This window comes from Salminus brasiliensis, chromosome 1 (genome assembly GCF_030463535.1).
Source record: "Salminus brasiliensis chromosome 1, fSalBra1.hap2, whole genome shotgun sequence".
Taxonomy (NCBI): domain Eukaryota; kingdom Metazoa; phylum Chordata; class Actinopteri; order Characiformes; family Bryconidae; genus Salminus; species Salminus brasiliensis.
In genome coordinates this window covers 499,869-555,897 of record NC_132878.1, presented here as the reverse complement: position 1 = coordinate 555,897, position 56,029 = coordinate 499,869, and the positions used below count along the sequence as shown (strand labels likewise).

The following is a 56,029-nucleotide window of genomic DNA, read 5'->3' as shown; positions in this document are numbered from 1 at the left end:
CACCTGGCTTTTCATGAGGACAGGTAAAATGAGAAAGTGTGTTAACAGCCAGTTCATCATCAGTGCTTTCTCTGTACCTTCTGTCGGGGTGTGTTGCTGCTCTTGCTGGGTGCTGAGTTGTGTGTCTGGAGCTCCTGGTCTGGTTGGGCCCAGCGCACAGCTGACATAGAGCTGCTCAGACCACCACCCTCACCCTGTGGCAGCTCTGTAAGGCACAAAGGCCTCCAATCAGAGAGAGGATAAACACAGAGGTGTGTGGCTGATAATGTCCAGAATGAGAGTTTCTGACTCTGACAGAATATATTACACAGGGCTTATCATAACAAAACTGATCATGATAATGATTACATGTCGCCACATTGCTCTGATATACTATACAGTGTACACTACATGGACAAAAGTATTGGGACACCTACACAATTGCACCTACATGATCTTTTCTGAACTCCCATTCTAACCCCACAGGCTGTATTAATCTGGAGCTGGTCCTCCTTTGCTCTCAGCTCTACCAGCAGTTACTGAGTCAGTTGGAGGCTTTTCTGTACTCTGCTCTGAGCTCAGCACTCGGCCCTGACCCCGCTCTGTAACTTTACGTGGTCTGACAGACACTCGGTGGCTGAGCTGCTCTCTGTGAGCTGTTCCTCCTAAACTCTTCCACTGTTCAATAATAACACCACTCACAGCTGATGGAGGAAGATCTAGGAGGGAGGAAATTTCACCAGCTGACTTGTTGTTGTTGGTGCAGCGGTGTCTCCTATTACATACAGAACCACGCTGGAGTTCAGTGAGCTCTTCAGAACCTCCCGTTCTTTCACTGATGAGTGGAGGAAAGACAGACTGCAGACTGCAGACTGCAGGGCAGACTGCAGACTGCAGGGCAGCACTATATCAGCTTTTGCTTCTGCTCGGTCTCTAAACTTCCTGGCTCTGACTGAGACGTGGATCACCCCGGACAACTCTGCAACTCCAGCTGCCTTGTCGTCTGCCTTTGCCTTTTCCCACTCTCCACGAAGGACTGGCAGGGGCGGCGGCACCGGTTTACTTCTCTCTCCTCTGTGGCGCTTCAGCCCGCTCTCTTTTTCTAATCTCGACATTTCCTCTTTTGAATACCATGCTGTTACTGTCTCTTCTCCCACTAGACTTCTCATCATTGTTCTCTATCGTCCTCCTGGTCCTTTGGGCAGTTTCATTGATGAACTGGATGTTCTCCTGAGTGGACTCCCTGTTGACGCCCCACTTATTCTACTCGGCGACTTCAACCTTCCATCAGAGAAACTCCAGTCTTCATGCCTTCTCCCAATCCTATCCTCTTTTGATCTCGCGTTCAACCAGTCTGCACCAACACACAGAGCAGGGAACACTCTGGACCTGATCTTCAGCAGACCTGTCCCTGCTCTGGATGTGGCTGTGACTCCTTTGGACCTCTCTGATCACCACTTTCTCTCCTTCTCACTCCCCCTCTCTGCTCCTTCAACTACCACTTCTGCAAGTTCTTCCACTCTTCACCGCAATCTTCACTCTGTTTCCCCCTCAGCTCTTGCCTCTACTGTCCTGACCACTCTTCCCCATCTTGAATCTTTCTCCTCTCTCCCACTTGAAACTGCTACAGACACTCTCCTCTCTTCTATCTCCACCTCTGTCGACCTTCTCTGCCCTTTCTCCCCTAGGTCAGCAAATTCTTCTCCACCTTCCCCGTGGCTGTCAGATGTTCTCCGCAACAACCGTAGAGAGCTAAGACTGGCTGAAAGGAAGTGGCGGAAGTCACAACACGACTCCGACCTCCACTCCTATCAGTCTCTTCTCTCAAGTTTAAGAACGGAAGTTGCTGCCGCCAAAGCATCTTACTACAGGGGGAAATTGGAATCCTCTGCATCTGACCCACGCAAACTATTCACCATCTTCTCCTCTCTCCTCAACCCTCCTACTCCCCCACCTCCCACTACCCTGTCTGCAGATGATTTTGTCTCCTTCTTTGAAGAAAAGGTTGACAAGATCCGCCGATCCTTCCCCCCTGCCTCTACCCCCCTCTCTAGGCACTGCCCTCCTCCTCCCTCTTCTCTGACTTGCTTCTCTCCTCTTTCCACAGATGACCTCCTACATCTTCTCACCTCCAATAATCCTACCACCTGTCCACTAGACCCTATTCCATCCCCTCTGTTCCAAACCATCGCTCCAAACCTCCTCCCCTTCATCTCCTCTATCATAAACAGCTCTTTGTCATCAGGTCAGGTACCATCGGCCTTCAAGTCTGCCAGAGTCGTGCCCATCCTAAAGAAACCAACTCTAGACAGCTTGGACATCGGCAACTACAGACCTATCTCTCTTCTCTCTTTCCTCTCAAAGATTCTCGAACGTTCCGTCTACAACCAACTGTCTCTCTTTTTCACTCTGAACAATCTTCAGGACCCCCACCAGTCTGGCTTCAAAGCTGCACACTCTACTGAAACTGCTCTCATTGCAGTTACAGAGAAGCTCCATGCAGCTAAAGCTGCCAGACTGTCCTCGGTTCTGATCCTTCTTGACCTCTCCGCAGCTTTTGACACAGTGGACCACAAGATCCTCCTGTCTATCCTTGCCGGTCTTGGAATTACCGGCTCTGCATGGCAATGGTTCGCATCATACCTGCAGGGACGCTCATACCAGGTAACGTGGCAGGGCGACACGTCCGCTCCTTGTAGTCTCTCCACTGGCGTTCCACAAGGCTCAGTTCTTGGTCCTCTTCTTTTCTCACTCTACACTCACTCTCTTGGTAAAGTGATATCCTCCCATGGATTCTCTTACCACTGTTACGCCGACGACACTCAACTCATGCTCTCTTTCCCACCGTCTGACACACAGGTCTCCACCCGTATCTCAGCCTGCCTCGCCGACGTCTCGTCTTGGATGGCGGCTCACCACCTCAAACTCAACCCCAGCAAGACGGAGCTGCTGTACATCCCGGGAACTGCTGGACCAAGAAACGATCTTGCCATCACCTTCGAGAACTCACTGGTCACTCCCTCTACTGAAGCCCGCAGCCTTGGTGTAGTGATGGATGATCAGTTATCGTTCTCAAGTCATGTTGCAAACGTAACTCGGTCCTGCAGATTTCTTCTGTACAACATCCGGAGAATTCGACCCTTCCTCTCTAGAGAGGCCACCCAGGTGCTTGTTCAGTCTCTCGTTACTTCCAGACTTGACTACTGCAACTCTCTTCTGGCTGGTCTCCCTCTGCGCGCCATCAGGCCCCTGCAACTCATCCAGAATGCAGCGGCACGGGTCGTCTTCAATGTCCCTAAATTCAGCCATGTCACTCCACTGCTGCGTTCTCTCCACTGGCTTCCTGTAGCTGCCCGCATCAGATTCAGAACCCTGACGCTGGCCTACAAAGCCAAGAACGGACCAGCCCCTCTGTATCTAATGGCAATGGTCAAAAGCCGATCCGCACCAAGAGCCCTTCGAGCTTCAAGTACGGCTCGGCTCGACCCACCATCCCTCAAAATCCGCGGAAGACAAGCGTCCAGGCTTTTTTCTGTCCTGGCACCAAAGTGGTGGAACGAGCTGCCCCTGGGTGTCCGAACGGCCGAGTCACTCGCTGTCTTCAAACGCAGACTGAAGACCCACCTCTTCAGAGAGTACTTGGACGAATAGTTCTATGGTCGCCTTATTGTATTGTGTTTAGCAATGTCTAAGCTTGGAGGTATCTTTTGTATTAGTCTATTCTAACTAGCTGAGGTTTTCTTGGGTAAATAGCAAAGCACTTTGTAAGTCGCTCTGGATAAGAGCGTCTGCTAAATGCCGTAAATGTAAATGTAAATGTAAATGTATTGCAAAAGCAGATTTATATAAACTCACTGATCCGTTTCTCCTTTAGAATGCTCTTCATCTTTGCAGACCACCTTCACAGCATCTGTGTTCAACCTACCAAAAAAACCCCAAAACCCAACACATCGAACATGACATTTAGGACTCTGGAATCCCATCTGCACGATAAAGCAAATATTCAGTCACTCCCATCTCAAGCAACACCAGACTATAAATAATCTAAAGCCCATGTGAAGCTTCCATCTGCCTTGTGGCAGACAAGGGTTCGATACCTCGGCTGGGGGAGACGTTACAAATGAGGAGAGCGATGAGTGGTTGAAATATGAATGGAAGTTCTCATAACACTCAGCATGGCGTCAGTTTACGGATACAATCCGTCTGCTGCAAGTGGAGGAGGGTCGACATGCATGTGCTGATCTGCACCAGTAGCCAATTCCATCTGAAAAATCAGTTTGTCGTGCATGTTTTATTATTTCATGAGATTTTATTTATTTGTTTGAAGCAGTAATCTGACCTTCAGTTTCCAGTATTTTGGTCTCTCCTTATTTACAGAGATATAAATCTGGTCTCATAGGACTGGAAATAACTGCCCAGCACTGTTGCAAAGATGGCCGCCAAGTGAACAGATTTGAGCATAGGGACTTTGTCATGACTCAGAAGTATTTAGATATAGAGTAACTAATAACATATAGAAAACCATCTGATTACATTTACACTATACAATAAAAATGTCTTTATTAGACACATACAATTATATTCTGTCTAATATGTCTCTTCTAATTTAATATTTCTCTAATCTAAAATAATCTAATCTCTTTCTGAGATTGTTTCAAGATTATTATTAGATTCTTGCTTCTCTAATGTAGTAACTGCATTCTCCAATTAAGTTATTTTATCAACTGAGTGTTTTTAAGCTTTTTTATTGAAATAAGCAAATTTATATATTGTTATTTGAAATAAGCATAACTGTCTGCATATACATTTTTAAATATGCTAAATTATTTGCCAGTGTAATAAAATACATTTACTATATAAAATGATTTAAAAACAAGGCTGAATAATAAGTTAAATTACCATGTATTATTTTAATCACAAACTGTGAAATGGTGGATATACTTACTAGATTTTGAGATTTAATTCAGTAAGACTTTACTTTGAGTTATTCATTTAACTCCTCCAGCTCCAAGTTTACTCATTTATCTTACTGAACATGTTCAACTTCAGCCACCAAAGGCCACACTTTTAAAATTCTTCAAACTGGTTCCTAAAATGTTCTATTTTTTAGAGTCTTTAGCTGAGGAAAATCTCTTTACACTTCAGAAATCTGTAGACAACCCAAATTATCCTTCTATGGCATGCTCAAAATTAAAAGCTTGAAGAATGCAGTTTTTAAAACAAGAAACCAAACTGATAGAAATCGAACCTACATTCTGACCTTCTGATCTCGTTGACTGGATCTGAGCTTTATATGAATATTCCATAAGATCAGTTTAACTTTAGTTTTACAGTTTAAGTCTGATCTAGATCTCATAGATGTAAATTAAGGATTAACACTTTACCTCCCACTGTGTCTGGAGATGGTGTGGCCGAGACCGTAGTCCTGTAACACACACTCAGTGTGTGAAGATCGGAATGAAGAGTGGAACACATTTATGATACTGAGTGACCTTTGTCCATCATATCTGTATTGGATTATTATACTAAGGCCAGGTAAGTCTGTCCTCCTGCAGCAGGGTTGTGTAATATACCGTGGTGTGTGCAGACTGAATTAAGGCTGACTGATATGGTAAAAATATAAAATCATGATAGACAATATTTACGAAATCACAATATTTTTGTTGATGTGTGAGAATAAGTTGGGACAGCAGCAGTGTTTTACAAGTAGATCACAATTCAATTTATCACAGTACTGATAACAGTATTTACCTCTAATTATACACAGTGATATATACACCACTGGTCAGATGTTTTGTTAAATCTATTAAATCTTCTATAAATCTTCTATTTTTCTTTGGAAAACAAGAAAAGTCTACTAGGCAACTTCAAGGTGTGGGTTATCCTGGGTTAAATATGTGTTAAACATCTGTTTTGCTATGTAGTCCTGGTGGAGGCAATGGTCAGAGCAGGGAGTAGACTAGCAACCTGAAGAATGGGCCAGTGGCCTGAAGAACAGGGCAGTGGCAGCTAGCTCAAAATGCTTTGTGAGCAGGATGAGGCAGCAAAGACAGCCAGGACCAAATGAAAACAAGTAGCAGTAGGTAAGATACCATGTGTCAGCCCAGCGGCGCCGCACCCCCCCCCGGGGGCGATTCCGGGCCGCGATCCACAGGCTCCTGGGGTCTTTTAAGTTGATGTTGGGTTGATTTCTATGTTCAGGTACTTTCTGTTTCACCACCCGTTGTCTACCAAGGACTTTTATGTTGACAGCGGTCGAAGTAAGACGCCATGTTTTCTGTTTATCTCTGATTTGTTTCACCTGAGTGCTGGGGTACAAAGGGAGCAAACGCAGATGCCTCGGTGCCGAGAATTACTCTTGCGATGCCAAGCTGTGAGGTTGGCTTCACGTTCAGGAGACTTCTAGGGAGGTCTACGAGTTCAAGTAGTATATGCTCTTTTGGAGCGGTTTCATGTTCAGGAGTTCACTGTCTGGTTTACCGGTTGGTCGCCAGGGAGATTTGGCGTCCGGTTCCCTAGCACCTGAGTCGAGTAAGTTCATCAGCGCCTGACGAATGCGGTTTTGGGGTGAGGCTTTTGTTTACTAGTTTCATTGGTTCTTTTGCGTTCTAGCCTTCCTCCCCCTGTTTGATTTGTCCCCTCTCGCTTTGCTCCCGGACTACTTTCCAGCCTCAGGTGGTCTTCCAGGTTTCTCCCGTTTCAGTTTTCACCTGTTTGTTTTCTGTTTCTGTTTATTGGACCCTGTACTTTGCTGCCTCGTTTTTGTTGTGTTTGTTTGTTTGTGTTTGGTCTTTAAAGACTATTTTCTTGCATTGCTCTGTCCCTGCGAGTGTTCCCTTGTCTCGCCTAGCCAGCATGACAGAATTCTTGGCTGACACCCTCTGAACAGGGCTCCTGGTCGGCTGCTCAATACTCCCTGGAGTTCCGTACTCTGGCGGCAGGGAGCGGATGGAATCAGCCGGCCCTCTTGGCCCTGTTTCATAACGGGTTGAACCCCCGTCTGCAGCGGTAGCTGGCCTGTCTGGGGCGAGATGTTGGAGCTGGACGACTTCATCGCGCTTGTGATCCGGCTGGACCAGCTCCTAGGTCGCCCTACTCACCTCAGACCCCACGGAGCTGGGGGATCGGTCGCCTGCCCCAAGAAGCAGGCCAGCCAAGGTGCGCCAGGAAGTATAGTACTCTCCAGTTCAGCGGGTGCGGCGGCCTCCGCCTCACCAAGTACACCGGTGAGTGAGCCCATGGAGGTGGGTCTCGGCCGCTTGGCACCGGAGGAACGCAGTCGTAGGACCAGAGAGGGGCTGTGCTTCTACTGCGGGGAAGCGGGGCATCGTCGCAGAGACTGCCAGAGGAGGATCCTGATGGCTTCTCGCCCTAACACCGATGGGCGCGGGGAGGGGACTCCTCGCGCTAATGCGGTGAGTCTGCCCGTTCCGGGGCTAGTGTCTAGCTCGATCTTGCCAGTATTAGTGACCTACCAGTCCCAGTGTGTGTGTGTTGCAGCGTTGATCGACTGCGGTGCGGAGGGGAGCTTCCTGAGGGCCGACATCGTGCAGCGTCTGAGAATCCCGGTGGAGGAACTCCAGAGACCTCTTCGCATCACCACCCTGGACGGGCAGCCCATGGGTCCTCGCCCCATTACCCACGTGACCACTGGGGTCCACCTAGCCGCGAGTTTCTTACACCAGGAGGAGGCCTCACTGCTGGTACTCCCGGCCTCCGAGCATGCTCTGATACTAGGTCTGCCATGGCTTAGTAAACATAACCCTCACATCTCCTGGCCAGACAGGGAGATAGTATCTTGGTCCTCATATTGCCGCACACACTGCCTCAATCTCGCCCCCCCTTAGCGTCGGGTCCACCTCTGTGGAGAGCCCTGAACCAGAATCCCTAGTCGTCTTGCCGTCCGAGTATGAGGACCTTGTAGATGTCTTCTCTAAGTCCGGTGCTGCTAAGCTTCCCCCCCCACCGCCCGTACGACTGCGCCATCGACCTAGTAGAGGGAGCGGTCTTACCCAAAGCACGAGTTTACCCCCTCACTAGGGAGGAGGAACGGGTGATGGAGGATTATATAGACGAAGCCTTAGCACAGGGGTACATCACGCCGTCTAAGTCTCCTGTAGCGTCAGGGTTTTTCTTCATTCAGAAGAAAGGGGGGTTGAGGCCGTGTATAGACTACAGGGCACTTAACGCTATTACCAGGCGCTTCCCCTATCCCATGCCGTTGGTCCCGTCTGCCCTTGAACAGTTGCGAGGGGCCCGGGTGTTTAGCAAGCTGGACTTGCGCAGTGCGTATAATCTCATGCGGATCAGGGAGGGGGACGAGTGGAAGACGGCGTTTATGACCACCAGGGGGCATTACCAGTATCGGGTCATGCCGTATGGCCTAGCCAACGCCCCCTCCGTCTTCCAGTCATTCATTAATGACGTCCTGAAGGACTACCTCGGACGATTCGTGGTGGTCTTTCTGGACGACATACTGGTGTACTCCCCCGACCTGGTCACCCATGTGCGCCTCGTCCGCCTGGTCCTGGCGAGACTCAGGTCCCACCAGCTGTTTGTTAAATTAGAGAAGTGTGTGTTCCACGTGCCGGAGATACCTTTTCTGGGTTACATTATCAGCGAGCGGGGGGTTCTTATGGATCAGGCAAAGGTTCAGGCGGTCCTGGATTGGCCTTCACCAGGCTTGGTCAAGGAAGTACAGAGCTTTCTAGGGTTTGCAAACTTCTACAGGAGGTTCATTAGAGACTTCAGTAGTTTGGCAGTGCCCATCACGTCAATGCTTAAGGGAGCCCCGCGGCGCATCACTTGGACTCAAGCGTGCTTTCACGTCAGCCCCATTGTTGCGCCACCCCGAACCCCGTAGGCCGTTCGTGGTGGAGGTGGATGCCTCCAGTACAGGGGTGGGGGCAGTCCTGTCACAAAGACAGGAGGTAAGCGACTGCTTACACCCCGTTGCGTTTTACTCAAAGAAAGCTCACAGGAGCAGAGCGGAACTACGCGGTAGGGGATCTGCCCACCCATTCCTAGTACTTACTGACCATAAGAACCTCGAGTATCACCGGCAAGCTAAGTGTCTGAACCCCAGGCAAGCCAGGTGGTCCCTGTTTTTCGCCAGGTTCGTTTCACATCACTTACAGGCCGGGCTCCCGTAACACTAAGGCGGACGCCCTCTCCCGCATCCACCAAACAGCGGAGGGGGGGAGGTCGACCCGGTACCCTTGTTACCACCTTCTGTCTCAGTCGCGGCGATTCGATGGGACCTAGATACGGAGATAGCCGAGGCGCTTTCCCGCACCGTCGTTCCCGCAGTGTGCCCCCCTGACAAGGTCTACGTACCGAGCACGTTCCGGGAGAGGCTCATTGGTTGGGCCCACGCCTCTCCAATGGCCGGCCACCCAGGTGAGACCCGTACTTTCCACCTACTGGCAGCCAAGTACTGGTGGGAAGGGATGCGGGCTATAGTATAGTTGCTTCCTGCAGCACCTGCGCCCTGTGCAAAACCCCCAAGACGCTCATGCCTCTGCCCATCCCAGACCGCCCGTGGTCTCACCTGGCGGTGGACTTTGTCACGGATCTGCCCGAATCGGGGGGTTACACGGTGGTGATGACGGTGGTGGATCATTTCTCGAGGGGGGTTAGGTTCATCCCGTTCCCTACGCTGCCGACCGCTATGCAGGCGGCTCAGGCCCTGGTAGACCACGTGCTCTGGAATTTTGGAATCCCGGAGGACATAGTATCAGACCGAGGGGCCCAGTTTACATCCCGGGTATGGGGGGCGTTCTGCGAGCATCTGGGGGTGAGCGTGAGCCTTTCCTCTGGGTACCACCCTCAGTCTAATGGCCAGTGCGAGCGCACTAACCAGGGAAGTTTCTACGGATCTACTGTCACGACTACCCCAGCGACTGGTCGCGGTATCTGGTTTGGGCCGAGATGGCCCAGAACTCGCTGAGGTGCACGACCACTGGCCTCACCCCCTACCAGTGTATGTTAGGCTACCAACCCCCGTTGGCCCCTTGGACTGCTGCGGAGACCCGAGTGCCAGCAGTCGATGCATGGATGCGCCGCAGCGAAGCCGTCTGGGCCAAGACCCATCAGCACATCCAGACCTTCCTGCGGCGCTATAAGACACAGGCCGACCGGAAGCGTGGGGAGACCCCATCATACGCGCCAGGAGGCCGTGTATGGGTCTCCACACGGGACATGCGGACTGGTCTTCCGTCCCAGAAGTTGGCAGCTAAGTACATGGGTCCATACGAAGTTGTCAAACATATTAACGAGGTTTCTGTTAAGGTTCGTTTACCCCCTCACTCACGTATACATCCGGTGTTTCATGTGTCGCAGCTCAAGCCTGTGGTGCCTGGGCCCCTGGACGAGGCCACCCCGGCGGACATGCCGCCGGAGCCTGAAGAAGTGGAGGGGACCCCCGCTTACACGGTCCAGCGAGTACTGGACTCCCGACGGCGCGTGGGCCGACTTCAGTATCTTTTGGACTGGGAAGGGTATGGTCCGGAGGAACGCTCCTGGGAACCTGGCTGGAAACGTCCTGGACCCGGCATTTTCTGTTTATCTCTGATTTGTTTCACCTGAGTGCTGGGGTACAAAGGGAGCAAATGCAGATGCCTCGGCGCCGAGAATTACTCTTGCGATGCCAAGCTGTGAGGTTGGCTTCACGTTCAGGAGACTTCTAGGGAGGTCTATGAGTTCAAGTAGTATATGCTCTATCAGAGCGGTTTCACGTTCAGGAGTTCACTGTCTGGTTCACCGGTTGGTCGCCAGGGAGATTTGGCGTCCGGTTCCCTAGCACCCTAGTTGAGTAAGTTCATCAGCGCCTGACGAGCGCGGTTTTGGGGTGAGGCTTTTGTTTGCTAGTTTCATTGGTTCCTTTGCGTTCTAGCCTTCCTCCCCCCATTTGATTTGTCCCCTCAATCAAATCAACAACATAACCCATAAAAGTGCCAATGAAACCCACTGTGTTGCCAAGGAACGACAACTTTTCCAGCTTCACAAATAGACGGTTATTCAACAGAAGCAGGAGAACCCGTCTAACATGACCTATGAGCTATGAATGAGAAAATTCTCAAGACAGAGACATACTTATCCAGGGCCTCTCTCAGTACTTCATTAATAAACCGCTGGAAGACAGGTGGTGCATTCATGAGCCCAAAAGCCATTACCCTGTACTCATAGTGTCCTAAGTCTTTCGCTTCAGATTAGTGAATATGGAAGCCTGCTGCAGTGCCTCAAAGGTAGCTGGTATACAAGGAAATAGGGGTCCTTTACTGTAATTGCATTAAGTAATTGATACAGGGGCAGAGACCCACATTCTTCTTTCCTACAGAGTAGAAATCCACCCCTGTGAAGAAGAGGAACAAATAAAGCCTGACTCTAGAGCCTCTCAAATATATGTGTCCATAGAAGATGAGAAGCCTAAGTAAGATACAGTTCTAAATGGTTCAATGTTGGAGCCTACCCATAAAATGGGTTACTGGGTGTGATGTGTAACTGGACCAGAGCCCAGTGACTACCCACCAATTGCAAGGAGTATTTTTAAGGGCTCTAGGAATTGAGACCGCCTACTTTTCAGGGATGCCCACCCTGATTCTTTGGTAAAATATCTGCAGAAATAAGACACAGAGGAGCTATCACTTTAATTCCTTCAGTACAAGATCAGACTTTAAATTGCTGAAATTCAGAGTTCTATGTAAATTCGCTGTCCAGGTGTACTCACACATTAGCACTGAGAAGTCTGATCTACGCATCTCTGACCTACGTCTCTGACATTGCTTCTACGTAACTCTGAAAAGGTGTCCTGAGGTCTGAGTTTGTAACAGTAATATTTAACTTTGCAGCACAATGCAATAATATCTCTCACATATAAAATAAAACAGAACTGGTTCAGCTGTGCAGTTCTACACAGTGAACTCTAGAGAGCAGGAAATCGTCAGTGCAGATTAAACTGAAAGTGAAAACATTAGACTGCACTTGTTTGTTCAAGAAGGGCTGAGGTGAGTAGCAGCCAACCGTCTGTGTTTCAGAAAATACAGCTGTAGAAATAAAGTGTGTTTTAATTTAATAATTGACTCACAGCTTCTGCAGGTTGTGTTTCTGATCACTATAAAATCAGCTGATCTCTCTCTGACTTTATTTAAGAAGAAGAGCAACTTTCACTTTCTCTGAGGGCGTCAGTCAGAGGGAGGTGGAGAAGATGAGTTCTGGGAAAGGTGAGGGTTTTTTTTTTACCCGTGTGTCTGTAATCATACAGACAGGAGGGTTTGAAGATCATGAGCAGTTGGACCCCAGAACAGGAAAGCACTTATACATTGCTTGTTTATTCTCTAATCTGAGCTACCCATGCAAATATTCAGGATGTATACAACCATGTTTAACTGCAGTGGGTCTGGAGCCTACGATGGAATCACTGGGCACAAGGCAGCAATATCTCCTAGACTGCATTTATTGCATGATTTCACACACAGTATTTCACTCACACCTAGGGGTTATTTAGCACCAATTCACCCAGCATGTGTGATTATGGTCAGTGGGTGGAAACAAGTACCCAGAGGAAACCCATACAGACACAGGAAGAACACACTAAACTCCTCAGACAGAGACCAGAGCGAGGATAAAACCCACAACTCTAGAAGCTGTGTGACACACTCACTACATGCTGCATCAAACTTTTACATACTTTTATATATATTTAATTTATAAGACTTACAAAATGATCATGCTGTGTATTTGTGTAGAATCAGATACGTTCAGGATGATAACTGTGTGTTTTCTGTTCTAGGAGACCTCAAGTTCCTGTCCTTTGTGTCTGGAAAGACTCTGGGTTCAGATGAGGGATTCATAAGAAAGCTGATAGACGGTATACCCGGCCTGAAGGAGGTGTCTACTGTGGAGGAGTGTGATGTCATTCTGGCTTTCTGTCCTGTTGCCTCTCGAGCTGAAACCGACATTGAATCAGCTCTGAAGAAGCTTCAGCAGTTCTCAGGTAGCAGCTGTGTGCTCAGTCTGAAGCTTTAAGGTAGAATAGTACTGTTAGGGTTTGAGGACAGTTAGGATCATCTCTATATTCCTGTGAATGAATGAAGCTCTGTGCTGCTACAGAAACCAAGCCTGCTGTTCTAGTGGTTCTCCATCACACATCTGACCCGGAGGCCACGGAACCAGACAGCAGCAGGAGTGTAGACAGAGGGAATACACTCACTGTGGACTGTCTGTTCCACGAGGATAGAGGACTACTGCAATGCTCCAGGAATCAGAGAGCACTGGAGAAAGTTACACAGTGGATCAAACCTCAGGTATTTGCTGTTTTTATATTCTTGTTGTTTCTTTAAATCATTGAGTTTAATTTGAGGATGCTGAATTACTTTAACAAAAAATCTCCCTTTTAGATAAAAAAACCGGATGAGTCACAGAAGGCTAAGTCATGTTTGATATTATCTACGTCTTTGCAGTTAGCACAGATTAGATGGGTTCTTACAGATTCCATGTTTGATTTCCCAGCCAAAAGCTGAATACTGGGTAGGATTCAATAGCTTAACCAATTCGAATGTATTGTCTGTTTTCTCATGTATCCAGCTCTTACAAAGAGGTTAAAGAAGCCAACTGAACCAAAACCAAACACCACAGATACTCAGGTGAGTATTCAGTCAGCGCTCTCATTCTGAGCTACCACAAAACACCTGGGCAAAGGGCTTTATAAGGGACAAAACACAGACACACATTGTGTCACATAGTGTCTTTGACTCTTGTTTGGGCCAAAAGAGTCAAGTCAAGTGGGTTTTATTGTCATTTCAACTACATACAGAGTACACAGTGAAACGAAACAACATTCCTCCTGGACCATGGTGCAACATGGTCTACAGCTGGTAAAAGGAAGAAGGTTGAGTTTTCTGCTCTCCCCAAAAGTTCTCCAGTTTATTTTCTTCTGTGGGGAGAATCAGTATCCTGTCCATCTTTCTCTCTTTCTGTGGTCCCTGTGTCTTTGGGAAACCTCTTTAGTTCAGTTTTTGTACTTCTCTGAAGGAAACCAGTATCCTCTCTACTCTTTTCATTCTTACTTCTTGTTTGATCTTGGTTGGGAAACCAGTTTAGTTTTTTAGTTTTCCATTTTCCCTGTATCCCCCTCTTTTGTTCTTGTTCCTGCAGTTTTTTTTCCATGCTTGGTTGATGGTGGTTACTTGTTTTCAGGACTCACTTCATTTAAGCTCCTCTCAGCAACCACTAAGTACAGCCATTGCAGTAGAGTGCTTGTCTAGCAACACAGTGGCCTGGGTTCAAATCCCACTTAAGCTTTTCCCCCATTTGGATCTCTGGTCTCAGTCTATTTATTGTAATGATTGTATTGTATTACTGTGCTGTATTGTGCAACGGCTATTGGCAGCTACAATACCTTCTAGATCAATAAAATATCTATCTACACACGTGGACAAAATTGCTAATGAAAGAAAAACACATAATGGTCACAGAAATAACTTAATCTAAAAAAAAAAAAAAGTAATAATAAAAAAAATCTATGAAAATGAGCAAATGAAACCATTGAACCAAATGAATCATTGCTTCAACAGAATTATTTAAAAAAGTAAACTCATTAAACAGGCCTGGACAAAAATGATGGTACCCCTGAAAATAATGTGACCAAAGGGACATGTTAAATCAAGGTGTGTCCACTAATTCGCACCACAGGTGTCTACAATCTTGTAATCAGTCAGTGGGCCTATATATAGGGCTACAGATAGTCACTGTGCTTTTTAATGACATGGTGGACCAGCACTGCTCCCAGCGGACCACATACACACACACTTAAACTACATACACATGTTCAGGGAACAGAGGTCCCTCAATGCAAAAATGCTATGTGCAATACCCCCCCCCACACACACACATGTGCAATTAAGAGTCATTTGCAATAACCTGTAAATAATATAGTTATACATTATACATTGTTTGAGGGTCTTGCTGTCCCTTTCTGCTGTGACACTGAGAATTTCCCCACTGCAGAACTAAAGGTGAAAGGTGCACGTATTTGTCACTGTACACTGTACAGCGAAATGTGTCCTCCGCATTTAACCCATCTGGTAGTGAACACACACTCACACACACACACACACACACACACACACACACACACATGTGTTAGGGGCAGTGAGTACACACACACACCCAGAACGGTGGGCAGCCAACTCCAGCGCCCGGGGAGCAGAGAGGGTAAAGGGCCTTGCTCAAGGGCCCAACAGTGGCAGCTTGCCGAGCCCGGGAATCGAACCCACAACCCTGTTATCGACATCCCGGTGCTCTAACCGCTGAGCCACCACTGCCCACACTAATAAAGATTATCTTATCTTATCTTATCTTACTCAACATGGACCAGAGGAAGAGAAGGAAAGAGTCTCAGGAAATTGGAAAGAAAATTATAGACAAGCATGTTAAAGGTAAAGGTTATAAGACCATCTCCAAACAGCTTGATGTTCCTGTGACTACAGCTGCACATATTATTCAGAAATTTAAGATCCATGGGACTGTAGCCAACCTCCCTGGATGTGGCCGCAGGAGGAAAATTGATGACAAATCAAAGAGACAGAAAATATGAATGGTAACAAAAGAGCCCAGAAAAACTTCTAAAGAGATTAAAGGTGAACTTCAAGCTCAAGGAACATCAGTGTCAGATCATACCATCCGTCATTGTTTGAGCCAAAGTGGACTTCATGGGAGACGACCAGGGAGGACACCATTGTTGAAAACAAATCATAAAAAAGTCACACTGGAATTTAACAAACTACATGTTGACAAACCCCAAAGTTTCTGGGAGAATGTCCTATGGATAATTGAACTTTTTGCCAAGGCACATCAGCTCTATGTTCACAGACAGAAAAATGAAGCATATCAAGAAAAGAACACTGTCCCTACTGTGAAACATGGAGGAGGCTCTGTTATGTTCTGGGCTGCTTTGCTGCATTTGGCACAGGGTGTCTTGAATCTGTGCAGGGTACAATGATATCTCAAGACTATTAAGGGATTCTAGAGAGAAATGTGCTGCCCAGTGTCAGAAAGCTTGGTCTCAGTCGCAGGTCGTGGGTCTTGCAACAGGATAAGAATGGCTAAGAGGAAAACATTAGACTATTCTGAAGTGGCCTTCTATGAGCCCTGACCGAAATCCATCTTTGGAAGGAGCTGAAACATGCCGTCTGGAAAAGGCTCCCTTCAAACCTGAGACAACTGGAGCAGTTTGCTCATGAGGAGTGGGACAAAATACCTGCTGAGAGGTGCAGAAGTCTCATTGACAGTTACAGGAATCATTTGATTGCAGTGATTGCCTCAAAAGGTTGTGCAACAAAATAGTTAAGGGTACCATCATTTCTGCCCAGGCCTGTTTCATGAGTTTATTTTTTTTAATAATTCTGTTGAAGCATGGTTGAAAGCAATATCTGATTTTCATTTGTTAATTTTCATATCTATCAGTCCTTTCAGCTGTATATTTGGGTCCTATTAACTACTAAGCTCACCTAGTTAGGAGGTAGTGTTTATTTAGTGTGTATTCCCTCTCGAGGTGATCCGTTACAGTTCCTAATCCTACACAGATCATTTCTTATTCCTCTTTCCACAGCTCAAACTACGTCAACAAGAACTTCAGAGAAAGGATGAAGTCAAGTACTCTCTGGAATACTATAGGATGGTAAAAGATAAGCTCCTCCCAATAATTAAAAATGCTGACAGAAATCAGAGACAGCTGGAAAACACACAAGTTGAAGATTTGAAGACTCTTCTGATTGAAGCTGAAAAGCAAATGGAAAACACAGACAAGGAAGAACACACCACTGAAAAGGAGATGCAGGATAACAATCAAGTAGCAGCTGTGGATGCAGAGATTTCTAGTGGAGATTCTTCAGACCTCAGGCTGATGCTACTGGGAAGAGCTGGGTCTGAGAAAGGTGTAGTAGGAAACACCATCCTGGACTCAGAGAACAGCAAGGCTGGTACATCTATCACAACCCAGGAATATATGTTAAGGCAGGGGAAGGTGAAGACAAGGAAACTCGCTGTTCTGGAGACTCCTGATGGGTTCTTCTCGAGTCTTTCTCAGGAGGTCATCAGAAACTGTGTCCGTCTGTCCACCCCTGGACCTCACGCCTTCCTCATAGTCATTCCAGTGAATCAGTCGATAGGAGAAGAAAGAGGGATGCTGGAGAAAATGGAGGAGACATTTGGAGAGATGTTCTGGAGGAACACCATAATCCTCCTCACTATTACTGATGAACAACAGGAGAACTATGTTGAAAAGTTCAGATCAGGAAACCAGGAGGTTCAGAGACTTGTAGAGAAATGTGGGAACAGGTTTCACTGTCTCAATATTAAGGAGAACAGGGACGGTTCTCAGGTTGCAGAGCTGCTGGAGAAGATAGAGAAGATGCTGGAAGAAAACCCAGAGAACTTTTACAGCAGTGAGATCTACCAGCAGATCAGAGAGATGGAGAAAAGAGTGATGAATGTGGCAATGAGAAATATACAAGAACACATTGTGGATGATGAGAAATACATTAAAGAGATGGCTGAAAAAATAAGTAATTTACAAAAATATACTAATGACAAAAATGACGAGGACAACAAATGTAAAATTGAAATTAACGAGATGTTTATGCATGCGATAAAGACACGCAATGAGAAAAGAAAGAGAGAACAAACTGAAATGGAAGAAATATACAAGCAGGACATAAAGAAGATGAAGGACACATATGATGGTGAGGGCTGGATAGAGAAGAAAGAGCTGATGAAGATTATCCTGACTGAAGTTCACTGCATGCTGTGGGATTTACAGATGCAGTTACGGAGACAGGTAGAGCTCAGAGAACAGATGAAGAACATACAGCCTGACCTTCAAAATCCAGACACTGCAGAACTCAGTGAGAGCAACTCCAACTCTGAAGATATTCACCATGAAACTGTGAACAATCCAGATCCAGAGGACTGTAAGAAAACCACTGCTGATGCAGATGAGAAGAATCCTTCTGAAGAGAAGCCTGCAGACCAGGGTCCAGAGACTGAGGGGACCTGTTCAAACGTTTTATCTGTTCAGTCTCCTCCAAACACCTGAAATCCAATTCCAACCCACTGGAATTGAAGAGATGGATAAATGTATGGATGGATCTATTATCAAATTTACAACATGATGAACAGTCACCAGTCTTACTTCTATGTCTAAAGCATGTATTGACATTATAGGTGTTTATTGTATCTGATGTACTGCAGTATCTATATAAAGACTATTGTGATGTTCAAATTTAAAGCTTTGTGACTGGGTTGTATTAAAGTTTATTTCATTAAAGTGTCTTCTTAGTCTGAGGTGTCATTACTATAATAACAGTCTAATAATATGCCAATAATGGACAGAGATCAAGAATCATTTGTGGATGTAGAATTTATATTTTCAAACGAACAATCATTTATGAAAGTCTTTGAGTACCAGGTGTAAACTAGGTGACAAACATACCTGTAACCTTTTGGACTCACTTTAAGATAACCAAAAGTTCCATTTAAGGGCATTCAATTTGTACTGAATACAAATAAAACCTATACAGATTCATTTTAAACCAAACTTAAACATATAATTTTATAATTCACACAATGCATAGGGATACTTTAAATAAATAAATACATAAATACTTGCATAAGTACACAGGTGCAGTGTATTAGGAACACCTGTACACCTATTAATTCCTGCAATGATCTATTCAGCCAGCCAAGGGGCTGGAGTGCACTGCATAAATTTAGTCAAGATCGGATACAAGAGGCATACTTCAGTCATATACAAGAGCACAGTGAAGAGAAACAGCTTTCCTCCACATAAAGTGAAAATGTGAAAACAGAGGAAAAAAACAAAAAATATGATAATTATTTTATAGTCACAGTAACTAGACCAGACAGGTGGGTATTTTGCAGTGAGCTTTTAAAATTATACAGAACTGTGTTAATGCAGTACTTAGTGTCATGGCATGTATGGGCTAACAGGGCTAACTAGAACAGAGAACCAGAGCACTGTGAAAACAAAAGGGGTAGCTGGAGACTAGATAGCGAGGCAAGCCCAACCCGAGTACACCGTGACTGCCTCGTGAGCTGGGGTCACCAAAGAGCATGAGCAGGAAGCGATGCAACAAGCTTGCCTCTAGAACCAGACTTGGATATCTCTCTAATCAGATCGGAACACTTGCCAACATGAACATGCCACCGACGTGTGGAGAATCATTTCACATCCCCGAGAAGTCGTCAGCAAGCTCCTTAAATGCTCCCAGTCCCAGGTGCAATACATGAACATGAATCAAACACAAATGAACCAGAAACAAGACAAAGATTCTTAAATGGGCTTTTGGGCGGTGGCATGGGATCAGCCCAGGGAAGGGCGTGATAAGGAGGGTCTGACACTTAGCAGCAAACATTACCTAAGAAAGGGAGCAAGGAGGTAGAGTGGGGGGCATTAATTTGAGCTATGCATGAGTGTAAATAAGTAAGTAAGTAAGTAAGTAAGTAAAGGTGAGGACCTCGTTCTCGTGCTATTTCCTGGGGCAATCCCAAGGCTCCGCCCAAGAGCCCTATCAGCAACCAAGCATCTGGAGAGTGGCTGAGCATGCGCACTGCAGCCACTTTCCCCCTTGTTAACCTCATGCACAACACCTGGGATGGTGGCTACAGAAGCTTAAGCCCTTCATGAACTGGTTGCTGGTTCACCGCAGGAGGTGGTTTTCTGTTCTCCTTATGCCCCTTTCCCCTCCTGAGCTAGGCTCAGTAGTTTTTAGTTATCCTGCCCTGTTTGTTGTTTTGTTAAAGTCCAGTCTGATTGGTCAAGTTTGTATTGTTTGTTGGTTTTATCCCTCAGTTGCTGCTGTCTTGATTTATCCCATCTTGTTTATGAACCCCGTTTTGTGTTGCCCTTATTAAAGTCTTGCATCGTCCCATCCCTGCAAGTGTTCAGTGACCAGGTGACCAGGCATGACAGAATTCACAGCTGAAACCCTCACAACAGCAGAGATGGAGGCCCTGACCCAGGCTGTTTGTGCACAGGGGCAATTCCTGGGACAGCAGCAATAAACACTAATGGGCGTTTCCGAGACTGTTGGCCACCTGGTGCAGCAACAGGCTGGTCAACAGCAACAGGTTGCCTAATGTAACCCATGTTAAAATATGTCATGGCAAAACCTCAAGATATTGAACTATTAATACACTTAAATGAACAGAAATAGTCATTAATAAATAAATAATACTAACTAGTTCATATTAAAAGCCTGTATGATTAATAAAGGTGGTTAAAATATTAATTCAATAAAGCATTCATTCAATTAAACGCGCCATAGAGAAAGGTGCGCTGCCCCTTTAAGACGACTTGGCGGAAAAGAAAAAAGAGACGAGCCGTGAGTGGGGAGCTCCGGAGCAGAGTTCGAGCAGAGGGGAGAAGTGTTAGCACAACCTGAAAATACAGCCTATTTTCTGAAAAAAAATAGAGACTAAATCAGCTCTATATGTGGGTTTTTATCAGTTCCGGTACCCAAAGACAATTCCCAGTTTTGAATGTATTAAGTTGGTTTTTGTTCCTGTGTACAACTGAGTGCCTCATGCACCGTGGCCTGTGTGGGTGCAGTGGACACTGGATGGCGAGCCAACCCCGGATCTTGTGCCTATTAACAGTTAAGAAGTGAACCCGATCCTCCTGTACGGTAGGACCTGGACTGCTCTGAGTTTTTTAGTTTGAATGGAACACTTTTGCGTTCCTAAAGGAAAAAAGGGAAAGGAGCTACATTAAGGAGCGACGTGGACCCTGTGTTGTTCACTATTTTTTCTCTTACCTGGAACATCCTGGAACATTCAGAACTGTTCTACAGCACGATCAAAATATTGAGCATTAAGTGTAAATTCACTTAATGGACTGACCCAAAAGCATTCTTTTCTCCCTGTTTTGTTATTTGGTTCTGGAAAAATATGTATGTGTTATGTTAATTGTGCATTGGTTAAGTGAAATACTGAACAGTAAGGGAGGTTATACAGTACTCTTTTAGTTCTAAAAGACAGACAAGGGTTGCATTTTGTTTTCTATTTTTTTATTTCATTTTTATTCATTGTTGTATTTATAAGGGATTCCAAGTGGTTGATTTAGCAAAGAAGTTCCTGTGAAACCTAGGAGGAAAAAGAAAAATTCGTTAACTCTCACAATACTCAACCTACATAGGAGAGAAATATAATTGTAAATTTCCAACATAAAAAATACTTACCGTTTAACCGTCAAACCAAAAAGAATCCGCAGTCACACTAGAAGAATAAACCAGTATTGATTTAACCCTGTTGTAAACTGACTAATCTAAACGAACACAAATAAATTCATAGTGAATATAAGCTCAACCATTAACTGAACTTGAACTAATACGTCCTAAATAAAGCATAATAAATATAAACACAGTATAAAACGCAAAATACAACATTGTTGGTTTTCTGATTTTCTTTAATTTGATAACAGAAACATTTGTGCCAATTGTATATAAATGTCTGCCTGTCAAATGTTTGTTTACTAAACACCAAAATAACCCTTTATACTTGTGTCTCTGGTTGTTTATTATTGCACCACTCCCAACGAGCCTAGAACTGGTCCACTAACATAACTCTTTGTGATAGCCTCGGCACACAAGTGTTACACTAACCCCTTCCCCTAGTACCTATCCAGTGTGTAAACTGAAGATGTACACCGGTGATCCAGAGCTCTGTGAGGGGTTCCTGCTTCAGTGCTAATTTTTTTTTAACAACCAAGCATCCGGCACTGATAAGTCCAAGATGGCCTTCATGGTTCTCCCATCTCATGGGTAGGGCTCTAGATTGGGCTACTGCTACTTGGTAAGGGATACAAGAGAGGAGCTTCTCTGAGTTCCTGAGTGAATTCCGGGTGGTTTTTCAGCACCCAAGGGAAGGACTCTCTAAGGGCGATCTGTACAGTCGCTTACAGTAGATCGCCCTTAGAGAGTCCTTCCCTTGGGTGCTCCATTGCGAGGAGATTCCTCGTCCTTCCCATAGCAGATTCTGCTATCATCCTAGGCACCCCCTGGCTCTACAAACACAACCCTCACATCTCATGGGCAGAGAGGGAAATAGTGTCTCATTGCCTATGTCTGGCCCCTATCAGACTGTGCTCCACGACTATAGAAAGTCCTGAGACAGAGACCTCAGTCACATTACCTCCTGAGTATGCTGATTTGAGAGACGTTTTTAGTAAAACCCAGGCCACCACCTTGCCGCCCCATCACCCATTTGATTGTGCCATCGACTTGGTGGAAAACTACACCTTGCTGAGGGCACAGATCTACCCCCTAACCGGGGCAGAGGAACAGGCGATGGAGGAGTACATTTACGAATGTGGTCCCAACGTACATTTTTGAAGTACGTTGGGATGACAGTGGTGCTCAGAGAGGTTTTGGTGAGAACACCTGCCAGGTATGTTGTTTGCATGTACATTTAAGGTATTTAGCAGATGCTCCTATCCAGAGCGATTTACAGTGCTTCATGTGCTTCACGTGGATCTAAAAGGATGTCGGTGTAACAGTGGTAAGAGAATCCATGGGAGGAGATCACTTTACCAAGAGAGCTAGTGTAGAGTGAGAAAAGAAGAGGACCAAGAACCGAGTGTTGTGGAACGCCAGATGTGTCCCCCTGCAATGTTACCTGTGGTAGTGGTTGGTGTCGCAACCTCACCATGTGGGAGACTGGGGTTCGATTCCCAGTCTGGGTGACTATGCTGCGCTACACCAATAAGAGTCCTTGGGCAAGACTCTAAACACTACATTGGCTCTCCTCTGTGATATGAGTAACCCTGTAAGTCGCTCTGGATAAGAGCGTCAGCTAAATGCCGTAAATGTAAATGTACCTGGTATGAGTGTCCCTGCAGATACGATGCAAACCATCGCCATGCAGAGCTGGTAATTCCAAGGTTGTCAATGATAGACAGGAGGATCTTGTGGTCCACTGTATCAAAAATATAATCTTATATATACTTCATACACAATTGAGGTACCCCTCGGTTAATGAAAGAAAAACCCACAATGGTCACAGAAATAACTTGAATCTGACAAAAGTAATAATAAATAAAAATGCTATGAAAATGAACAAATGAAAGTCAGACATTGCTTTTCAACCATGCTTCAACAGAATTATTTAAAAAAATAAACTCATGAAACAGGCTTGGACAGAAATAATGGTACCCTTAACTTAATATTTTGATGCACAACCTTTTGAGGCAATCACTGCAATCAAATGATTCCTGTAACTGTCAATGAGACTTCTGCACCTCTCAGCAGGTATTTTGGCCCACTCCTCATAAGCAAACTGCTGCAGTTGTCTCAGGTTTGAAGGGAGCCTTTTCCAGACGGCATGTTTAAGTTCCTTCCAAAGATGCTCAATAGGATTTAGGTCAGGGCTCATAGAAGGCCACTTCAGAATAGTCCAATGTTTTCCTCTTAGCCATTCTTGGGTGTTTTGGGTCATTATCCTGTTGCAAGACCCATGACCTGCGACTGAGACCAAGCTTTCTGACACTGGGCAGCACATTTCTCTCTAGAATCCCTTGATAGTCTTGAGATTTAATTGTACCCTGCACAGATTCAAGACACCCTGTGCCAGATGCAGCAATGCAGCCCCAGAACATAACAGAGCCTCCTCCATGTTTCACAGTAGGGACAGTGTTCTTTTCTTGATATGCTTCATTTTTCTGTCTGTGAACATAGAACTGATATGCCTTGGCAAAAGGTTAAATTTTTGTCTCATCTGTCCATAGGACATTCTCCCAGAAGCTTTGGGGCTTGTCAACATGTAGTTTGACAAATATTTTTATGATTTGTTTTCAACAATAGTGTCCTCCTTGGTCATCTCTCATGAAGTCCACTTTGGCTCAAACAATGTTGGATGGTGCGATCTGACACTTATGTTCCTTGATCTTGAAGTTCACCTTTAATCTCTTTAGAAGTTTTTCTGGGCTCTTTTGTTACTATTCGTATTTTCCGTCTCTTTGATTTGTCATCAATTTTCCTCCTGCGGCCACGTCCAGGGAGGTTGGCTACAGTCCCATGGATCATAAATGTCTGAATAATATGTGCAGCTGTAGTCACAGGAACATCAAGCTGCTTGGAGATGATCTTATAACCTTTACCTTTAACATGCTTGTCTATAATTTTCTTTCTAATCACCTGAGACAACTCTTTCCTTCGCTTCCTCTGGTCCATATTGAGTGTGGTACACACCATGTCACCAAACAGCACAGTGACTACCTGTAGCCCTATATATAGGCCCACTGACTGATTACTAGATTGTAGACACCTGTGATGCTAATTAGTGGACACACCTTGATTTAACATGTCCCTTTGGTCACATTATTTTCAGGGATACCATCATTTTTGTCCAGGCCTGTTTAATTAGGCCTTTTTAAAATAATTCTATTGAAGCATGGTTTAAAATTAGTCTCAGTTTTTTTAATTTGTTTATTTTCATAGAATTTGTATTTATTATTAATTTTGCCAGATTCAAGTTATTTCTGTGACCATTGTGGGTTTTTCTTTCATTAACCGAGGGGTACCTGTCATGACTTGCTAGGTCTGACTATGAGGGTGAACACTCGATGCGAGAGTGTTTTATTAACAAACGGGTAAACACAAGCAAAAGCAGCAAAGTTACAGGGGACAAATGATCAACTGAAATATAACCGTGACAAAGAAAAGCAAAGCAAAGCAAAGACGCACACCTGAGGCTGGCAAGCATCTTGGAGCTAGGCTAGCGTGCCGGGAATGAGTAGGAAGAAAAACGCTAACCAAGGCAGTGCCTGGGAAAACTAGGAATAACCAAAACTGAGCTCGTCAGGCCCTAGGGAACTTATGTGACTTGAGAGCTGAGAGATCAGCTGCAGAACCCAAAAGGCGAAACCGACTTGGTAACGAGGCTCGCCCATGAACGGTACAACTAACATGAACCTGGGTAGAGAGGAAGCCTCTCTGATGACCTTGTGGATGATAGGACCGTGAGCTTGAACCTTGATGCCCTTGGTTAGTTCGGCTTCGTCTGTGCAAACAGCACCATGAATACATTCACTACCTTGACTGTGTTCAATAAGTTCAATGAGCTCAATATCACTACCATGAAAACCTTCAATTCTCGGCAAAGGGCAGCTACCGCTAGCCCCTTAAATACCTCAGCCTCAGGTGAAACATATTAACCAAAACAATGAACATAGATGAAACACACGACAATAACCAAACCGTGAAGTAAGACATGAACATGAACATTAACGTAAGAGTCCGTGAAACAAGACATAAGCTTGAAAGTCAACATAAGAGTCTGTGAAGCATGACATAAACGTGACCGTCAACATAAGAGTCCTCATAAGAGCCTGCGGGCCGCGGCTTGGGACCGACCCCGGGGCGGGCGCAGCGATGCGGGCCTGACAGTACCAACAATTTTGTCCACGTGTGTATATCTTTATTCATTACATAGTGGAATGCATTGAGAACAAAATTATGTAAAAATTATCAATGTAAAAATTATTATTCAATAGAGTTTTTGGAATTATACTTAAAGTGGAAAATCAAATTACAGGCTGATCCAACTTCAGTGGGGTTCCTCAAGGAAAGTTAAACAGAGGCTCAGTGGTGTGTTTGGGTGTGGCCTCCACATGCCTATATGAACTCCCTACAACCCCTGGGCAGGCTAACGATGAGGCGGCAGATGTTCTCCTGAGGAATCTCCTCCCAGACTGGTTTGAGCAGAAACATGGATATTAGTGGCCTGTTGTCTGTGGCACAGCTCCTCTTGTTCCTCCTTGCACAAAAGAGAAGATAGCAGTCCTGCTCTGGACACTGTGCTGACAGACACAGCAAACCTTCTTGCCACAGCTCAGCCATCCTGGATGAGCTGCACTAAATGAGCAACTTCTGTGGGTTGTAGACAGCGCCTCATGCTACCTCTGGGGGTGAGAGCACTGATAAAATACAAAAGAGACCAAAACATCAGACAGACAGGATGAGAACAGAGAAATGGCCTGTGGTCATCACCTGCAGAACCCTCCTTTTTAGGGGTTGTGTTGTTAAGTGCCTCTCATTTCTACCTGATGTCTGTTCCATGTGCACGACAGCAGGTGAACCTGATTCACAATCAGTGTTGCTTCCTAACAGGACAGGTTTCACAGAAGTGGGATTCACTTGAAGTCTCATGGTGTTGTTTAAGGGTTCCCTGTATTTTTTAAGCAGTGTATATGGATAGATAGATAGATAGATAGATAGATAGATAGATAGATAGATAGTAAAAGAACCAATACCACACTTTACATGTACTTAAAATCTTCGGTACAATTATGTAAGTATTACCATAAAAAATATTAAATATCGGAGAAACTGAGCCCGGGTCAGTGTCTGATCAAGCATCAGTTCTATGGCTCTAAGTTAGGGGGAAAATAACCAGTACTACAGACAGAGGGGAATATTTCTGACATGATCCTCATAAAGGATATTTCACATCAAGCCTGATTTTAAAAGATGAAAAATAGCTTTTAAAAATGAACACATGTAAATGAATGGGGTCTTTCACACTGAGTCCCAAATCGGAAAACCCAAATCGGTGTTGAGGAGCCTCACGGCCACGCTCATCCAGCACGGCACACTCTTCCCGGCCATGCGCACAAGATTTCCAGCACCAGCATACCGATGCGTTCGGATGACTCAACATTTTTGTCCCTCATTTTTGTTGGGAAGACAGTTATTAACAAGACATCTACTCTGATCTGTGCAGAGGGGCGGTGTTCTCGTAGATGGGAGAAGTTTGAGGTATTCCCTCCTTTAGCTGCCACTTTACATCCACATTGTTTGCAAATGAGAGACCCATCCTCATGTCCGTGTAGCGGGTACCAGAAGTAGTCCCACACTGCTGGGACTACTTTAGCACAGTTTCAGTAGAGTGAGCTGCTTTGAAGCCAGACTGGTTAGAGTCCTGTAGATTGTTCAGAGTGAGAAAGATAGATGGTTGGTTGTAAACGGAACGTTGGAGAATCTTTAAAAAGGAAGGAGAGAAGAGAAATGGGTCTGTAGTTGCTGATGTCCAAGCTATCCAGAGTTGGCTTCTTTAAGATGTGGAGCTGTTTATAATAAAGGTGTGAAAGGAAGGAGGTTTGGAGCAATTATCTGAAAGAGTATGGATAGAACAGGGTCTAGTGGACAGGTGATGGGACTTTACCCTTCTTTTTGAACATAGTACAAACAAGCTGCAAGATGTCCTATTCTGCTGGCGCAATGTGGGCCAGTCTACGCTTGCAGAACTCATCAAGCAAGTGAGTTCGCTTTAAAGATCATTTGAGTAAAACTGCAAGACCAGAGAGGTAGCAGAAGAAAACCTCACACGCATTAACTCAAAATAACATCAAAATGATGAATTATTCAGTACCTACTATGAATTCATTAGCATACAATGAATTATTGAACATCCACTTTGAATTATTCAGTAACTATTATGAATTATTCGGTTTTTACTTTATATTATTCAGTAACAATTCTGAGTGATGTGTGGATCAGTATAGTTGAAGGTTTTAACCTACAGCTGTAGAGTTTGAAGGGTTAGAGAAAGTTAAGCTGACTGGAAAAGTCAGAGAAGATAAAGTAGAGTCTGTCTGATCATGACGACCTCTTCAACCAACGTTATAAGAATTATTATTCGTTATCATAATTATCATGACAAACAAAACACTCAACTATACACTGATGAACATTTACACATCCCAGAAGAAGTACCTCTGTTTATTGCTGTGCAGTTCTACACAGTGACCTCTAGGGGCAGTAAAGGGGCAGTGCAGATTAAACTGAAAGTGAAAGCATTTCTACTGGAGTTGTTTGTGAGAAACTGCTGAGGTGAGTAGCAGCCGTCTGTCTGTGTTACAGTCATATAAAATTGAAAGGGTTAACTGATCAGTATTACCTTAGTGTGTGTGTGTGTGTGAGTGTGTGTGTGTAGTAATATCTCAATATCTATGTTTCTATCATTGGTTCTGAAAATCAGTAATGATCTGAGAATGTTCTGGAGGTTTTGGTTTCATTTTCAATCTTTCGGCAAAACACTTAGTCAGAGTGTGAGTGTGTGTGTGTGTGTGTGTGTGCGAGTGTGTGTGTGTGAGTGTGTGTGTGTGAGTGTGTATGTGCGAGTGTGTGTGTGAGTGTGTGTGTGTGTGTGTGTGTGTGTTTAGAGACAGCACTGTGCTCTAAACATTAATAACAGTCCTGATTTCTTTGTTCCTTACTGGCCTTTTGTACAGTGAATAAAAAGCTCTGGTTTCTTACAAACAGAAGGTTACATTGACAGAATTACCGTGTTCATGGTAAGTAGAAGGACGAATCAGATGCTTGTGGATGTGAAACACTAAGAATAGTTTAATTTAAAAGAGTTGATGAGTTGCAGCAGGTAAACCAGAGCACAATAAAACAAAGCACCAAAACTAAAGATTGGAATTACTTCACAACAAAGCCATCTGTAAACAAACAGCTGAAAGTGCTCAGTACTCTGGCTCACTATAAGATTGGTGGATTGAGGGCACGTGACGGGGCTCCATGTGGGGAAGGATTCTGGGAAATGTAGCTGTGAGTTGATGAAGGTGGCGTGATGAAGGTTTACTTAATGCGTAAAAAACAAAAAATAAAAGTTCTACTCTGGTTTAAACCAAAGGCTGTGACTGTAATCTGTGTCCATGTGTTTTTGTGTGGAGCTGTGAAGTTCAGCACCTTCTGTTCTGACCGTTCTGAAGGTTGTTTGTTAAATACCTGCATTTCTCCATCAGGGTGAATAAACCTGAACTCACCTTACTTGGTATTTCAGAGAAAGATCACACAGCTGCTCTGAATCAGGAACAACCAAAGATGATGGAAAACCTCTGGACACGGTTTAAATCCAAACCAAAAGGTGAGCATCAGCTGTACTTATCAGATAAGATCAGATCATAGGGCATGATTTGATTAGTGTGTGAAGTACAAAGGAAGCTTGATTTATAGAACAGTGCTTATTCATTCCAGTATTCAGGTTAGAGGAAATTAGCACTCTGAGCACTCTGTGGAATAGTGTGTGAGTGCTAGAGTGAACAAACTAGAATAAACAGCTCTGTGTATATTTTAAATTGTTTCTTTATAAAAGCGTACGGTTTCTTCTGTGACTTTTCTTCCTAAAGTATTGGTAAAGTATTCCTTCATCGAGGTAGGAAATACTCTGCACTCTCATGAGAACTTCATAACAAGACTGTCTGAAAAATTACCCAACCTGAGGAGGATGTCAGTGGAGGAGTCTGACGTCATTCTGGTTTTCTGCTCTGTTGTTTCCCGAGCTGGAACCGACATTGAAGCAGCGCTGCGTAAACTTAGCAGTTCATCAGGTAACCAGTGCTGCAATCAGTCTGTAACTCAAATGATTCTCCTTTACAGAATATTTAAAATGACTGTCTGTTAAACTACTAGTGATTTAAATTTCTATCTAATCTAATTACACGCTACCTTGCAAACTCTTCACAGGGGTCACCAAGTAGACACCTCCCTTCATCAGTGTTTCACTGAATTAAGCCCATGATAGCACAATACACACTTCTTCAGCAACCCTACACACTACACACTTACACATCAATACAGCCTCAATGCCGTAAAGTATTGTGTGTTATAATGAAGTTTATTAATCCATTTATAAATCTCTCATTTTTGCTACAGAAACCAAGCCTGCTGTTCTAGTGGTTCTCCATCACACGTTTGACCCGGAGGCCATGGTACCAGACAGCAGCAGGAGTGTAGACAGAGGGAATACACTCACTGTGGACTGTCTGTTCCACGAGGATAGAGGACTACTGCAATGCTCCAAGAATCAGAGAGCAGTGGAGAAAGTTACAGAGTGGATCAAACCTCTGGTATTCAGCTTTGTTTTTTTTAACAAAGTTAACAGATAAGTGGGGTCATGGCTATTTATAATGGCATATTATAAAATATGAACATATGACGGGGCAGTGGTGGCTCAGCAGTTAGAGCGTCGAGCTATTGATAACAGGGTTGTTCCCGGGCTCGACAAGCTGCCACTGTTGGGCCCTTTAGCAAGGCCCTTTACCCTCTCTACTCCCCGGGCGCTGGAGTTGGCTGCCCACCGCTCTGGGTGTGTGTTTGTTCTCACTGCCCCTAGTTCACTAGTGTGTGTGTGTGTTCACTACCACAGATAGGTTAAATGCGTAGGACACATTTCGCTGTACAGTGTACACTGACAAATATGTGCACATTTACCTTTTTACCACTTTATATCCTCACATAGTGATTGCCACCAACACAGCTCGGCTAAAGTTACTCGCCCTCCTTAGGTCCACACCGAATAATAACAAATCAAATCAGGAATAAAAAAAGCAATAAAACTAAACTGAGTTCATAAAAAATTGAATTATGGCATCAACCCAAACAATATAAAAATACAATCTTGATAGCTAGTAGTTCTCGAAAGCTAAAGTCACAGTTTTGTTTAGGCACATGGATAGAGTATATCGGAGAATCCACCTCCACCACAAACTGCAAAGAGGTGTCTGGATGTTTGAGTAAGGGCACTGAGATGATTTTATGAGGGTGGTGGAGGCATTGTCAGGCAGGGCAGTTCATTTGTTTAAGATTGTCTTTCAGCATAAAGGTGAGGTGTGGAACCACAGCACTAAAGTTGCAGATGAACCTTCTGTTAAAATGTGTGAACACCAGAAAGTACTGCACCTCTTACAGAATTTGGGAGTGGGAGTACGAGTGATTAGTGTTCTGTGAGTATGTGAGTATGATATATTTACATTTTCGGCATTTAGCAGACGCTCTTATCCAGAGCGACTTACAAAATGCTTTGCTATTTACCCAAGAAAAACCTCAGCTAGTTCGAATAGACCAATAATTCAAAAGATACCTCTAAGCTTAGACTCTACTAAACACAATACAATAAGGCGACCATAGAACTATTCGTCCAAGTACTCTCTGAAGAGGTGGGTCTTCAGTCTGCGTTTGAAGACAGCGAGCGACTCGGCCGTTCGGACACACAGGGGCAGCTCGTTCCACCACTTTGGTGCCAGGACAGAAAAAAGCCTGGACGCTTGTCTTCTACGGATTTTAAGGGATGGCGGGTCGAGCAGAGCCGTACTTGAAGCTCGAAGGGCTCTTGGTGCGGATCGGCTTTTGACCATTGCCATCAGATACGGGGGGGCTGGTCCGTTCTTGGCTTTGTAGGCCAGCGTCAGGGTTTTAAATCTGATGCGGGCAGCTACTGGAAGCCAGTGGAGAGAACGCAGCAGTGGAGTGACATGGTTAAATTTTGGGACATTGAAGACGACCCGTGCCGCTGCATTCTGGATGAGTTGCAGGGGCCTGATGGTGTGCAGAGGGAGACCAGCCAGAAGAGAGTTGCAGTAGTCAAGTCTGGAAGTGACGAGAGACTGAACAAGGAAGGGTCGAATTCTCCGGATGTTGTACAGAAGAAATCTGCAGGACCGAGTTACGTTTGCAACATGACTTGAGAACGAAAACTTATCATCCATCACTACACCAAGGCTTCGGGCTTCAGTAGAAGGAGTGACCAGTGAGTTCTCAAAGGTGATGGCAAGATCGTTTCTTGGTCCAGCAGTTCCCGGGATGTACAGCAGCTCCGTCTTGCTGGGGTTGAGTTTGAGGTGGTGAGCCGCCATCCAAGAAGAGACGTCGGCGAGGCATGCTGAGATACAGGCAGAAACCTGTGTGTCAGACGGTGGGAAAGAGAGCATGAGTTGAGTGTCGTCAGCGTAACAGTGGTAAGAGAATCCATGAGAGGAGATCACTTTACCAAGAGAGTGAGTGTAGAGTGAGAAAAGAAGAGGACCAAGAACTGAGCCTTGTGGAACGCCAGTGGAGAGACTACAAGGAGCGGACGTGTCGCCCTGCCACGTTACCTGGTATGAGCATCCCTGCAGGTGCGGATTTGCCATGCAGAGCCAGTAATTCCAAGACTGGCAAGGATAGACAGGAGGATCTTGTGGTCCACTGTGTCAAAAGCTGCGGAGAGGTCAAGAAGGATCAGAACCGAGGACAGTCTGGCAGCTTTAGCTGCATGGAGCTTCTCTGTAACTGCAATGAGAGCAGTTTCAGTAGAGTGTGCAGCTTTGAAGCCAGACTGGTGGGGGTCTTGAAGATTGTTCAGAGTGAGAAAGAGAGACAGTTGGTTGTAGACGGAACGTTCGAGAATCTTTGAGAGAAAAGAGAGAAGAGAGATAGGTCTGTAGTTGCCTATGTCCAAGCTGTCTAGAGTTGGTTTCTTTAGGATGGGCACAACTCTGGCAGACTTGAAGGCTGATGGTACCTGACCTGACAACAAAGAGCTGTTTATGATAGAGGAGATGAAGGGAAGGAGGTTTGGAGCGATTGTTTGGAACAGAGGGGATGGAACAGGATCTAGTGGACAGGTGGTAGGATTATTGGAGGTGAGAAGATGTAGGAGGTCATCTGTGGAAAGAGGAGAGAAGCAGGTCAGAGAAGAGGGAGGAGGAGGGCAGTGCCTAGAGAGCTGGGTAGAGGCGGGGGGGAAAGATCGGCGGATCTTGTCAACCTTTTCTTCAAAGAAGGAGACAAAATCATCTGCAGACAGGGTAGTGGGAGGTGGGGGAGTAGGAGGGTTGAGGAGAGAGGAGAAGATGGTGAATAGTTTGCGTGGGTCAGATGCAGATGATTCCAGTTTCCCCCTGTAGTAAGATGCTTTAGCGGCAGCAACTTCCGTTCTGAACCTGGAGAGAAGAGACTGATAGGAGTGGAGGTCGGAGTCGTGTTGTGACTTCCGCCACTTCCTTTCAGCCAGTCTTAGCTCTCTACGGTTGTTGCGGAGAACATCTGACAGCCATGGGGAAGGTGGAGAAGAATTTGCTGACCTAGGGGAGAGAGGGCAGAGAAGGTCGACAGAGGTGGAGATGGATGAGAGGAGTGTGTCTGTAGCAGTTTCTAGTGGGAGAGAGGAGAAAGATTCAAGATGGGGAAGAGTGGTCAGGGCAGTTGAGGCAAGAGCTGAGGGGGAAACAGAGCGAATATTGCGGTGAAGAGTGGAAGAACTTGCAGAAGTGGTAGTTGAAGGAGCAGAGAGGGGGAGTGAGAAGGAGAGAAAGTGGTGATCAGAGAAGTCCAAAGGAGTCACAGCCACGTCCAGAGCAGGGACAGGTCTGCTGAAGATCAGGTCCAGAGTGTTCCCTGCTCTGTGTGTTGGTGCAGACTGGTTGAACGCGAGATCAAAAGAGGATAGGATTGGGAGAAGGCATGAAGACTGGAGTTTCTCTGATAGAAGGTTGAAGTCGCCGAGTAGAATAAGTGGGGCGTCAACAGGGAGTCCACTCAAGAGAACATCCAGTTCATCAACAAAACTGCCCAAAGGACCAGGAGGAGGATAGAGAACAGTGATGTGAGTCTAGTGGGAGAAGAGACAGTAACAGCATGGTATTCAAAAGAGGAAATGTCAAGATTAGAAAAAGAGAGCGGGGTGAAGCGCCACAGAGGAGAGAGAAGTAAACCGGTGTCGCCGCCCCTGCCAGTCCTTCGTGGAGAGTGGGAAAAGGCAAAGGCAGACGACAAGGCAGCTGGAGTTGGAGAGTTGTCCGGGGTGATCCACGTCTCAGTCAGTGCCAGGAAGTTTAGAGACCGAGCAGAAGCAGAAGCTGAAATTAAATCTGCCTTCTGCACTGCAGACTGGCAATTCCATAGTCCCCCAGTAATACCATCACATTGGTATTAGAACAAGGTGGGTAAATGAGGTTACTGGAATTGCGGCGTCTGCATCGGTATCTGGACCTCCGGCTGCTGTCAGAGGTGAGGACAGGAATTGCAAAGCACATCTTCAAGTACAACAGAATAGAGTTGAGTAAAAAAAGTTTTGCAGCAGATATGCTAGCTAGGAGTCATGACGTCTAACAAACTCCACACCTAATTTATCAAGATTGGAGGCACTTGGCTCTTCCTCTGCAATTCACACTTCTAGCTGGCCTGAAACTACACCTGAATCAGCACCTCAATCAACTAGTTAGCACCAAGCTTCTATGGTAACCTTAAGACAAGAGTGTTAGTAGAATCTAGTTAGAAGTATATTTAAAAACCAGCCTACCTTACAAGCTAAAGATGACCCCAAGTAAAAAAGCAAGCACACTGATTTCTGAGTGGCCCCACACCTAATTTATCAAGATTGGAGGCACTTGGCTCCTCCTCTGCAATTCACACTTCTAGCTGGCCTGAAACTACACCTGAATCAGCGTACTTCTGGGAGTACGAGTAATAAGAATTCTTGGAGTACGAGTGAATAGAATTCTGGGAGTACGAGTGATTAGTATTCTGGGAGTACGAGTGATTAGAATTCTGGGAGTACGAGTGATTAGTATTCTGGGAGTACGAGTGAATAGAATTCTGGGAGTACGAGTGATTAGTATTCTGGGAATACGAGTGATTAGTATTCTGGGAGTACGAGTGATTAGAATTCTGGGAGTACGAGTGATTAGTATTCTGGGAGTACGAGTGAATAGAATTGTGGGAGTACGAGTGAATAGAATTGTGGGAGTACGAGTGAATAGAATTGTGGGAGTATGAGTGATTAGAATTCTGGGAGTATGAGTGATTAGAATTGTGGGAGTATGAGTGATTAGAATTCCGGGAGTATAAGTGATTAGAATTCTGGGAGTATGAGTGATTAGTATTCTGGGAGTATGAGTGATTAGAATTCTGGGAGTATGAGTGATTAGTATTCTGGGAGTATGAGTGATTAGAATTCTGGGAGTATGAGTGATTAGTATTCTGGGAGTATGAGTGAATAGAATTCTGGGAGTATGAGTGATTAGTATTCTGGGAGTATAAGTGATTAGAATTCTGGGAGTATGAGTGATTAGTATTCTGGGAGTATGAGTGATTAGTAGGAAAATAGTTGCTGGTAAATGGTTCCCACAGTCTCCCACAGTCCTGTGACCTAAATATCATAGAATATTTGTGACCAGGACTTAAACAAGCTGGACAGCAAGACTACCTGAAAGTATCTCAGTCTCTTTCTGAAAAGACTAGTGGAAAAAATCCAACTCCAACAAACTGAAAAACCTTTAGTGGTTACAAGCTGCAAATTACAGCATTACTGACTCTGTAAGATGTCCAGACTTTTGCACAAGCCCCCCTGATGATTTGGCTTTGCTTGTTGTTGAAAGACAGAGTGACTGTGTGTTAGGAGTTACTGTAAATATTATGTTTGATTATCTACAGACGTTGTTTATTACTATTAAAAAACAATGAAATGTGTAATTTGGCCAAGGGTGCCTAAACTTTCACATTCAACTTTACATACAGTACAGTACGTATTTACAGGACATACAATAGTCTCTACAGTATACTGGTGTATAAAACTGTTCTGCTGGTTTCTCTTTAGATGAAACCTGATGTACCAGGACCCACAGCTGATGAGGTGAGTCTGCAGTTTAGAGCATTAACTACTGTAAACCAATGACATCTGCCAACCAATAGAAATGCTCCAATATGACTTAATTTTACATTGACTCTCATTAAAAATGAATGAGGTGTTTTTCTTCTTCTGTAAATCTGATGTTCTATATCTTATATACAGACATCTAGAGATCAGCATTTCATTCTTACAATTCCTTCCTTACTATTTTCACCAGACACAGAAAGCAGAATTGGAGAAGCTGAAGCGAGGTGAGTGAAGTATCAACATCAGTGTAATATCAGCTATAGCTCCTGTAACACTCAGTAACTACAGCTAATTCTAGTCTAATGCCTTTCACACTATCAGATCCCTAAATCCCACACAGTCACAGACATCTGATAAAGAATGACTAGGAGAAACAACGACCTCGATACAATTAAACACACACATACGAGTTACCAAGCGTACTGATGTGTTCACCTCTCTATTTCAGAATGCTTTTTACTTCCTTATTAACATAATATATGTCAATGCAGTGTCTATATTTTGATAGTGTTTATGTTTTGCATATAGCAGCAAAGTATCTAAACAACAGTAAAGTATAATCAGCGATTCCTAATTTTACTGTAACGATGATAGTGAGACTGTCCCGAATATGTATTTGTGAAAACTATACTTGGTTGTGAGCAGATATGCTGGTAAACTGTGATTTTGTCCACATTTTACAGAGAATAAAGAGAAGGAAAATAAATTAAAGGGAAATCTGCTAAAGGTAGTGGAACAACTACTGGAGAATAATGGTAAGTAATTTACTAAGTAAATAGTAATTTTAAAGTGTAAGAACACATTATTGTTTGATACATGGCTGTATTCATATAAGGGAATAAATAGTATAACCTTATTATACATTAAAGGACAATTTCAGATCTTTCTACATATGGCTAAAGTAATAAGACAAAACAACGTTAACGCTATCATAATAGTAATTATACATGCTATGTTTGACACTGACTCTGAGCTGTAAAATGCTGATGTATTAGCTGTCGTATCTCTAACAGCATCAGGTAGTGTATTACAGTATGCATTCTTTATTCAGGGTGGGGGTTTCACTTCATACATACCAAGGCATAAATTATTCACTCAAACTGCCTATAGACCTCTGAGATAGGATTTCAGAACCACAGAGACACTTTAGTCAGGGAGGTATCGGGGAGTATTTCATTCAGTACTTAATGCACTGTTTACTCTTTATCTCTAATTCTAATTTCTCAGATTTTTGGTCCTTGAAAGAGATTTTACATTTAATTTTGTCTTAAATGTTGCAGATAAGACAGGGATGGAAGAAGCATTGAAAAATAAAAGTAAGTAATTTAGAAGTCATTTTCAAAGTGTTAATTAAATTAAATGACTCTGTGAATACAAGATGAGATAAGAAAGCTAAAAGCTTCATGTTGCTCAAACGTATCTTAATAAATCTGTCTGAAATTTCATGCAAAGAGGTTTACACAGCACAAAGACCTTCCATGATTTTTTTTCTGTTTCCCTCTAAGGATGGGTTTTTAAACTGAATTTGGTGTCAGAAAATACTGGATCTCAGCAGAGTGCAGAAGGAAAAACCATCCAGTATGGTATGGAAATGGAAGTGATGCAAACTGATGCAAACACTCATCGTCCACCCAATATTCAACACTGTGATGTTAAACAAAATAGAAATATCAGTAATGAAAGAGGTGGACAAACAAAACAAAAACATACAAGTACAGAACAGCACACACACAAAAAGATGGAAGGAGATTTCATTTATGCCTCTGTGCCGGAACTGGAACTTGAAATTCAGATCCCAAAAGCAAAAATACAGAAAATTATAGACAGACATAAAAAAGACAGTGAGGAAAAGAAACAGGTGGAGGAACAGGAAAATGAAGAGACCGGTTCAGAAACTAAGACACAGGTGGAAGGACAGGAAAATAAAGAGACCAGTTCAGAAACTAAGACAAAGGAAAATGAAGAGACCGGTTCAGAAACTAAGACACAGGAAAATGAAAAGACTGGTTCAGAAACTAAGACACAGGTGGAAGGACAGGGGAATAAAGAGACTGGTTCAGAAACTAAGACACAGGAAAATGAAAAGACTGGTTCAGAAACTAAGACACAGGTGGAGGGACAGGAAAATGAAAAGACTGGTTCAGAAACTAAGACACAGGTGGAGGGACAGGAAAATGAAAAGACTGGTTCAGAAACTAACACACAGGTGGAGGGACAGGAAAATAAAGAGACCGGTTCAGAAACTAAGACAAAGGAAAATGAAGAGACCGGTTCAGAAACTAAGACACAGGAAAATGAAAAGACTGGTTCAGAAACTAAGACACAGGTGGAAGGACAGGGGAATAAAGAGACTGGTTCAGAAACTAAGACACAGGAAAATGAAAAGACTGGTTCAGAAACTAAGACACAGGTGGAGGGACAGGAAAATGAAAAGACTGGTTCAGAAACTAAGACACAGGTGGAGGGACAGGAAAATGAAAAGACTGGTTCAGAAACTAAGACACAGGTGGAGGGACAGAAAAATGAAAACACTGGTTCAGAAACTAACACACAGGTGGAGGGACAGGAAAATAAAGAGACCGGTTCAGAAACTAAGACAAAGGAAAATGAAGAGACCGGTTCAGAAACTAAGACACAGGTGGAGGGACAGGAAAATGAAAAGACTGGTTCAGAAACTAAGACACAGGTGGAGGGACAGGAAAATGAAAAGACTGGTTCAGAAACTAACACACAGGTGGAGGGACAGGAAAATAAAGAGACCGGTTCAGAAACTAAGACAAAGGAAAATGAAGAGACCGGTTCAGAAACTAAGACACAGGAAAATGAAGAGACCAGTTCAGAAACTAAGACACAGGAAAATGAAGAGACCAGTTCAGAAACTAAGACACAGGAAAATGAAGAGACTGGTTCAGAAACTAAGACACAGTTGGAGGGACAGGAAAATAAAAAGACTGGTTCAGAAACTAAGACACAGGTGGAGGGGCAGGAAAATGAAGAGACTGGTTCAGAAACTAAGACAAAGGAGAATGAAGAGACCAGTTCAGAAACTAAGACACAGGAAAATGAAGAGACCAGTTCAGAAACTAAGACACAGGAAAATGAAAAGACTGGTTCAGAAACTATGAAACAGGAAAATGAAAAGACAGGTTCAGAAACTAAGACAAAGGAAAATGAAAAGACTGGTTCAGAAACTAAAAAACAGGAAAATGAAAAGACCAGGTTAGAATCACAGATGGAGGGACAGGAAAATAAAGAGACTGGTTCAGAAACAGGAAAATGAAAAGTCCAGTTGAGAGACTGTAGGTGATGTATTATTATTTTGTTGAGAGACATTTATCCTACAATTGTTGTACGCAATCTCACACATTTAAACTGCTGTTGCTAAAGGATCTGTAAGTGTGTTCTGTTCAATATATAAATACAATTAAACATGTAAAGATAACAGCATATTGTCTCTTTTGACTTATTTTAATATGAGTCATTATTTAAGATTGTGTACCTTCTAGATGCATTTTCATACAGTTGTGTAAGAGATTTATTGTGGAACTCCTCCCAATATCAGCTAAATCATTCAGAGAGGTGTGCAAGATAGAAAGATAAATAGATAACTTTATATATAGATTTCTTTACATTGTGCAAAAGGATTGGGATTTGTACAGCACATGAACAGCCATTTTATTTGTACAGCACATGAACAGCCATTTATAGTGTAAATTATTTATCTAAATTTTTGTAACTGAGTGTCCTGCTATCCCTTTCTGCTGTTACACTGTGAATTTCCCCACTGCGGGACTAATAAAGGACTATCTTGCAATACAAAAATACCAGGGAATCTGCATGTACACTCTACATACAAGCTGCAAGGTTTTGTTGGAATATTTCTGCTACTCTGGGTAAATTTTGTCAGGTCCTCATTATTGTGCCGCCCACAGGCCCATATAAAGACTTCTGCCTTATTTCAAGTTCATTTGTGTTCGTTCCATAATTTGTGTTTGATTCTCGTTCATGTGTTGCACATGGTACTGGGAGCATTCAAGCAGCTCACTGACTGCGACTCACTGCTGTGAATTGATTCTCTACATTTCTCCACGTGTTCATGTTAGGCTAGAGGTCTGATCTGGTTCTAGAAATATCCTAGTCTGGTTCTAGAGGTAAACATGTTACATCTCTTCCTGCTCATGCTCCTTGGTGACTTCATCTCATGAGGCAGTCACAGTGTACTCAGGTTGGGCTTGTCTTGCATTCTAGTCTGGCAGCTGGCTCTCCAGCTACTCCCTTTGTTTACTCAGAGCTAGGCTTGTGATTTCTGTTGTCCCCTTCCCTTTAGCATATCCTTAGTTTTGCCCAGCTCAATCCCTGTCTCTCCCTGCTCCTTCCAGTCCCAGGTTTGTTGTGTTCGCCACTTTGTTTGTTACCTTATGTTTGTGTTCTAGTTTTGACCCATAGACTGCTGCACCCTGATTGTTCTTAATCTTGTTTTGTATAGCCTTTTGTGTTCTAATAAACACCTTGCTTAGTTCCATCTCTGCGAGTGTTCATCTTTTCTTGTCTGGCCATACACGCCATGACAGAATTCATGGCCAAAACCCTCCGAACAGCGGGGATGGAAGCCCTGAATCAGGCTGTTCACATGGGGAAGAATCATCCAGAGGTTGATAGCACGGTCGATCACGTTGCCTGTAACTGTCACGTTCCAAGACCAGTCTTGTGTTGTTCCAGCGTTCATCGACTGTGGCGCAGAGGGCGGCTTCTTGCGAGCAGACGTCATGGACCAGCTCAAAATCCCGGTCGATCCGCTCTAGAAACCTCTCAACATCACCACTCTGGACACCCTAAGGGTCCGAGGCCAGTCACGCACATCACTGCCAAGGTGAAGTTGGCCACCAGATTCCGCCGTTTTGCTAGTTCTCTCGGTCTCGGACCACGCTCTGATACTTTGCCATGGTTGAGCCAACACAACCCTCATATTTCCTGGCCCAAAAGGGAAATCGTGTCTTGGTCCCCTTATTGTCTAGAGCACTATTTGGACCTAGCCCCCCTCCGACTCATGTCCACCACAGTGGAAAACCCGAACCCGAGGTTCAGGTAATCCTGCCCTCAGAGTATGTAGACATGCAAGATGTTTTCAGTAAGACCCAGGCTACCAAGCTTCCACCCCATCACCTCTATGATTGCCCCATAGACCTAGTGGAAGGCTCCACATTTCCCAAGACGTTCCTAAATTCAGCCATGTCATTCCACTGCTGCTTTCTCTTCACTGGCTTCTTGTAGCGGCTTCCCTCATCAGATTCACCCCCCTGACTCTGGTCTACAAAGCTGACCAGCCTCTCCGTTCTTGATGGCAATGGTCAAAAGCCGATCCGCACCTAGTGCCCTTCGAGCTTCAAGTACGGCTTGGCTCGACTCGCCATCCCTCAAAATCCGCATCCTGTCCTGCACCAAAGTGGTGGAACGAGCTTCCCCTGGGTGTCCGAACGGCAGAGTCGCTCGCTGTCTTCAAACGCAAACTGAAGAACCACCTCTTCCGAGAATACTCGGACGAATAGCAGAGTACTATGGTCACCTTATTGACTTGTGCTTAGTAATATCTAAAGCTTAGAGGTGTCTTTGAATTATTAGTCTATTCTAACTAGATGAGGTTTTCTTGGGTAAATAGCAAAGCACTTTTGTCAGTTGCTCTGGATAAGAGCGTCTTCTAAATGCCGTAAATGTAAATGTAAATGTGAGCCCTAGCTCTGGGGTATATCACCCCTTTTAAGTCGCCAGTAGCCTCGCAGGAGGGGGGCTATGTCCATGTATGGACTATTGCATCCTAAACGTGATTACCAACCACTACCCGTACCCCATGCCCTTGGTCCTGTCCGCCCTCGAACTGTTGCGTGGCGCTCAGCTGTTCACCAAACACCCTGGTGCGCATCAGGAAGGGGGGCGAGTGGAAGACGGCTTTTCTGACCACTAGGGGGCACTACCAGTATAGGGTCATGCCGTATGGGTTGGCCAACACCCCCTCTGTCTTCCAGGCCTTCATCAATGACGTCCTCAAAGACTACCTCAGACGCTTCATGGTAGCCTTTTTTTAGACGACATTTTTCTCTACTCCCCTAACCTGCCCCCGCATGTTCACCAGGTCCGTCTAGTCCTGGCAAAGCTTAGGGCCCCAGCTTGAGAAATGCATATTCCTTGTGTCTGAGATCCCATTCTTGGGACTTTTATAGACTGTGCATTCGAGATTTTAGCAGTTTGGCAGCGGCAATCACATCCTTGTTAAATGGGGCTCCCCAGCACATCACATGGAGCCCGTCCAAGCGCTACAACACGCGTTCACGTCGGCCCTGTTGCTTGACCACCCCAACCCGCGAACGGCATTTGTGGTCGAGGTGGATGCCTCTAATGCCGGGGTGGGGGATGTTCTCTCCCAACAGCACAGGGAGAGCAACATAATCTCGCACGCATTAACTTTTGAAATTATGAATTATTCAGTATCTACTATGAATTCATTAGCATACAATTAATTATTTGACATCCACTTAACCATTTAACTATTATGAATTATTCATGTTTTACTTTATATTATTCAGTAACAATTCAGAGATATGTGTGGATCAGTATAGTTGAAGGTTTTAACCTACAGCTGTAGAGTTTGAAGGGTTAGAGAAAGTTAAGCTGACTGGAAAAGTCAGAGAAGATAAAGTAGAGTCTGTCTGATCATGACGACCTCTTCAACCAACGTTATAAGAATTATTATTCGTTATCATAATTATCATGACAAACAAAACACTCAACTATACACTGATGAACATTTACACATCCCAGAAGAAGTACCTCTGTTTATTGCTGTGCAGTTCTACACAGTGACCTCTAGGGGCAGTAAAGGGGCAGTGCAGATTAAACTGAAAGTGAAAGCATTTCTACTGGAGTTGTTTGTGAGAAACTGCTGAGGTGAGTAGCAGCCGTCTGTCTGTGTTACTGTCATATAAAACTGAAAGGGTTAACTGATCAGTATTACCTTAGTGTGTGTGTGTGAGTGTGTGTGTGTAGTAATATCTCAATATCTATGTTTCTATCATTGGTTCTGAAAATCAGTAATGATCTGAAAATGTTCTGGAGGTTTTGGTTTCATTTTCAATCTTTCGGCAAAACACTTAGTCAGAGTGTGAGTGTGTGTGTGTGTGTGTGTGTGCGAGTGTGTGTGTGTGAGTGTGTGTGTGTGAGTGTGTATGTGCGAGTGTGTGTGTGTGTGTGTGTGTGTGTGTTTAGAGATAGCACTGTGCTCTAAACATTAATAACAGTCCTGATTTCTTTGTTCCTTACTGGCCTTTTGTACAGTGAATAAAAAGCTCTGGTTTCTCACAAACAGAAGGTTACATTGACAGAATTACCGTGTTCATGGTAAGTAGAAGGACGAATCAGATGCTTGTGGATGTGAAACACTAAGAATAGTTTAATTTAAAAGAGTTGATGAGTTGCAGCAAGTAAACCAGAGCACAATAAAACAAAGCACCAAAACTAAAGATTGGAATTACTTCACAACAAAGCCATCTGTAAACAAACAGCTGAAAGTGCTCAGTACTCTGGCTCACTATAGGATTGGTGGATTGAGGGCACGTGACGGGGCTCCATGTGGGGAAGGATTCTGGGAAATGTAGTGAGTTGATGGAGGTGGCGTGACGAACGTTTATTTAATGCGCAAAAAACAAAAAATAAAAGTTCTACTCTGGTTTAAACCAAAGGCTGTGACTGTAATCTGTGTCCATGTGTTTTTGTGTGGAGCTGTGAAGTTCAGCACCTTCTGTTCTGACCGTTCTGAAGGTTGTTTGTTAAATACCTGCATTTCTCCATCAGGGTGAATAAACCTGAACTCACCTTACTTGGTATTTCAGAGAAAGATCACACAGCTGCTCTGAATCAGGAACAACCAAAGATGATGGAAAACCTCTGGACACGGTTTAAATCCAAACCAAAAGGTGAGCATCAGCTGTACTTATCAGATAAGATCAGATCATAGGGCATGATTTGATTAGTGTGTGAAGTACAAAGGAAGCTTGATTTATAGAACAGTGCTTATTCATTCCAGTATTCAGGTTAGAGGAAATTAGCACTCTGAGCACTCTGTGGAATAGTGTGTGAGTGCTAGAGTGAACAAACTAGAATAAACAGCTCTGTGTATATTTTAAATTGTTTCTTTATAAAAGCGTACGGTTTCTTCTGTGACTTTTCTTCCTAAAGTATTGGTAAAGTATTCCTTCATCGAGGTAGGAAATACTCTGCACTCTCATGAGAACTTCATAACAAGACTGTCTGAAAAATTACCCAACCTGAGGAGGATGTCAGTGGAGGAGTCTGACGTCATTCTGGTTTTCTGCTCTGTTGTTTCCCGAGCTGGAACCGACATTGAAGCAGCGCTGCGTAAACTTAGCAGTTCATCAGGTAACCAGTGCTGCAATCAGTCTGTAACTCAAATGATTCTCCTTTACAGAATATTTAAAATGACTGTCTGTTAAACTACTAGTGATTTAAATTTCTATCTAATCTAATTACACACTACCTTGCAAACTCTTCACAGGGGTCACCAAGTAGACACCTCCCTTCATCAGTGTTTCACTGAATTAAGCCCATGATAGCACAATACACACTTCTTCAGCAACCCTACACACTACACACTTACACATCAATACAGCCTCAATGCCGTAAAGTATTGTGTGTTATAATGAAGTTTATTAATCCATTTATAAATCTCTCATTTTTGCTACAGAAACCAAGCCTGCTGTTCTAGTGGTTCTCCATCACACATCTGACCCAGAGGCCACGGTACCAGACAGCAGCAGGAGTGTAGACAGAGGGAATACACTCACTGTGGACTGTCTGTTCCACAAGGATAGAGGACTACTGCAATGCTCCAAGAATCAGAGAGCAGTGGAGAAAGTTACAGAGTGGATCAAACCTCTGGTATTCAGCTTTGTTTTTTTTCATATATTTCTGAATCAGCGGCTGGACATGATTAATAAACATTTACAAACATATATAAACATAATTTATGTATATAACCATAAAGTTCTGTTATTTGTAGTAGAAATAATAATAATAATAAAAATAATAATTGCACACCATGACCTGGAAGGGGGTCATACTAGTGGAGCAGTGGTGTGATGAACATGAAAGATGGTTGTGGTAGCCTTTAGATCTGATAAGGTCAATAATAAAGTCATTAGATAAGTGGGACCATGGCTGTTGTGGAACAGTTTTGCTGGTGGCATATTATAACCATGAAACACATACCTCCTTATATCCTCATATAGTGATTGCCCCCAACACAGCTCAGCTAAATTTAGTTTTGGTCAGTAGCCCATGCTTTAGGCTGTGGGTCACATGCCAGCATGGTTGTTTGAGCAGGTGGTAGGAGAGAGCTCCTGGGCATGTTCCTCCCTAGTTGTTGTTTATTTGTAATTAATACATGATAAGGGATCAGTCTTACCACCCTTTTTACCCAGCTGGATATGAAACTTGAGTAAAGACAGGGCCCACTTGGCTTGTCTGGGGTTTAGCTGCTCTTCAGATACTCAGATATTCAGAGATACTCCAGGACTGAAAAACCTTTAGTGGTTACAAGCTGCAAATTACAGCATTACTAAATCCTGACTCTGTAAGATGTCCAGACTTTTGCACAAGCCACCCTGATGATTTGGCTTTGCTTGTTGTTGAAAGAAAGAGTGACTGTGTATTAGGATTTACTGTAAATTATGTTTGATTATCTACAGAAGTTGTTTATTACTATTAAAAAAAAACAATGAAATGTGAAATTTGGCCAAGGGTGCCTAAACTTTCACATTCAACTTTACATACACTGCAGTACAGTACGTATTTACAGTACATACAATAGTCTCTACAGTATACTGGTGTATAAAACTGTTCTGCTGGTTTCTCTTTAGATGAAACCTGATGTACCAGGACCCACAGCTGATGAGGTGAGTCTGCAGTTTAGAGCATTAACTACTGTAAACCAATGACATCTGCCAACCAACAAAAATGCTCCAATATGACTTCATTTTACATTGATTCTCATTAAAAATGAATGAGGTGTTTTTCTTCTTCTGTAAATCTGCTGTTCTATATTTTATATACAGACATCTAGAGATCAGCATTTCCTTCTTAAAATTCCTTCCTTACTATTTTCCACCAGACACAGAAAGCAGAATTGGAGAAGCTGAAGCAAGGTGAGTGAAGAATCAACATCAGTGTAATATCAGCTATAGCTCCTGTAACACTCAGTAACTACAGCTAATTCTAGTCTAATGCCTTTCACACTATCAGATCCCCAAATCCCACACAGACACAGACATCTGATAAAGAATGACTAGGAGAAACAACGACCTCGATACAATTAAACACACACATACGAGTTACCAAGCATACTGATGTGTTTACCTCTCTATTTCAGAATGCTTTTTACTTCCTTGTTCCCTGTGTCCGCGAACCCCTGGACCTGCAACCTTTATCTAAGAAACATTAATTACCAAAAGCTAAACTAAACAGATGAGTTTCAGCCTAGATTTACAGACTGAGACTGTGTCTGAGTCCCCAACATTATCTGGAAGGTTACTCCAGAGTTGGGGGCTTTATCAGGGGGCTTTATCAGAAAACCTCCCCCTGCTGAGGTTTTCTGAATTTTGGGAACAAGTAAGAGTCCAGTCCCATGAGATCTAAGTAGTCTTGATGGTTCATAATCAGTAATAAGATCCCGCAGGTACTTTTATAGGGCTTTATAGGTTAATGTAAAGGGTTAAACATTATGCATTTCAAATCAGGCCATGGATACATTAAATATAACAGAACGGAAAAATATATAAATAGCAGTCATTTCTTTTAAGCTATTTCCAATTTTACTCCTAGTGATAGATAACAGTAAACATGCCACAAAACTGTATTTGTGAAAATCATACTCGGTTGGGAGCAGATTTGTGTAAATTGTGTTGTGATTATGTTCACATTTTACAGAGATTACAAAGAAGGACAATGAATTAAAAAATATAAAGGAAAATCTGCTAAAGGTAGCGAAACAACGACTGGAGAATTATGGTAAGTCATCAAGTGTAAGAACAAAGTATTGTTTGATGCATAGCATACTGCCTGTATTCATATAAAGAAATTAAATAAATACTTTATTATACATTTAGGAATCATTTCAAATCTACCTATATATGACAAAAGCAATAAGATAATGTTAATGTTAACATCTTAACATTACTATAGTATTAGACATATTATATATTATTATACATTGACTTTCAGCTGCAGAATGCTGATGTATTAGCTGTCTTACCTCGAACAGCACCAGGTAGTGTCTCAAAGGGGTACTAAAATAAATCCCTGTACATCTCTGTAAATACATAATAAATGAATGGTATAAATAGTAGGATGTATGTATTGGGGGTGTGGGTAACATACTAACACCATTAAGTATTTAAAGAAATTGCCAATAGACCTCTGAATACACAGAACAAAGTACAGGGAAGTGGATCTCAGGACCTCAATGCGAAAACAAAAAAAATATTTTATTTATTATGAAGTATTTCATTCAGTACTTCTTTAAAGCAATGTTTACTTAAACTAACATCATAATTATACTGTCTCAAAAATGACTTAACATATGTTTCCTGGGCAGAGACTGTATTGATTTTGAATTGATTTTGTCCTAAATGTTGCAGATGAGACAGTGTCATTGGAACAAGGTGAAAAAATGTCTGAAGTCCTGGAAGAAGCTCTAAATAATAAAAGTAAGTAATTTAGAAGTAATTTCAGAGTCTAAGAACATTTTATAATGTTTTCACTAAAACGACAAAAAAGACACATTACTGTACATCAAACTTGTATTAAACTTTCTTAGCTATAACAGTTAGCACCAGTAGCTCCTCAAAATGGCACTAAAACAGATAAAACAGATTAAACTTCTCTGTAAATACAAGATCAGGAAGCTAGCTGGTTAGTGTTGTCTAGTAGAGCTAGCTATGCGGTTATAATATAGGAGGAGCATGTATGACTGTGCTTTCAATTCAAAAGCTAGACCACCAAAGAACACATAGCATGTGATGGGTTAGACTGTGATCCAGTACTAAAAACTAGATTTAGAAAGTCAAGTCAGATTTATTTGTAGAGCTTTTTATAACTGTTGTCGTCACAAAGCAGCTTTAAATAATTAGTCATTAATGAAAGACTGAGACAAAGAAGAAAGAAGAAATAACGTAAGAAGACTTACGTTAAGACAAGAGACCTTGGGAGGAACCAAGACTCATAAGGGGGATCCGACCCGTCCTCCTCTGATCAGAACTATTTAAACATTAATGATACAAATTACCAAACCAGATACAATAGATAGTTAAAAATGGTGATATTAATAGTGCAGATAGTTACGAGTCCATTTAGGTTTAACAGGGTCATTAAACAGGTAGTAGTGGTAAGAGGGTGTGTAGCTGGTCTGGTATGGGTGATAGTGGGGGTGGGGCCTGCTGGTTGGACCGGTAGGTGGCAGCTGGTCTGACGCAAGTAGGGGACCTCAGCGGTCAGTCTTCCAGCAGGTCAGGCTGGGTGATTAGGTAAAGTTAGTTCTGAGAGGATTTTATAGAGATCAGAGAATGTTGATCAGTATCAGAGTGTGTCTGACGACTCCGGTAGGTCTGATTATAACAGTCTAATTTAAAGGAGAGAGCCAGAAGGTAACACAGATACTGGAGCTCCCTGAAACACTAGCGTCCATCTGCTCCACCGTCCACAAACCTGAGTGATCGCGTGTAAGTAGCGAGACGACAGCTCCAGCATCTCAGTGTACTACAATTCCCTGTGTCCTCGAACCCCTGGACCTGCAGCCCTTATCTAAGAAACATTAATTACCAAAAGCTAAACTAAACATATAAGTTTTCAGCTTAGATTTAAAGACTGAGACTGTGTCTGAGTCCCGAACATTATCTAGAAGGTTACTCCAGAGTTGGGGGCTTTATTAGAAAAGGCTCCTCCCCCCAATTTTGGAAACGAGTAAGAGTCCAGCACCCTGAGATCTAAGTAGTCTTGATGGTTCATAATCAGTAATAAGATCCCGCAGGTACTCAGGAGCGAGACCATGTAGGGCTTTATATGTTAATAAAGGAATTTTATAATCAGTGCTGAACTGAACTGGGAGCAGTGCAGTGCTGATAGAACTGGACTGATATGGTCAGATGTTCTAGGTTTAGTAAGAACCCTGACTGCAGTGTTCTGAAGCAGCTTATTAAGTTTATTGAGGTTCCTGCTGGAACAATCTGACAGTAGTGCATTACAGTAATCTAGTCTTGAGGTAATAAAAGCGTGTACTAGCTTTTCTGCGTCCTGTAGAGATAAGAAGTCTCTTAGTTTGGAGATGTTCCTAAGCTGCATAAAGGCTGTTCTACTAATATTAGCTATATGTTGCTCAAATGATAAATCTGAGTTGAATGTGACGCCAAGATTTTTAGCTGCTAAACCAGGAATGATGGGAGAATCAGACAAGTGTAACATTAAGTCTGAGAGTTTATTTCTAGTGTCTTTTGGACCTAAAAGGAGAAGCTGGGTTTTGTCACTGTTGAGGAGAAGTGTGTGACATCCAGAGTTTTATATCACAGTCCTCCATTTTCTGTAATCTAAATTTATCATCAGGTTTGGCTGAAATATAGAGCTGTGTGTCATCTGCAGAACAGTGGAAATTAACACCATGTCTGCTTATAACTGAGCCCAGTGGTAACATGTATAATTTAAAAATAATGGCGGCCCTAGAATAGAGCCTTGAGGAACTCCATATATTACTTCTGCGTAGTTTGAAGATAAATCTATTATCTTTATGATCTGATAGAGTTCAGTTAGATATGATCTGAACCACGATAGAACTGTTCCTGTGATTTCAACCATGTTCTCTAATCTTTCTAGTAGAATAGTGTGATCTACTGTATCAGAGGCTGCACATCAGAGGTCTAGTAGGGCTGTTGAATCTGCCTGGCTTTTAGTAAGTTTAGAGATCTCAGTAAAAAGAACTCTGGGATTGTTTTAGTTTTTCTGGATCAGTGAGGTCAAATACGCTGAGCGAGCTTTAATGAGTCTTTCTATATTAACTAAGGCCGTCCTTCCACGCAGAGTGGAACTCCTCTAGTTTGGTGGTCCGCCGTTTCCCCTCTAGTTTCCGCACTGTTTGTTTTAAGGTAGGAGTTTGATCACTGGACCACGGTGCGAGCCTTTACTGCCTCCTCATTTCACTTTTAAACGCTGCTACTTTGTCTAAGATTGATGGAAGGAGGTTTTCTAGATCTTCTGTTAATGTAACGAGCTCCGTTTGGTCTGACGGAGGGTAAGATAAGGTGGATGGGGGGGGGGGTTCTCAGTAAACTGTACAGCGGTCATTGGGGTCACTGAGCGCTTTAGACAGTGTCGGGGGGCAAATGAACATTTAGCCTAAGATGAAGCTCAAAGGAGATCAGATAATGGTCTGATATTACTGAGCTCTGAGGTAGAATATTTAGATGATCAATGCTAAAACCCAGGATCAGGACTAGATCTAGGGTATGGTTACAGTGATGTGTGGGTCCAGTTACAGTTTGTGTGATTCTGACAGAATCTAAGATCGATACCTTTGTTAATGGATCGTCTGCTTTTTCTAAATGAATATTAAAGTCTCCTACTATTATAACTTTGTCTCTGCAGCAAAATCACTAAATTCAGAGTCGGGCCCTGGAGGCCTATAGATATGAATCAGTGTGAAAGTATTTTTATTAGTGTCTGGATTTGATATATTAATGTAGAGAATCTCAAAAGAAGTGAAGGTGTTACAGTGCTGTTGAATAATCTCTAGTGTATTCTGGGAGATTATACATACTCCACCTCCTCTGCCTGATAATCTAGGGCTATGTACATATTTATATCCTGAGGATAGTGATCTAATGTTAAGTAGAGCGAGCTTTAGGTCTGAGGTGCTGCTGTTATCGTTGGAATGAGAGATTTTAACACTGATTAAATTATTAAAATGAGCTGATCTAGATGTTCTATGATTGGGTTTAATTCGGGGCACAGACACAGTCTCAATACGGTGAAACCTGGGTGGCGCCTCAGAGCCTCAGAGCAGCTCTCAGAGGGTGGTTTTAGCCTGTCTGCCTGCGGCCTGGTCCCGTCTGATCTCAGCCCACCTAAAGTCCATTACAGATCCCCTGCTGGACCCCCTGTAGTTTGCATACAAAGCAAACAGGTCTGTCGAAGACGTGGTCAACTTGACCCTTCACTACATTCTGCAGCATCGACACTCCTGGAACCTATGCTTGGGTTCTGTTTGTGGACTTTAGCTCAGCTTTAACACTGTTGTGCCGCAGCTCCTTCAAGCCAAACTGTCCCAGCTGCTTCATGCGTCAGTGGATTGTAGATGTGGAACTCCTCTAGTTTGGTGGTCCGCCGTTTCCCCTCTAGTTTCCGCACTGTTTGTTTTAAGGTAGGAGTTTGATCACTGGACCACGGTGCGAGCCTTTACTGCCTCCTCATTTCACTTTTAAACGCTGCTACTTTGTCTAAGATTGATGGAAGGAGGTTTTCTAGATCTTCTGTTAATGTAACGAGCTCCGTTTGGTCTGACGGAGGGTAAGATAAGGTGGATGGGGGGGGGGTTCTCAGTAAACTGTACAGCGGTCATTGGGGTCACTGAGCGCTTTAGACAGTGTCGGGGGGCAAATGAACATTTAGCCTAAGATGAAGCTCAAAGGAGATCAGATAATGGTCTGATATTACTGAGCTCTGAGGTAGAATATTTAGATGATCAATGCTAAAACCCAGGATCAGGACTAGATCTAGGGTATGGTTACAGTGATGTGTGGGTCCAGTTACAGTTTGTGTGATTCTGACAGAATCTAAGATCGATACCTTTGTTAATGGATCGTCTGCTTTTTCTAAATGAATATTAAAGTCTCCTACTATTATAACTTTGTCTCTGCAGCAAAATCACTAAATTCAGAGTCGGGCCCTGGAGGCCTATAGATATGAATCAGTGTGAAAGTATTTTTATTAGTGTCTGGATTTGATATATTAATGTAGATAAGCTCAAAAGAAGTGAAGGTGTTACAGTGTTGTTGAATAATCTCTAGTGTATTCTGGGAGATTATACATACTCCACCTCCTCTGCCTGATAATCTAGGGCTATGTACATATTTATATCCTGAGGATAGTGATCTAATGTTAAGTAGAGCGAGCTTTAGGTCTGAGGTGCTGCTGTTATCGTTGGAATGAGAGATTTTAACACTGATTAAATTATTAAAATGAGCTGATCTAGATGTTCTATGATTGGGTTTAATTCGGGGCACAGACACAGTCTCAATACGGTGAAACCTGGGTGGCGCCTCAGAGCCTCAGAGCAGCTCTCAGAGGGTGGTTTTAGCCTGTCTGCCTGCGGCCTGGTCCCGTCTGATCTCAGCCCACCTAAAGTCCATTACAGATCCCCTGCTGGACCCCCTGTAGTTTGCATACAAAGCAAACAGGTCTGTCGAAGACGTGGTCAACTTGACCCTTCACTACATTCTGCAGCATCGACACTCCTGGAACCTATGCTTGGGTTCTGTTTGTGGACTTTAGCTCAGCTTTAACACTGTTGTGCCGCAGCTCCTTCAAGCCAAACTGTCCCAGCTGCTTCATGCGTCAGTGGATTGTAGATTTCCTGACTAACAGGAGGCGCCATGTGCGGCTGGGAGAACACACTTTAGACCTCCGGACACTCAGTACTGGAGTACCACAAGGTTGTGTTCTCTCACCCCTTCTCTTCAGCCTCAACACCAATTCCTGTCTCCAGGGAATCAGCTGTAAGGATCCTGAACTCTGCGGATGACTCCGCTCTGGTGGGCCTCAATAATGCAATGCGCTCTGTGTCTATGAAAACTCCTTCTTATTGAGCTGTTGATCACACAACTGGAACAGCCTGCTATGATGTAGCGGCCAAGAAATGCAGTCTACCTTGGCTGCAGTCTAGGCACTGGAACACATCTACAGTCACACATGCAGGAAGACAGTCTACTCCCAAACGTCCCAAAAGTGAAGAAAATAAACAGATTGCATGTTTACTCAATTAATATCAGTTTAATCCAGATTTCAATTCCCTGTCAACTTTTTTTTTGTTTGTTTTGCTGTTTTTGACATTTTTATTGATAGAGAGGAGAAGTCTAGAGCGAGGGTGCGGGGTAATGATGTCACTTTCACAGCTGGTCTTCCAAATATGAAAAAAAAACAGGAAATGGAGGGGCTTCTAGTTCACAAGTATTGCATTTTAAGCTCAAAAACATCAGTAGGTATCACCTCAGAAGGTATTGGACACCCCTAGCCACATTCATGTTTTACTTAGATCAGCTTCAGCAGGTTTGTTTCTAGTCACTGAAATAGAAACAGGGAAGAATGTGCTTACACCCAAAGCAAGAGAAAAACTTCAGCATATTTGTGCCAAAATGTCCCTGCATTCTGCTAACCCTGCATTTCTGTTTAATAATTAGTCCTCTAAATTATTTATTCACTAGTTCATTTCAGGGAATTCAAATATTGTAAAACATAAGTTCATAAAAGTTATTTTATGTTAATTTAGTTCAAAAAGATAAACGGTCATATTTTATGTTCAATTATTTCAAGCCTATTTTTGTTGTAATGTTCATACAGTTTGAAAAGTAATTTACTCCACCTGGATTTCTGATTTTCATGACATATAAACCATAAAGCCCTTTTGAGTCAATTTATGATAAAGGAATGTACCTTTGCACAATATTTTAACTATTTTAACCATATTTTAACCATAATTCAGTGTACACTGAATTATGGATCTTGCGGCTATAGTTTGTTTTTTTGTTTTTTTACCTGTTTTTTGCAACTTTGCTCACATTAACAGCAGATATTTTATATTCGATCAGTTTCTCCCCAACATCTAGAAAACATCTCAATGCCACTTCTGTAAAGTAATCAGACTGTATTCCTGATATCTGTGACTTAATCAGATTCATAATTAAGATGATATAATTAAGATCAATAGATTGTGTTTACATGATCAGAAATGCTTAATCAGATTACCCTGATTATGTTTGCATCTTTATTCAAATATTTTTAAATTGTGTGCAAAATGTGTGCACATACAAAATACCTATGGAATATTACAGCATGAAATATTTGTATTTTGTCTGTTTCCCTCTAAGATTCTTGTAGTCTTATTTTCGAACTGAAGTTGGTGAGGATAGACACCATCCAGAGACGGGTGGAGGCTAACCAGACTGAATCATCTACAGCTCCAACACTGGAGGAGAACACTCAGCACACAAAGGAAGAAATGGAGGCAACATTCATTTATGCCACTGTCCCAGAACTGCAACTTAAAATTCAGATCCCAAAGGTTACAATTCAGAACATTCAGAAAAAAAGTGAGAGACAGCCTCAATCTCAAAATTACAGGGTTAATCAGGAAAATACCACTTCGGGTACTGGGGAACAGGTGGAGGGTGAGAGTACTGAAAACACTGGTTTGAGTACTGGGGAACAGTCGGAGGGTGAGAGTACTGAAAACACTGGTTTGAGTACTGGGGAACAGGCGGATGGTAAGAGTATTCTAAAGACTGGTTTGAGTACTGGGGAACAGGCGGAGGGTGAGAGTACTGAAAACACTGGTTTGGGTACTGGGGAACAGACAGAGGGTGAGAGTACTGAAAACACTGGTTTGGGTGCTAGGGAACAGGCGGAGGTTGAGAGTACTGAAAACACTGGTTTGAGTACTGGGGAACAAGCGGAGGGTGAGAGTACTGAAAACACTGGTTTGAGTACTGGGGAACAGACAGAGGGTGAGAGTACTGAAAACACTGGTTTGAGTACTGGGGAACAGACAGAGGGTGAGAGTACTGAAAACACTGGTTTGAGTACTGGGGAACGGGCGGAGGGTAAGAGTACTGAAAACACTGGTTTGAGTACTGGGGAACAGACAGAGGGTGAGAGTACTGAAAACACTGGTTTGAGTACTGGGGAACAGGTGGAGGGTGAGAGTACTGAAAACACTGGTTTGAGTACTGGGGAACAGGCGGAGGTTGAGAGTACTGAAAACACTGGTTTGAGTACTGGGGAACGGGCGGAGGGTGAGAGTACTGAAAACACTGGTTTAAGTACTGGGGAACAGGCGGAGGTTGAGAGTACTGAAAACACTGGTTTGAGTACTGGGGAACAGGCGGAGGTTGAGAGTACTGAAAACACTGGTTTGAGTACTGGGGAACAGGCGGAGGGTGAGAGTACTGAAAACACTGGTTTGAGTACTGGGGAATGGGCGGAGGGTAAGAGTACTGAAAACACTGGTTTGAGTACTGGGGAACGGGCGGAGGGTAAGAGTACTGAAAACACTGGTTTGAGTACTGGGGAACGGGCGGAGGATGAGAGTACTGAAAACACTGGTTTGAGTACTGGGGAACAGACGGAGAGTGAGAGTACTGAAAACACTGGTTTGAGTACTGGGGAACAGACGGAGAGTGAGAGTACTGAAAACACTGGTTTGAGTACTGGGGAACAGACGGAGAGTGAGAGTACTGAAAACACTGGTTTGAGTACTGGGGAACAGGTGGAGGGTGAGAGTACTGAAAACACTGGTTTGAGTACTGGGGAACAGACGGAGAGTGAGAGTACTGAAAACACTGGTTTGAGTACTGGGGAACGGGCGGAGGGTAAGAGTACTGAAAACACTGGTTTGAGTACTGGGGAACGGGCGGAGGATGAGAGTACTGAAAAGACTGGTTTGGGTACTGGGGAACGGGCGGAGGATGAGAGTACTGAAAAGACTGGAGGTGGAGGGTAAGAGGATTGTAAAGACTGCTTTGTGTCTAGAGAAAAAATATGATAGTGAAAATGTATCTTGTACACCATCATACACATTTACACTGCTGTTACTGAAGGATCTGTAAGTCTGTTCTGTTCAATATAGAAAAACAATAAAACATTTAAGTTAATTCTGCATTAACCAGAGACAGTTGTTTAGTTGTTTATGGTTTAACAGTAGTCTATTTAGTTTAATTATGTAGCTTAGTGTTATTTTTAGGTATTAGATAATCTCTACTAGGTTTAGCTTTAGTAAAATGTTACTTACTGCTATTAGCATAGCTTGTTCTAATTGCTGACCTCTAGCTCTGGCTTTTCAGTAAAATCCACAAACAATATCCAATAAATCAAGAATAAAATAAAATACAATTGAGGGTTAAATCATTAAATAAAACATGAAAAAGGAAGAGTGTGTCACAGGCTCTTAATCCTAGCCCTGCCACAGAACCAGGGAGTTCAGAATGAAGTCAAGACTGGTCAGATCTGTCAGGTCAGTTGCTTTGGATGGCTCACCATCAAAGTTCACCGAAGGGTTCTGAGATGAAGTGAGGAAATCCACTCTCCAGGATTCCTGATGCTCTCAAAAAAACCCAGACCTCTGGGATAAATGTGCAGCTTCTGGTCCCTTTTTCTGAATAATACTTTTTAGCAACAGGCTAACTGGCAGCTCTCAGCTTCCCCCAGGGCATGATCAGAGAAGAAGGGGCGCTCT

The 56,029-nt window shown here is 43.5% G+C and overlaps 4 protein-coding genes across 7 annotated transcripts in view; 3 read left to right on the top strand and 1 right to left on the bottom strand.

The window, feature by feature from the left end:
• The window catches only part of LOC140575699 (zinc-binding protein A33), a 16,744-nt gene extending 12,879 nt beyond the window's left edge, over nucleotides 1-3,865 (bottom strand). Inside the window, exons 1-2 of the mRNA XM_072695953.1 lie at nucleotides 3,835-3,865; nucleotides 78-205 (exon numbers count right to left, since the gene is read on the bottom strand). Of these exons, the coding sequence (XP_072552054.1) occupies nucleotides 78-205; nucleotides 3,835-3,865 (159 nt within the window). The remainder of the gene's footprint in view (nucleotides 1-77; nucleotides 206-3,834) is intronic.
• A 9,284-nt stretch (nucleotides 3,866-13,149) lies between these two features.
• On the top strand, nucleotides 13,150-18,308 carry LOC140562583 (uncharacterized). The gene is made up of 3 exons (XM_072688381.1): nucleotides 13,150-13,283; nucleotides 13,564-13,622; nucleotides 16,589-18,308. Exons 1-3 carry the CDS (start codon nucleotides 13,229-13,231, stop codon nucleotides 18,071-18,073), a joined length of 1,599 nt encoding a protein of 532 aa, XP_072544482.1. The 5' UTR covers nucleotides 13,150-13,228; the 3' UTR covers nucleotides 18,074-18,308.
• Nucleotides 18,309-28,273: 9,965 nt separating this feature from the next.
• On the top strand, nucleotides 28,274-38,900 carry LOC140571089 (uncharacterized). 3 transcript variants are annotated; one of them, XM_072692658.1, is made up of 9 exons: nucleotides 28,274-28,348; nucleotides 28,843-28,926; nucleotides 29,189-29,389; nucleotides 29,715-29,908; nucleotides 35,416-35,451; nucleotides 35,666-35,699; nucleotides 36,159-36,230; nucleotides 36,756-36,791; nucleotides 36,981-38,900. In XM_072692658.1, exons 2-9 carry the CDS (start codon nucleotides 28,884-28,886, stop codon nucleotides 38,753-38,755), a joined length of 2,391 nt encoding a protein of 796 aa, XP_072548759.1. In that variant the 5' UTR covers nucleotides 28,274-28,348; nucleotides 28,843-28,883; the 3' UTR covers nucleotides 38,756-38,900. The 3 variants fall into 3 exon arrangements, with proteins under 3 accessions (XP_072548759.1, XP_072548762.1, XP_072548761.1); XM_072692661.1 differs by lacking the exon at nucleotides 28,274-28,348 and having other exon boundaries at nucleotides 28,355-28,926; nucleotides 36,981-38,449; nucleotides 38,570-38,900; XM_072692660.1 differs by lacking the exon at nucleotides 28,274-28,348 and having other exon boundaries at nucleotides 28,355-28,926; nucleotides 29,219-29,389.
• A 3,528-nt stretch (nucleotides 38,901-42,428) lies between these two features.
• Nucleotides 42,429-55,755, top strand: LOC140571063 (uncharacterized). Of its 2 annotated transcripts, XM_072692656.1 has the most exons (9): nucleotides 42,429-42,864; nucleotides 43,356-43,439; nucleotides 43,702-43,902; nucleotides 44,228-44,421; nucleotides 45,402-45,437; nucleotides 45,653-45,686; nucleotides 46,468-46,548; nucleotides 47,178-47,246; nucleotides 53,667-55,755. In XM_072692656.1, the coding sequence occupies exons 2-9, from the start codon at nucleotides 43,397-43,399 to the stop codon at nucleotides 55,295-55,297; spliced, it is 2,289 nt and encodes a 762-aa protein (XP_072548757.1). In that variant the 5' UTR covers nucleotides 42,429-42,864; nucleotides 43,356-43,396; the 3' UTR covers nucleotides 55,298-55,755. The 2 variants fall into 2 exon arrangements, with proteins under 2 accessions (XP_072548757.1, XP_072548758.1); XM_072692657.1 differs by lacking the exon at nucleotides 42,429-42,864 and having other exon boundaries at nucleotides 42,881-43,439; nucleotides 43,732-43,902.
• The last annotated feature ends 274 nt before the right edge of the window (nucleotides 55,756-56,029 follow it).

Bases quoted from the DNA above. Each gene is read 5' to 3' on its own strand.
- LOC140571089 (XM_072692658.1), top strand. From the start codon at position 28,884: ATGATGGAAAACCTCTGGACACGGTTTAAATCCAAACCAAAAG. The intron at 28,927-29,188 runs GTGAGCATCAGC...TTCTTCCTAAAG, and splicing joins GTTTAAATCCAAACCAAAAG to TATTGGTAAAGTATTCCTTC. The intron at 36,792-36,980 runs GTAAGTAATTTA...TTTCCCTCTAAG, and splicing joins AGAAGCATTGAAAAATAAAA to GATGGGTTTTTAAACTGAAT.
- LOC140571063 (XM_072692656.1), top strand. From the start codon at position 43,397: ATGATGGAAAACCTCTGGACACGGTTTAAATCCAAACCAAAAG. The intron at 46,549-47,177 runs GTAAGTCATCAA...TAAATGTTGCAG, and splicing joins ACAACGACTGGAGAATTATG to ATGAGACAGTGTCATTGGAA. The intron at 47,247-53,666 runs GTAAGTAATTTA...TTTCCCTCTAAG, and splicing joins AGAAGCTCTAAATAATAAAA to ATTCTTGTAGTCTTATTTTC.
- LOC140562583 (XM_072688381.1), top strand. From the start codon at position 13,229: ATGCTCCAGGAATCAGAGAGCACTGGAGAAAGTTACACAGTGGATCAA. The intron at 13,284-13,563 runs GTATTTGCTGTT...TCATGTATCCAG, and splicing joins CACAGTGGATCAAACCTCAG to CTCTTACAAAGAGGTTAAAG. The intron at 13,623-16,588 runs GTGAGTATTCAG...CTCTTTCCACAG, and splicing joins CAAACACCACAGATACTCAG to CTCAAACTACGTCAACAAGA.